The 60,948-nt window shown below is 43.7% G+C and overlaps 2 protein-coding genes across 4 annotated transcripts; both read left to right on the top strand.

Annotated features, from left to right (window-relative positions):
• The first annotated feature begins 16,214 nt into the window (after positions 1–16,214).
• On the top strand, positions 16,215–22,083 carry TMEM254 (transmembrane protein 254). Of its 3 annotated transcripts, none has more exons than XM_067710374.1 (4): positions 16,215–16,380; positions 17,531–17,634; positions 17,822–17,881; positions 20,341–22,083. In XM_067710374.1, exons 1-4 carry the CDS (start codon positions 16,291–16,293, stop codon positions 20,459–20,461), a joined length of 375 nt encoding a protein of 124 aa, XP_067566475.1. In that variant the 5' UTR covers positions 16,215–16,290; the 3' UTR covers positions 20,462–22,083. The 3 variants fall into 3 exon arrangements, with proteins under 3 accessions (XP_067566475.1, XP_067566476.1, XP_067566474.1); XM_067710375.1 differs by lacking the exons at positions 16,215–16,380; positions 20,341–22,083 and adding exons at positions 16,457–16,764; positions 19,159–20,331; XM_067710373.1 differs by lacking the exon at positions 16,215–16,380 and adding an exon at positions 16,490–16,764.
• A 25,168-nt stretch (positions 22,084–47,251) lies between these two features.
• On the top strand, positions 47,252–60,536 carry PLAC9 (placenta associated 9). The gene is made up of 4 exons (XM_067710376.1): positions 47,252–47,597; positions 57,727–57,824; positions 59,006–59,144; positions 59,624–60,536. The coding sequence occupies exons 1-4, from the start codon at positions 47,534–47,536 to the stop codon at positions 59,668–59,670; spliced, it is 348 nt and encodes a 115-aa protein (XP_067566477.1). The 5' UTR covers positions 47,252–47,533; the 3' UTR covers positions 59,671–60,536.
• The last annotated feature ends 412 nt before the right edge of the window (positions 60,537–60,948 follow it).

Raw genomic sequence — 60,948 nt, forward strand, 5'->3', positions numbered from 1 at the left:
GATATTCGTATAACAGATTCACTTTACACCTGAAACTAACACAACATTGTTTATCAATTATACCCCGATAAAAATTTTTTTTAAACTACTGGGTGGGGCTTCCCTGGTGGTGCAGTGGTTGAGAGTCCACCTGCCGATGCAGGGGACACGGGTTCGTGCCCCGGTCCGGGAGGATCCCACATGCCGCAGAGCGGCTAGGCCCGTGAGCCATGGGCGCTGGGCCTGCGCGTCCGGAGCCTGTGCTCCGCAACGGGAGAGGCCACAACAGTGAGAGGCCCGCGTACCACAAAAAAATAAACTACTGGGTGTAAGATAGGCTAGAAGGATGTGTAGTACAAACAAGGAATATAGCCAATATTTTGTAATAACTCTAAATGGAGTATAACCTTTAAACATTTTATAAAAAATTCAAAAAAGTCATAAACTTTTAAAAATAATAATAAATTCCCTTCTATTAAAAAATCAATAGCAGAAGGAAAATTGGAAGATCCATAAATCTGTGTAAATCAATCAACACACCCTTAAACAACCAATGGGTCAAAGAAGTTGCAAGGGAAATTAGAAAATACCTTGAGACAAATGAAAATGAAAAACGTAAAACCAAAAATTATGGGATGCAGTGAAAACAGTGCTAAAGGAAGTTTTATAGCTGTGAATGTTTATAGCTGTAAATATTTTAAAACCTTAAATCAACAATCTAACTTTATACCTCAAGAGACTAGAAGAAGAACTAAACCCAGACTTAGACGATGAAAGGATATAAAAAAGCAGACAGAGATAAACAAAATAGAGAATTTTTTTTAATTGGAAAGGTCAACAAAACTAATACAGTCATCCCTCAGTATCCACAGGGGATTGGTTCCAGGAACCCACACAAATGTCAAAATTCGAGGAAGCTCAAGTACTTTATACAAAATGATGTATACAGCATGATGCAAAACCCATGAATATGGAGGGCCAACTGTATATTTACTGGAAAAAATCCGCAGATAAGTGGACCCACACAGTTCAAACTCATGTTGTTCAAGGGTTAGCTGTAGCTGTTTGTTTGTTTGTTTTGCGGTACGCGGGCCTCTCCCTGTTGTGGCCTCTCCCATTGCAGAGCACAGGCTCCAGACGGCGCAGGCTCAGCAGCCGTGGCTCACGGGCCCAGCCGCTCCGCGGCACATGGGATCTTCCCGGACCGGGGCACGAACCCGTGTCTCCTGCATCGGCAGACAGACTCTCAACCACTGCGCCACCAGGGAAGCCCTGTAGTTGTTTTCTGAAGGAATAAAATTGACAAGTCCTTGACTAGATAAAAAAAGATTCAAATAAAAATCAGAAATGAGAGCAATACAACTAATGTCATAGAAATGAAAGTGATTACAAGTGAACGCTATGAATAATTGTACACCAACAAATTGGATAACCTAGAAGAATGGATACATTTCTGGAAACATATAACCTACCAAGACTGAATCATGAAGAAAATCTGAACAGACCAATAACAAGTAACGAGATTGAATAAGTAATCAATCATCAAAATTCTCCCAACAAAGGAAAAGCCATCTCCAGATGGCTTCACTGGTGAATTCTACCAAACATTTAAAAAATTAATGCCAATCCATTTCAAGCTCTTCCCAAAAAGACCGAAGAGGAGTGAACACTTCCAAACTCATTTTAGAGGCCAGCATTACCCTGAAACCAAAACCAGACTGCCCCCCCCCCAAAAAAAACATTGGAACAAAACTACAGAACAATATCCCTAATGAATATTGATGCAAAACCCTTAAAATACTAATGGACCAAATTCAACAGCACATTAAACAGTTTTACACCATGACCAAGTGGGATTTATAAGGACGGTTTAATATACACCCTCCCCAAATCAATGTAATATACCACATTAACAGAAAGAAAAAAACCATTATCATCTAAACTGATGCAGAAAAAGCATCTGACAAATTTCAACACCCATTCATCATAAAAACACTCAATAAACTAGGAATAGAAGGAAACTACCTCCACATAAAAGCAATATGTGAAAAACCCACAACAAACATAATACTCAAGGGTGAAAGACTGAAAGCTTTTCCTCTAAGATCAGGAACATGGCAAGGATGCCTGCTTTCACTTCTATTCAACATAGTACTGCAAGTTCTAGCCAGAGCAATTAGGTTAGAAAAACAAATTAAAAAGGCATCCACATCAGAAAGGAAGAAGTAAAATTATCTCTGTTCACAGATGACATGATCCCATATGTAGAAAAACCTAAAGGTCACACACAGTGTTAAAACTAATTAACAAATTCAGCAAAATTGCAGGATACAAAAATCAATGCACAAAAATAACTTGCATTTTTATGCATTAACAATGAACAACGCAAAAGCAAAATTTTTTTAAAATCTCATTTACAACAGCATCAAAAGAATAAATTATGAATAAATCTAACCAAGGAGGTATACACTGAAAATTACAAAACATTGCTGAAGGAAATTAAAGAAGACACAAATAGAAAGATATACGTGTTTGTGGATTGGAAGACTAATACTGGTAGGAGGTCCATAATACCCAGTGATCTACAGAGTCGATGCAATCCCTACTAAAATCCCAATGGGATTTTTTTTTTTTTTTTTTACAGATAAAGAAAAATTCATTTGGAATCTCAAGGGCCCCTGAGTAGCCAAAACAACCTTGAAAAATAAGAACTTGGAGATCTCACACTTTCTGATTTCAAAACTTACTACAAAGCTACAGTGATCACAACAGTGTGGTGCTGGCATAAAAACAGACATATAGGGGCTTCCCTGGTGGCGCAGTGGTTGAGAATCTGCCTGCCAATGCAGAGCACACGGGTTCGAGCCCTAGTCTGGCAAGATCCCACATGCCGCGGAGCAACTAGGCCCGTGAGCCACAGCTACTGAGCCTGCGCGTCTGGAGCCTGTGCTCCACAACAGGAGAGGCCGCGACAGTGAGGGACCCGCACACCGCGATGAAGAGTGGCCCCCGCTCGCCACAACTGGAGAAAGCCCGCACACAGAAACGAAGACCCAAAATAGCCAAAAATAAATAAATAAATAAATATTAAAACAAACAAAAAAACAGACATATAGACCAATGGAACAGAACAGATAGCCCAGAAATAAACCCTCACATGTATGTTCAAATAATTTTTGACAAGGGTGCCAAGACCATTCAATGGAGAAAGATTCGTCTTTTCAGTAAATGGTGCTGGGAAAACTGGATATCCACATGCAAACGAATGAAGTCAGACACTAACATCACATACAAAATCAACTCAAAAATGGATCAAAGAGGTAAATGTAAGAACTAAAACTATAAAATTTCTAGAAGAAAAACAGGGCAAAATCTTCATGTCATCGGATTTGGCAATGATTTCTTAGACACCAAAAGCACAGGCAACAAGAGAAAAAATAAGTTGGACTACATCAAAATTTAAAACTGTGCATCAAAAGACGCAATCCACAGATTGAAAAGGCAACCTAAGGAATGGGAAAAAATATCTCCATATCTGATAAGGGGTTAACATTCAAAATACATGAAGCTCCTGCAACTCAACAACATTAAATCAAATAACCTGATTTTTTAAATGGGCAAATGACTTGAATAAATATTTCTCAAAAAAAAATATACAAATAGCTATTAAGTACATGAAAAGATGTTTAATATTACTAATTATTAGGAAAATGCAAATCAAAACCATCATGAGATACCACCTTGCACCCTTCAGGATGGCTACTATCAAAAAAAAAAAAAAGAACTGTAGTGTTGGCAAGGATATGGATAAATTGGAACCCGTGTGCACCGTCATTGGGACTCTAAAAAGGTGTAACCACTAATAAAAACAGTATGGCAGTTTCTCAGAAATTAAAAATAAAATTACGATATGATCTTGCAATTCCACTTTGGGGCATATACACAAAAGAAGTGAAAGCAGGTACTTGAACAGAAATTTGTACACCCATGTTCACAGCAGCATTATTCACAATAGCCAATTGATCCAAGCAACCCCAGTGTCCATAAATGGATGAATGGACAAACAAAATGTGGTATATACATAAAATGAAATATTATTCAGCCTGGAAAAGAAAAAAATGTGACACATGCTACAACACGGACGAACCTTGAGGACATTATGCTAAGTGAAATCAGCCGGTCACAAAAAGAAAATACTGTATGATTCAACTTACATGGGGTATCTAGAGTGATCAAATTTATAGAAACCTAAAGTAGAATGTTGGTTGCCAGGAGCTGAGGGAAGAGGACGATGGGGTGTTATTGTTTAATGAGTGCAGTGTTTCAGTTTTTCAAGAAGAGTTCTGTAGATGGATGGTGATGATGGTAACACAACACTGTGAACATACTTAATGCCACTGAACTGAACACTTAACGGTTTGCATGGTAAATTTTGTTAATGTGTTTTATCATAATAAAGTAATCCAAGAAAATATTCCAGAAATAGAAGACCTGAATCTACTGAATGAATCAAGTGTACTGAAGAAAATTAACGCAGGATGATTAACACCAAGACATATCCTAAAAAAACTATTAGACTGTAAAGATAAAAATTCCTCAGTGCTTCCAGGAAAAAAAAATAATTTAAAAGGGTATTTATATAGAATATTGGATTTATAAAAAACATACAAATTAAGGCAACGTTAGCACAGGATTTTCAAGAAACTTAAGGAAAGAACATGTGAACTAAAGATATTATATTGAGCCGAGGGGGAACTGGCCTCCTTACTCAGCTGAGGCTCTTCCTCAGCTGAGGTGCAGAGCAGAACACTGCCCGTCTGGTCTGCAGGTTAGATTTGACCCCCAGCCTCGGTCTCTTTCCGCTCATGACCTTGGGCAAGGCACTTACTGTCTTCCAACTTCTGTTACATCCCAAGGTAAAGGAGGTAAACGATAACTACCACCCTACATGGGAATTATGACACTCAGAACGAATAATTTCCGGCACTGTCTCCAAGGGGTGAAATGACATGCTTATGGTCACAAAAAGACAGAAAAGGTTTGTCCCAAAGAGATGGATTTTTACAAAACTGGGGCTTCTCTCCCTAATTGTCTTCTGACGCTTCCTGTTGATTGTGGGATTGGGCTCAACCCAGATGAGATTAACAACAGTCCCTGCCACATCTCTGCACAAACCGGAGGGTTAACCTCCAGTTTGTGCAGATTATCACTCCATACTATTCTCATTTCCTAGTCTTCATTGAGGAAACATTTATGGGGAATGGGGAGGAAATTACCATTATTTGTGTTTGAGACATTCCTTGACCACTGTCTGGATTTTTGTCCCCATACAGTAACTAATCTAATCTTCACGCTCCAGCAAGTTGAAGTGTCTGAGTATTATTACAGGTTGTGAGCTGTTCTCACTGGGCAGTCCCCTCACTGCAGACTGAGAGACTCCAAATCCGGATCGCTGCTTGCACAAAGTGAAGAGGAGCTCTTCATGAAGAAGTTTTAATTTGGAAATTCCAGGGTAATTTTTCCCATTAAGCAATCTTTAGTCTTTGTCGACTGCTTTGGGATTATTTCAGACCAAGTTAGGGAGGCCTGGATCTTTTTCTACTTTGCTGAGCTGATGAAAATAATTAACCTGATGACCACATCACTCAACTCTGATATATAGCAACACCTGGCCAATTTCACTTCATCCACCCACGCATTCCACTCATCTCAACAACCGCCCGCCCCCATTATTCTGAAGTGAATCCCAGACATATCATTTCACTCAAAAATACTTCCATATATATATATCTAAAATACAGAAATCTTTTTTAAACCAGCTCCATGTTGTTGAATATTTAGATTGGTTCTACTTTTTCTTTTTTTCCAGTTTTGAGCTATAGTTGACAAGAAATCCCTTTTAATGTAACAAAGAGTTCATCTTTAAATCCCCGAGCCTCTCAGAAAGACCTACTGCCAAATTCCACTGTACAGAAACCACAGACAATTACATCAGTGACATGAGCTGTCCCCAGCCTATAAATCTATGTTTTTTTAAAGATGAAAGCTCAGACCCCTGCAAAACACTAGTACACCAGGTAGGCCGCCTCCCACCAAAGAAACTCACCATTGGAATCCATACTGAATCTCTAGTCCGGGGTCTTCTGGAGTGAAAAAGTGATGAGCTCTGGAGCAGCAGCAATACACCCCTGAGGTGCGCAGCTTAAATAGACCTTAGATGCAGCCCCAGACATGGCTCCGCCTCAGACACGCCTCTCAATCACTTTAGTGGAACCACCTTTTCAAAACCCCGCCTAATCCACCTTTTTAAAACCCAGCTTCCATTCATTGATGACCAGCTGGATCTAATTTTCTTATTTAATCTCCATAATACCCTTATAAACTACGTATTATTTTATCCCCAGTTAGACTTGAGAACACTGGGGGCAAAGAGGTTTAGACCAAAGTGAGCCTCTGACCAAGGCAGTGTGACCTCTGACCTCACACTTGTCACCATCATCCTATTATGTTATAGGCTATGTTATAGGCTACAGGCCATGTGAGAACAGAAGCTTTGTCAAGCTCACAGATGATCCATATTGCTTTGTATCATTATATCATTGACTAAGGAATACTCAGATCGGAGAGGCCAGAAACTAAGAATGAATAAGGATTATGGACACTACATTATTTGCTAATTCATCTTATTCTTAAAACAACGCTTTGAGATAACCAAAACCTCCATTTTACAGATGAGGAAACTTCAGGCCTTTGGGGTTTTCTTCCCAAATGTGTGGGAGGTTATTTTATACCCTAGGTATGGAAAAAAAAACAACATATGCTTGACAGCTGTTTCAGATGAATTCATCTGACTTCAGAAGGATTCACATGTCCCCCTTTCTATTTAAATAAATCACTACAAATTTATGTGGCAAGCCCAAAGAATAAATCTTTCACACATAACCTTACTTAAATCTTATAGTGGCCCTATATAGAGATATAGCATTTATACCCATCGATTCTCAGAAGAGGAAAATTCCTAGAGGACCATAAAGCAGATAAAAGTAAGGTTTTTTTAAATAAGCAAGTTAATAGCTGAGATGCAGGTGGAGGGAGAGCCCGTGTTTCTGATTTGATTCCAAAATAGATCATGACTCACCAACCAAAATAAAGAAAAAGCACGAGGAACAGACTTGATGGGCAGATGAAATCCTGGGCGGTCACATTAGTGAGTTATGACTATAGTTGGGTCCTATGCCGTCTGTTTGGAGTCAGAGGCACTGATAGCCCAACCAGTCCATTTGGGCGGTACCAGGTGATTTGAGGTAGTTGAAGAGAATATTCTGGGGGCTGGAAGTGTTGAAGAAGTTTGGAGACCAAGAGAGCAGAGCAAACCAAAATAAGATGGACCTAACCTGATTTCTCTGGCTTTTTTTCCCCCAATAATTCAAAGTTCAGATCAACTTTTGTTTTTTGGGTTTTATTTTTTCTCTCAGAAGCTTGAATTCACACTCGGTGGCCTCCTCCATGAAGCTGCTTCCAAAAACCATTTTTACCAGACACCTTCACTTCCTCGCTTTACATTTTTTTCTCAATTCCAGTCAATCCTGCCTCCCTTCCCACTCCATTATTCAGAGGTTGCTGGCAAAAGCCAACCAATCAGTGCCTCAGATGCCCAAGCTTATGGTTAATCGTCCCCACTAAGTCATCAAACATTATTGGCCATTGTTTTTTTATTCTTAAACTCTCTTACTTCAGATTCTCTAAATTAACCTTGGCTTCAAAGGATATCCACTGAGACTTTTATACTTTTAAAAAACACCTCATAACAGTAAGAGCCCAACATATACCAGGTCCTGCGTAACAGCTGTGAACGGCACAAATGCAGTCTCTGCTCTCAGAAAACATTCAGGTGGAACTTTTAAAAGTACTTACCTCCCAATAATCACTTGCAAGGAAATTGCAGAACTTTCTAGAATGCCTAAAAAGGAGTTTCATGACCTGGCCACAACTTCCGTTTCAGCCTCACCTCTGAGACTCCGTGGTGTCCTGCAAACTCTTAGCTCCAACCAGGCTAGGCCATTTCCAGGCACTGAGGTACCCTCTGCCCTCCTGGCCTATACATCTGCTTCAAGTGCTATGAAGAGCTCCAGGTGACTTTAGAAGAAAATAACCAAAAGCAAATTCATTTTTTTCTGTTTTTATTTTTACAAGGATGTTGCGTTTGCCTCTAGGCAATACTTTTTTTCTTTCTCAGTGTATGTGATCAAAGGGAAATTTTCAGACAATTTCAATTTCTCTCACCCCTTACCCTATTCTGAAATATTGGTTATTCGTGATGTGAGTTGATCTCTGTCAAACTGTATGCCATGTGCAGCAATATTGCACAAAAAGGAGTAAAATTATTCACACAGACATGAGGCTGTCTGGGAAGGTTAATCACAAGGCCACAAACCTAGAGGGGTCAACTGAGAACAGGCCAGGCCAGGGCCCCATGGGAGCCCCCAAACCAGCCCTGGAAGTCCACACCTCGATTTGTGAGAGCCATATCTAATCGTAATAACAAATACAATGTACTATCTGAGAAATTGGTTTTAAAATCCCTTAAAAATTCTAAAAGTCAACAAAACAGGAAATGACATGTTAAAAGATTCACAAAATATTAGTATAAACAGAAAAGTTCATCTGTGACCAAAAATAAACATGCCTGACAGAGCTATCTAATGGCCCTATTGAAGTATTACAGCCACATTCCATAAATGGTGAATTTGGCAAACTGGTGGTCAGCAAATTGGCTCTGAGCACACTGGGTCTTGTTGAGATGATTTTATGTAAATTGCCCTTTGAATGAACTGGATTTTCTCAGACTGAATTCTAGCCATTTGCTTGCTTCTTCTTCTCCTATAGAAGAACCAATAATAGATGGTTCACTGAACAATCAAAAGAAGAACAATAGCTAACATTTATTTCTTACTTTACGCTACCTCTAAACTAACCACTTCCCAAGCACATAAAAAAATCAGTGTCCTATAGGCCAAAATCCTGAAAAAACAATCATTATAATCATTATAACCACCACCATCATCATCATCAACCATCACCATTATTTGAATTTGAAGATTTTTTAAGTGAGGACGAACACACCCTGGTTCCCCCAGTGTCTCACCACACCCTACTAGGTTACTTCTACCTCCTTCATTCATTTAGTTTAATGTCATGAGGACATTTCTGTTTGCAACCCTTGAATGCATGATCTCATAAGGTCAAAATGGCTGTACTAAAACATTAAATTATGCTGCCCATAGTACAGTCCTATTGATTTGCTGTCATCAGAACTACACTGTGCCCAACCTGAAGCCTGGACTGCACTTGTCTTCTTCACAGGTGTATCTCCAGGGCCTACCAAATGTTTATTGAATATTCGAATGAGCGATGCAAACTTTTCTCTATTCACTTTGTATTGCTCCATCAATCTTTCATCTTCTCTGCTTTCCCTGCTTCAAATTTTACCTCCAATGTACACCAGACATTTTTGCTCCACTGATTTAAAAAAAAAATCATCACTGACTCACCTTGGCTAAGGGATCAAGTCAAAACTCCTCAGTTGGACACCTAATGCCATTCATGATCAGACCCTACCTGCCCTTCCAGCCTCACCTTCCTTCATTCAATTTCACATTGTTCCTTCTTGCAACAACAAACTGCTCCTAATTCTCTGGATACACAATACTCTATTCACATTTCCATAGATTTGTTTATATTGCTCTCCTCTGTTCCCCATGATCCTGGGAAAGCGTGAGGGGGTTTCCTATATCAGCACATGCTCATTCTACCCTACAGCCATGTCATCAGAACTTGCCTAGGGGCACTATTATCTCTGTACCTTGTGATACTGCATTATTTGTATATTTGTATTGGGGGGGTAGAGTTTAAAATACTTTTTCCCAAATAGATAACCAATCAATAGTTTATTTGTTCCTCCTTAATTTGAAATGTTGAAGGGGAGCAGAATTTGTCACCCCAAAATATGCCACCTTGGCACAAGGATTATTTTCTGCTAAAGGCAATCAAATTTCCAAAGATTCAGGAAAAGTTCTTTTCCTCTCCCTCAACTGCCTAAATTTACACTGGCAAGGCGGACTGTACCAGAAAGAGAGCTATTACCAGAGATATCTTTTTACCAGGAAACTTGTTTGTGTAACAGGGCAACCTTGGTTTTCCAAACATCTCCTCTGCCTTCCTGTGAATGGCCTTCCTCACCATTGTATCCCCAAACCCCTGCCCCTTTCCTCATGTCAGGATGTTACATAAGTTTCAATGACCTGACTACCCTTTGAGTTTTCAAATCTGTATGGGGACTTGTATAATTTTGTTTGCTTTTTTATCCTGTTAATCTTGTTACCAATCCCCAACAGGTCAGTGACCCCTCAGTGGGTTCTTTCTTTGCCCAGAGTCACAAAGGCCAATCAAACAAAACCAGTTTCTGAATAGCAGAAGAGAAATTTTATTCACTGATCAAGGAATGGAGAAGAGAGAGCTCATGTTCTCAAAACACCTTCTCTCTGAAGGGAAGGAGGGAATTTTAAGGGGTAGGAGGCAGGCATATCATCAAGGCTCTAGGAAAGGGGTAGAGATTTCCAGAGCCAGCCTGGGGCAGCTGGAGCATGCGCAGTCTTCCATGCTTCTTTGCACACTGCATGAATTGTGCCTAGCAGAGTACAGATCTCCCGCTTGGGGCAGAGATCTTAGCATGGTAATGAAGCAGAGGTAACTTTCCGGACACTCCAGGTCTCATCTATGCAGGTATGTTCCTGTGGTCAAGTCAGAGCCAGTTCAGGGCGGCTGACCACTACATATCTCTAAGCACAGCTGCAAAACATCTCTCTCAAATACCAGGTGCTTTTGAAACAAACACAGAGGTAAATCAAGGCAAGGATCCTTTAGCCCTCAGGGGCTGATATGGGTGACAATCTGTTTTAAATCAGTTTAATTATTAGATCAGCCAAAAAACCTAGAAGGGAAGAAGAGCATATTCTTCTGCCTGCACATTATCTTTATCATAAAATAAATGCTTGGGTATATATCAGATCTGTCTCTGGAGTATCATTTTCCATTGGTTTATTTGATTCGCATGTCGAATACCAAATGTTTTTAATTATTATAGTTCATCATCGTGTGTCTTCATACCTAGTAGGCCAATCTAATGGGGGAAAAATGTATCTTATTTTTGCTTTATTTTGCACATCCCAAATTGCCATTAAGGTTGAACACCTTTTCATGTTCCTTGGCTATTCAAGTTTCCTTCTTAAGGAGTTCCAATTCATGTCTTTTACTTATTTGTCTATTATATATATTGAAGAATTCCTTCTTCCAGGTCTTTCAACTTTATTTATTGTGCCTTTCAAAAGAATGAAGTTTTATTTTTTAATAGAAATTTCTTTAATATGTGGTTAACTATTAAAATGTTTAATTATATTTGTACTCTACATTATAATGTTTTTCATTTTCATTTAGGTGATTTGAACTGTCACTCAAAATGTTATGACTTTTTTCCCCTTTCAGGTGTGATTGGGATAGGATACTACTGTACCCAAAGGGGCTTCTCAGAAGAAGTGAGAGATTCAGTGACGAAATTGGTTCCCCTGACACTCCGACTATGGCAGATGACTAAGATTCAAATGCTCCCACCCCTGCCAAATTCCATTATGTTTTTAACCTTCGAGATCTTTCTAGGATCTGGCAGGGAATGCTGAACACTACTTCAGAGGTTATCAAGTAACCAGATGTAAGTGACACACAAGAGAGTAAAACAAGTAACTTTTTTTTTTTTTGTGGTACGCGGGCCTCTCACTGCTGTGGCCTCTCCCGTTGCGGAGCACAGGCTCCGGACGCGCAGGCTCAGCGGCCATGGCTCACGGGCCCAGCCGCTCCGCGGCATATGGGATCTTCCCGGACCAGGGCACGAACCCGTGTCCGCTGCATCAGCAGGCGGACTCTCAACCACTGTGCCACCAGGGAAGCCCAACAAGTAACTTTTTAATTATAAACTCTAAATAAGGAATGAAGTGTTAAGTTGAGAAGCAGTTAACTTTTTTCTTTCCCTCTACAGTGTATAATTTTAATATCTTGCTAAGAAGTCTCTTTCCCCATTCTCTAAGGTTGTAAAATTCTTCTCTCATATTTTCTTTACTGTTTTCAATGTTTAGGTCATTAATCCACCCAAAGGGGAGAGAGAGAGAGATAAAACGTAAAGGGGTGAAAGATTTCTCTGCCAACCCGTAGGGGATGGAGGTCTAGGATACCTGGAGGATAAAGAAATTAGCTACTCCTGTTACGTGGGGAGCGGGTGAGTTAAATACAAGAGAGAAATCCCTTCTGAATCTCCAGCTGACATCTCCAGTTGACTGTGGGTTTCTTATAGATTGACATAAAATACTCATGTCTGAGTAAAGATCTTCTGACTCCTTCTTCTGGATTCCTTATGTGTGCGTGACGGGTTAATGCTAAGACCCTTTGGTCATGGGCTGTACTGCTCTTCCCTTTCATAGTAAAAGGAGGCACAGGACACTAAGTAACTTGCTGGGCTCAGAGAAAAGTGGTGGAAGATATGAAACCTAGCTTCCAATAGTCCTCTGATCCAAGCCATTTTGCGTCTTCAACAACTTTTATTCTAACATGAGTTATTTTCCAATAACTTCCTCACTGCAGATTTAACACCTGAAGAGAAATACTAAACAAAAATAGCTTAAAATTAGGGAATTTCTTGAAAAGTTTTGGTAAGGTAAAGGCTTGATCAGAACTGTACTTGTGGGGATTTCCCTGGTGATGCAGTGGTTAACAATCTGCCTGCCAATGCAGGGGATACAGGTTCGAACCCTGGTCTAGGAAGATCCCACATGCCATGGAGCAATGAAGCCCGTGCGCCACAACTACTGAGCCTGTGCTCTAGAGCCCATGAGCCACAACTACTGAGCCCAAGCGCCACAACTACTGAAGCCTGCTCACCTAGAGCCCATGCTCCAAAACAAGAGAAGCCGCCGTAATGAGAAATCCGTGCACCACAACAAAGAGTAGCCCCCGCTTGCCGCAACTAGAGAAAGCCCGCATGCAGCAACGAAGACCCAATGCAGCCAAAAATAAATAAATAAATAAATTTATTAAAAAAAAAAAAAAAAAGAACTACACTTGTGGAAGATTACCCTGTCACTTGTAGGACAAATTTGAAAAAGAGATTATTGAAGTGGTAGAACATACCTCAATTGGGATGACCCAGGGAGGCAGTAAAAATTAAACCGTGGTTTTGTAACCAGCAATGGCTCATGTGCCTGTGGCATAGAAAGCCAAACTCTGGCTGCAGGTGTTTGCAGCAAAGTCAGGATTTATTACAAATCTCAGAACCACTCCAACTTGGTCTTTGAGTGACAGGTTTTTTAAAGGGGAAGAACAGAAAGGCTGGGATTAATCATCATTCTGTGATATTTCTGTGACATTTCTTAATCATAGTTTGGGGAATCAGGATGTCCCTGGCTTATGATTCTCAGGCAAGTGGTCCATGGCTCTGGGGTCTATTAGCTTATCTTATCCTGGAGAAACAACCTGAGTTTGTACGTTAAGGGTGATATCTACAACACCAATTTTAGTCACCTGACTCTGGTTGATTAGTGTTCAGTTAATTAGTTCATTAGATTAATGGCCAGATGGGACAAAGAAAAGAAATAAAGTTTTGGATAGAGCGATTAATCATAAATTCAATTCAGTATCTTGTAATAATCTATAATGGAAAAGAATCTAAAAAAGAATATATATGTATAACTGAATCACTTTGCTGTACACCTGAAACAACATTGTAACTCAACTATATTTCAATAAAAATTTCAAAAATAAAAAATTGTAAATTCAGCAAGGTAACTTGATTTTAGGGGGACTTGGCTTCAGTTTAATTCAGAAAGATGAGATATCATGTTACTTAATCAACAGAACTCTTGACAGATGACTAGATATGAGGGCAGCCAAAGGGAAGAGCCTGGGTGCCTGGAAGAATGACGATGATATTAATGTAAATAGGGGAGTCTTGGCGAGGACTGACTCTGTGGATAATAGTGAACTTCTTGTCTTTAAGGTGTGGTGCCGTACCTAGTAAAGGTGACCGGCTGGCAACTGGAGAGAGGCTGAGACTGGAGAGATTGTTTTAGAGTCATCCGGAGGTGAAAATTAAAGTTCAAAAAGACTGTAAACACAGAGAAGATAATAGGAAACACCTCTATGTAGGGGACAAGCAGTAAAAGCAAAGCTGAGAAAACAGAGGTATTCAGAGAGGGAGGAGAACCAAGAGGGTGATGTGATGAAGAAAGATTAGAAGTAAGCAAAGCTGTTGAGCCCCGGTAAACCTGATACTGACAGGCACTGCGGTTTATCTGGGAAATGGACTGTGTCACACATTCTGGAAACCATTCTTTAAAACATAGCCAAATACAGTCATGAAAAAAATGAGGAAACAACTTTGGCTGTTTCCATGTCAACTGAAAAAGTTCTGGAAATATCCCATAGGTTATATAAAGCATGGTCCTTAAGAGTGCTGGAACACTCAGCTACCACTTGACTTCCAGTATACCTACCCATTTACATGACTTCGGGTACCTCTCTGTGCTATTTCCTGTCTTTCAAATGAAGGACAATAGTCTATAGCATAGAGCTGTTTTGAGAATTAAGTGAGCTAATATTTCTAAAACAATGCCTGGAACATAGTAAGTGCTCAATAAACATCAGCTATTGCTTTCACAATAGTTTTTAAAGCCCTGTCTCTCCTGAAGTCTCATCAGAACACTTTGGCTTGATGTGCCTCCCACCCTGCATTGATGATACAGCACTTAGCACAGGGGCCTGGCAAATACGCCAAAGGCTCAGTAATATTAATAATCAAAACTTATAAAGCACTATGGGCCGGACACTTTTGTGAGTGCTATTGACTGAAAGAAAAATGCACAATGTAAGAGCTACGAGTTGAGTTTATGCAGTGCCTTACTGGGGACTACAGACCAAGAGACAGCCTCTCAGATAGCTCTGAGGAGGTAGGGGGAGAGGCCAGCACATATATGATTTTGGGTAATGAGCACATGCCATCAAGCACACATCTCAGTAGAAGGTTACTGCTAGTCAAGAGGAACAGATATCTCAGTTAATGATTGTAGTGCTTTTCTAAGTATGGGAAAATGCAAGAATCTGAGTTCATAAAAATTTTTTCCTGAAATATATCTAAGCACCTAAGGGCCTGTTTTGCCTGTTCTCCCAAAGCACTGAGCACGTCATGCTATTCTTCATCCTGAATTCCTTTCAGGGTGTCCTGTAGGTCAGCAACTGCAGTGGCTAATGACTTGCTCCTTGTACAGCTGGATGGTGGGCAACATTCTTTGCTTTACAGCGGTTTTATTACAAGTACTAACTCATGTAATCCACCCAAAACCTCTGAGGTAGGAACCAGTGTATCCCCACTTTACAGATAGAGAAATTAAGACACAGATGGGTAATGTAACTAGTGTTAGCTTACACGAAATGTTACTGGCAGAGCCAGGAGGTAAAAGTAAACCCAGGTATCTGTTCCACAGCCCCTTCTTGTAAGTGCTGTGCCACATCGGTCCATACATCTTTACTAATGAAGAGAAAGAGCATTATTTCTATTGACCTGAAACAAACAGACTGCCAAATACTTCTCCAGGAAAGATGGGTTTATTCTGCGATAAGCAAAGAATTACACTTTAGGGTCTGCAACCACAGCGAGCCACAGCACAAGTCGTGTGTCCCCCCCAGGGACATTGTTGTTCTTCTTACAACACTTGTAAGAAGAAAAGGAAGTTGGGAAGGCTATAAAAAACAAAGAGTCCATGGGTTTTCTTTGGCTGAGTCGTTGCCAGGAAAGAAGACAGGTCTTCTCCCTATCAGCCTCTGCTAACGTCACAGAGTGTGAGAGTTCCCCCTTCCAGTAGCCCAAGTCTATTTAATTGCACTTTCTATTTATTAATTTTTTTTACATTTCCCACAGAGCACAGCAGAGCTGAAGTTCAAAAATTAGATCCATAGTCATTAAGAGCATAAAGCACCATCTATTCCAACAGCATTATCTTAAGCCCCAGAAAGTGACACTCAGAGAGGGGTCTCCCCAGCGCACCAGGCCAGAGCCGATGGAGACTCGTTTTCAGTTTCAGGCCCACTGACTCTTCTCCCTCTGGGGAGGTAGGTGAGAGGAGGGAGGAGTGTTTGCCATGGCCCCGCCCCCATCCTTGCCTTCCTGCAGAGCAGAGGTGACCTGCTCGGCATTCCCTGGGACGTGCTGCAGCGATGGGGAAGGCAGGAGGAGATGAGACGTACTTCCAGAGGAGCAGTCTGTTCTGGGTCACTGTCATCACCCTCTCCTTTGGCTATTACACGGTAAGGGCAGCGGGCCCCGGGCAAGGCCATGCGAGGGGACAGAGTGCTGCCTTGAGCCACAAGATCCGCACCTACGACACGGAGAGGTCGCGCAGGCGCAATCGCGGCTCTCGAGCGCTCTAAGCCAGGGCACTAGACCCGGGAAGAAGACGCAGGCGCACCCGTCTGCCCGCGCCTTCCGCCTGTGTTGAGATCTTGAGAAACCGGTTGCCCACGCTTTCCCTATATGAAGGCAGGGAATACTCCCCACCCCATGACTCGGTGTCTAGATCTTTCAAGATGGTGGTGGCGAAGTCGAATGCCGGTGGGGCTGCTACCTCCTATTTCCGTACAGCCAAACCGCTGCCCTCGCTGGTCACGGTCCTGGGGCTAGGATATTTCGGGGTAAGATGTAGGGCGGGGTGCATCTGTTTTGGCCCGCCAGGCTCCCGTAGGGCGAGGGGCGCTGTTGGGGGGGCGGGGTCTTGCGCTTGCGCGCCTGGCGCTTGCCGAGGTTATTGGCGTAAGCGGAAGGTCGGTGGGCTTGCAAGCTTTCTGCTTGAAAATGTACCTGTGTTTGCGTCCCCACGGTTACTAGGGCTTAGCCAGGTTTGAATAGAACTCAAGAAGAAGGAGGTCAAGTTGACGGACAGTTCTAGGCCTGCCAAGTCAGGATAGGGCTTCCAAAGCAGAATGTTTGAGGCAGTTGGAATTGCTTGGAAAATGGGGGTAAACCTCAAGGATGGGTAGAATTTAATGGGCAAGAAGAGTTAGAGAGGATATACATGTTATGACATAGATGTGGAATCATGAAGACAGAGAATCTCTACTGAGAGGAGCAGCGACTTTTGTTTGGCCGACAGAATTCATTTAAAGGATACAGGAAAGATACCCAGAAAAGTAAGTTGAGGACTAAATTGTGTAAGTCATTAATAACAGAAGTCAGCCAACCTGGGCACTAAATCTGATAACCACAGAGTTTCCTCAGCATAAATCTCCCACTAGAATCGCTTTCAGAAAATAGAAGTAAAGAATGGAAGCCCAGATGACTTAGCTCAGAGTTTCTTTGGTCTGTTCCTTGTTCTTATAGAATCGGGAGTATTTAATAGCCTCGGTTAAAAATAGATTTAAGTGACCTAATAGGCATTCTGTGCTTCTGGTTCTCTTTCAGTGGGTGATCTTCTGGCCTGAGGCTATTCCGTATCAGAGCCTCGGGCCGCTGGGCCCCTTCACTCAGTACTTGCTGGAGCATCATCACACCCTCCTGCACAGCTGGTAAGGAGAGCTGCAGCAATGGGGTGTGGACCCTGCAGCTCCAGTGTCCCCGAGGACCTGGAAGGCCCCTGGTTGCCTTCTAAGAGTGGTGCTTGTTCACATGAAAGCACCTTTCTCTTGGGGGTTTCTGTGTTAGATTTCATCAGCAGAGAACCATCACCTTAAGCTAGGCTGACTTTTGTTTCAGGTATTGGCTTGCGTGGCTGATTCACGTGGGAGAGTCCTTGTATGCCATTGTATTGTGCAAGTAAGTGTTTTTAATAGGTCTTTGTCGCTTTTCTCTTGGTATCTAATATAAGTTGAGAGTAGCCACATTTAAATAATTCATGCGCTTGTAGGCCGAGAACACTCTCAGGTAGAGTTGAATCCCCACACCGAATACTGAGCCTCTCTCAGTACCCGGAGGGAGTACTCAGTAAATAGTTAATGAATGGATTCATTTGTGTTAATGAGTCAATTATTTAGTCATTTAATTTAGATGATTTTTCTTCTTTTTTTCAAAAGTCTCTGTATAGCCCCAACTAGAAGAAAAGATTAGGAGGCTGCCTTCTAGTTTGAAAAAGAGCTGTATTGACCTAGCCCAGTGATTCTCAGCCTAGTTTCACCACTGAATCACCTGAGGAGCTTTCTCAACATTCACTTCTCTGGTTTCCAGGCCCAGAGATCCTAATGTAGTAGCCTTGCTTCAGAGGTAGGAACATGTTATTGTTTCAAAGTCTGTAGGTGATTCTGGGATGCACTGCAGCCTAAAAGTCCTGCGACTAGACCCTACTCTACAATTGCCAGTGCAGGATAATACAATGTGAGAGAACTGAAAAAGCTTTTCTTTACATTGAGACTTTATGTAAGCACACAGAAAGTATGGTGTAATGAAAGAGATGGTTATAGTAATGCCAGATTGCTTTGCAATTGATTATTTTTCTTCTGGTCAAGATTAATTACCACCTCTGTTTTTGTGGTATTACTTCTAAAAGTGGAAAATAAGATACTTTATTGTTTTAATAATAAAAGTAATGAATACTTCTTGGGTACACACTATGCCAGACAAGTGCTAACTGATTTAAATAGATTATGTTCCTCCACCTTCTGGTTTATTAAACAAGCTGGACTTTGTAGGAGAGGAAGAGAAAGCAGCTTTATTTTTTCGCCCGTCTCCACTCCCCCAAGGATTACTGTCTGTCTCCCACCTTAGCCCTGGATGAAATCTGAAGCAGGTCCATAGATTTTCCAGTCACTATCTCATATTATCTGGTCAAGTCCAGTCTATTCATTAAAACTATGAACTTTTATCTAATTCAGAACATCTGTTCTCCTCCAGCTGGGGCTCAGCAGCCTGCTGTGGAGAAGAGGGGGTAGTTGATGTCTTCCCTCTCATTCCAGCTTTGTTCCCTGTTCACTAGCGACAGCTGCCTGTGGCCCCTTGGGGTGCTGGGAGTAGTTAGCGGAAGCAGAGCACAGTCTGCCTCGTGATCAGGCAGCTGGGTGCTGTGGTGGTTGCATACCCATTGTTGACTCTTTCCAAAGGAGCCTTGGTGGAGTTTTGAGAAACCGCCCATCACTAGGGATCTCCCTTCTGCAGTTCCCTTGATGGTTCCTTCAGACCTCAGTCAGTATGTCACTGCAGTTTTCCCTTAGGATCTGTAATGGGGGGCGTGGTGGGGGGCAGTTTCCCTTTTATTGAGATCTCTTCTACCCTTTAGTTAGGCCTCTGGGGCGGGGTTGCTTTTAAGCTCACCCATGCCAGTGCCCTTCCACAAGACCTGTAAGGCTCACGATGACAGCTTCCTTATCCGTCCAGCAGGATAAATCTGCAAGTGCGTGCAGTTCCCTGGGCAGCCAAGTACCAGTAGTTAAACGTCTGAGTTAGATATTAAGCCTCCCTCAAATTACTGGGGACTCTTGCCAGGCTGAGTGGTTCCATTGAAGCTGTTCTTTGGGCTGACTTGGGATAGGAAGTGCCGCAGCACTAATACCTCCTTGTAACGGCCTCTTCCGGCTCTCAGTGAGAGCTTAGCTCGGAGGCGTGTGGTCCAGCCCTCCACATTATAGTGTTGGAGTACTTTACACCTATTTTGTTATCGTCATTTGGAGCCTCTAATGAAAACGAAAAGACTCAAACTGAACATCCTGCTCTCAAGTTCTTTGATGGGCAGTGGGAGAAGAGGCATAGAGAGGTTAGGGCACTATTCTCACATTCCTGAAGTCATTTCTTTATGGCCTAACGTGTTGCAGTGTATCATTGGTGACTGTAAACCAGAATGAATATTCCTTTTGACTTATGAACGAATACATTTAAGTGAAAGAATCATGAAGACATGTAGAACAATTGGAAGCCCTACCCCACATCCCACTATCCAGCAATAAAAAGAAATTGATGAATTCCATTTAATCAGACATAAGACTTGACTGAACATTCGACTTTATAGCCATCCCAGTGCTTTCTAACCCTATATGCTCATCAAAATCACGTGAGAAACAGTTTCATAATACCACGTCCTAGGCAGTAGCCAGATTGCTTCCCAGGGAAGAGTGTACCATTCTAAATGCACAAGAAAAACGAAAATCAATGAACTAAGCATTCAAGTTAGTAAGCTGGAGGAGAGCGCAAAATAAGCCCCATGAAAATAGATAGAAGGAATACGTTTTTAAAAAACTAGAAGACAATAACATTAAAATTCTGGTGGATAAATTTTTCTCTTTTTTTAGGTCTAAAGGCATCACGAATAGTTGGACTCAACTCCTCTGGTTCCTGCAGACGTTCCTTTTTGGGATGGCATCTCTCTATTACTTGATTGATTACAGACCGAGACGCCATAAACAAACTTAAAAAAGATATCCAAAAAAAAACTGAATCACTGTTTTGTACACTTGAAACTAATATAATATTGTAAACCAACTATACTTCAATTTTAAAAAAGAGAGAAAATATAGCATATAAAGTTCCTAGGAGATAAAAAAGATGTTCAAAAGCTTTCTCTACACTGACATTCAGCCTCACCTTTTTTGGGGGGTGCTGTGTTTACTTGATCTTTCTAGAAAGTTACGACCCTCTAGTTATTCACTGTTTTCTTCATCTGCTCTGGTTGAACTTGAGTAGGTAGTAGGAAAAGATTTTAGCTTCCCAGTTCTGCAGACTATCCTATTTGGCAGAGGGCTTCCAGCTACCTTCTTGCGGTCCTTGGCTGTGTTGGCATTCTCCCTGTCACCTGGTTTAAGCCACATACTAAGTTTGCTTGTTGGGATATCTTAGCTCCTACCTTCTGATTAAAACACCTTACCCTTACCACCACCATCTTATCAGCTCTCCTTTCCCCAAATTTTTTTTCCACCCACCTGGACCAAAATAGAGTGACACTTCCATAACACATCAGTTCCACCCACATTTGTTAGACACCTGTGAGGCGGGATCTTCTCCTTTCAGGCTTCCATTTCAGATTATGGAGAAAGATGAGGAAGACAAGCAAGTGCCTGGAATGGGGCGGGCCAAGAGGTGACACAGGCACAGAGGACATCCTGGGAACCAAGAAGGAACGACTGGGGAATGCTTTCTCTGCTGCTGCCAGCCAGAAGTGATGCTTCCCTCCACTCGGACCCTCCGACATATAGTGCTCTGTACGTGCAGGATCTGATGTCCACCTTCAAGTCAGGACCACATCTTAAGACAGCTTCGTTTTTTCCTCTAGCACCTGTCCCATTGCCTCACACACAGGTGTTCTCTCAGTGTTTACCGAACAAAGGAGGGAAACTCTGATTTCACTTTGCACTTGTTCAGCATCATTCCAATTTTTATCTGAAAACTGCAGAACACATTCAGTGTACCCTTGCATCAGAGAAAAGCGCAGGACTGCCCTTGACTGGTACCGCCATGTTTCTGTGGGTCCCCTGGTGGGAAACCCGTACCTTTTTCACACTTTCCTATTCTTGGTCACTTTTTCCAGACACTGTAGATGTCTCCCTCCAGTTCTGACTCACTCAGCCATTCCTGTTCTAGAGAGTCTACACTATGCGTTCTCCAACTAGTTACTACCTCTCTCATTCACCTGGTTATAACTTAACTACTGACTGGTTGGGGCAGGAGGGTTACTGACTCACCTCAAGGAGCCTTTAGGGCTCCTTTCCTGGAGGACCGCCTGCTTGTTCACTAGGGACTAGACCTTATTTTCCTTCCATGACACAGTAGGTCATGTTATTTGTTTTAAGCAAACACTTAGGAGAAACAGCCCCCCTTCCCCCAAAAAAGAGGCCTCAAGTAAAAGCACAACCATGAAAGATGATGGACTATGAACTGGTTTTGGTGGAAATCAACTTCCGCACATAAATCCCAGTCTTTCCCTCTGTTTCTCTTGTGATTAAGGGGTTGTTATTAATGGTGCCAAGGATAATATGGCAGATTACTGAATGAAATGTATTAACTTGAATAAAATGTTGTGAATGGTGTCTCCAATCAAATGCTTTTTTTGGTCAGTTTTGATAGTATTGTCACACATTGGATTCTACTCTTTCTCAAAAAGACTCTATTCTGGAACTTTGTAGCAGGGATTTTTTTTTCACTGATAAAGAAATGCAGAATGCCCTAGTTGTAGGACATACGGTCTTCCTTACGTTGCTAGAGCTGTCTATAGTCCACTTAACTCCTCCACGTACACCAAGTTGTGGGTGGACAGAAGCATCTCCTTTCATTGCAGGATTGGTCCCCTGTTTCCACTACATCTCATTCAGTGTTTGATGTAGTCTGCAGCAAGTGAAAGGAGTACTCTGATTTTTTTTAAATGCCAAAAGTATAAAATGCTGTTATCTTATTTGGGGTATTATCATGGCCTAGAGCAAAAAAAGATCTTAGCAAACAGTGCAGGTCATTCATTTTATAGGCCCATAAGCTGCATCCCATGGAGGTGAGGTAACACACAGAGGCCAGACTAACTGGATCTCATGTTCTGCCTCTTCCTCCCCCGCAGTCCAGGAGCCTAGAAGTAAGTCTAAAGCAAAAACCAAAAAGAGACAGCTTTGTGTTGCAGTCACAGTGGTGATACAGGGGAAACATCTGTGTTGAGTTTGGATGAGAAAAGGCCAGAGGCATCTTGTTGGAAACAACCATGGAGGGCAAACAGACTAAAACCCCAGATATATCAAGGGCAAGTATAGTTTGGAAGGACAAAAAAGCAAGCCCCAATGGCGGGAACAAAAACAGAAAACTAATGACCTCACAACCTAAAAACAGGCCAGATTTATAAACTAACACTATTTCCTACATTCAACATGTTTATGAGTCCATTGCAATCCAACTCCAAACGTTTTATAAGCCATGGTTTTAAAACAAGTCTTGAGTTTAAGAGGCTATACTCCAGATGTGTAAAGAGGTTCTTTAGCAAAACAACTTGCCATCTGGGAGCCTGTATGTATTTACATGGAGGGCCTGAAAACGCCAAAGAAACGTTGGAGAACCTGCCTTTAAGGTTAGAGCATGGAATGCAATCACATTGTTATTGTTGCTCAGGGCCCTTGCTGGAACCTTGTTAACTAAATCTCTTAGTTGAGCAGCCTGGGTTGTAAATATCATTTTTCCTTTCCTTCTTATCAGCACAGACAAAAAAGAATCTAGGGCGCCTGAGTAATATATTTGTAAGTCTATGAGACCCTTCTCTCTGCAAGTCTCCTTGTCCACATCGAATTGAAAATTATGGTTCCTTTTTTCTCAACGTTGGACAATGAGAGTGTGTACTTATCATTTCACATTTCTCTTTATGAAGATCTATAGTCTGATTCCACGGTGGACACTTGAAAATCCTATCCAAAATACTGTATTTGCAATTCTATCCACAAACATTTTAAGATGGCTCTTAAGGGACTTCCCTGGTGGCATAGTGGTTAAGAATCCTCCTGCCAATGCAGGGGACACGGGTTCAAGCCCTGGTCTGGGAAGATCCCACATGCCACGGAGCAACTAAGCCCATGCGCCACAACTACTGAGCCTGTGCTCTAGAGCCGGTGAACCACAGCTACTGAAGCCCACGTGCCAGAACTACTGAAGCCCGTGCACCTAGAGTCTGTGCTCCGCAACAAGAGAAGCCACTGCAGTGAGAAGCCCGCACACTGCAACAAAGAGTAGCCCCCGCTCGCCGCAACTAGAGAAAGGCCATGCGCAGCAAGAAAGACCCAACGCAGCCAAAAATAAATAAATAAAAAATAAAATAAAATAAATTTATTAAAAAAAAAAAGATGGCTCTTAAGCTTTCTGAATAGGATTGAGTATACTAATTGTTCCATTGCTGTTTATAGTAAGGCATAAAGTTGGATTGTGGAAAATACCTTTGGTGTACTAATACTGTTCAGGGAAATATTCATGAAAGAACTTTTACTTTTTCCTGTACCAACACATTGCACTGGATGTTTGTAGTAAATAAAAAATTACTCAATATAAACTGTCACTAAAATTGGAATCTTGACATTGCTGTAAATAAAAGAGAGGAGTGACATCTATAATATAGAGAAATGTTCCCTGAACCTCGGACATGGAAGGACCACCCTCAGAACACAAATCTCCTTAAGCAATAATAACTATGAAATGCCACACCTGGTTAGTTTGTTCATTACATTTTTCTCTAATACATATGAGAATAAAGCATACTTTACATCGATACCTAAAATCACCATGCATACTAATGCTACCTTCAGCACGCTATTAATAATCAAAAAGTATTCTACTATCCACCGAGACTGAAGTTGGGATTTACCTGGCTCCAGACACAGGATTTTAGGCAAGTCTGTCACCTTCCTGGACCTCAATTTCATCATTAAAAAGAATAAGAATAATGTTACATTGTGGCTGGGATGAAGATAAAATAGTAAATTTAAATGAAATCATCTATGTGAACCAACTTTGTAAACTGTAACATTCATCAAGAGTATAGTTTTTAGGGACTTCCCTGGTGGCGCAGTGGATAAGACTCTGTGCTCCCAACGCAGGGGGCCCAGGTTTGATCCCTGGTCCGGGAACTGGATCCCACATGCATGCCGCAACTAAGAGTTTGCATGCCACAACTAAGGAGCCCGTGTGCTGCAAGTAAGACCCGGCGCAACCAAATGAATAAATAAATACTTTTAAAAAAAGAGTATAGTTTTTACTGGAAGGTTGGTCATGGGTGATGATGTATCCTGAATTTCTCAAACTTGACGGTGCAGATGGATTCTGTGAGATCTTGTGAAAATTCAGGCTCTGATTCAGTGAGTGTGGAGCGGGTCCAAGATTCTGCATGTCCAGCAAGCTCCCTGGTGATCTTCAGACCACTTTGAGTAGTAAGATTTTTAGAGAAAATTTAGAATAAGAACCCAAATGGTTTGACCCTGATTTCGTGAGGCTTGGGGTTGATTTCTAGACATGACAACATGTTTGTGTCAATTAGAAGCACAGCTAAACACCCTCACTGGGAGCTCAGCACTCAGTATAAACAATCCTTGGAGTCCTGACAATCGGCAAAAAGCACTGCTGTGGGGCTAAAAATGCTATGAATACAACAAAACAGAAACAGACTCACAGATATAGAGAACAAACTAGTGATCACCGGTGGGGAGAGGGAAAGGGGGAGGGACAAGATGGGATGGGGAATTAAAAGGTATAAACTACTATATAAAATAGATAAGCTACAAGGGTATATTGTACAGCACAAGAACTATAGCCAGTACCTTATAATAACTTCCAATGGAGTGTAATCTATAAAAATTTTGAATCATTATGTTGTACACCTGAAACTAATATATATTGTAAATCAGGTATACTTCGATTTTTAAAAAAGAATTTTTAAAAAGCTGATGAAATTAGCCAATTGGCATATCTGCATACTCCTCCCTCCTTGAGAATAAAAGTTTGGGATTGAGGTCTTTTGAAAGTAAAAAAGAACTCAATATTTTTCAAATATTTATTTTTATTCTAGACACCGATATGAAATACCTAACATCCACAACTCTTTGAGGTAACAATTTAAAGTTGAGGACACTGAGGGGAGATCCCTGCCCAAATGGCTGACCAGCTCAGGCCACTGACTCCTTCTCCCAAGATCAAACTTGAAGAAACAGTAAACACATGAGAGAAGTATGAATTCCTAAAACCAAAGGGAAAATGTAGGGAATGTTCCCGCCCACCATCCTGGACAGAAGACTAGAATTGGTGTAGAGGTGGAGAAAGGGGAGCCTTGGGCAGCAGGGAGAACTAGGTTGGTGGAGAACTTTTCATCTGCTGTTCTTGTCTCTCCCTCAAACTGAGCAGACAGTTATGGGCCTGACCCTTCAGCACAGAAGTGGGCAGTAGCAGGGTCCATGGCAGCTTCTCCTGATATTAGCAACACAAAGCCCCACTGGGTGATGGGGGAGAGTTCATGAAAACAGGCTGACAGCCCTCAGGCAATCACTCCCCTATACTCCCAATCAAATCACAAGGATTGTGGACTACATTGTTATTTCTTCCTAAAGGTTCAAAAGTGAAAACCTCAGGCAAAAGAGTGACCAATGGAATGGTATCAAACAGGGACTCTTTAAGGGTTCTGTGGTTCCTGAATTCTCATCTTTAAATCACTGATTTCAGTGTAGACTAGGGCCTGGCCTTAGCCCTCCCCCAATGCATTATCAGACCTGCTGGTTGATGCCCCAAGGGAAAACAAGATGACAAGCCCAAAGCACTGGACAGCAGAGAATGACAAGCATAAGCTGAGCCACACCTGTCATCTGAAACAGAAGTGTTGGAACATAGGGACCCGGAATCTAAAAATCCTCTTGAAGTAGGACATAAGGAGTTAATAAGAGAATATGCTAGCAATATGATATACAAATAAGAAATCACACACAAAAAAGAACTAGGTGAAAATATTAGGCATGAAAAATAAAATAGTTGAAATAAAGAACCTATTAAATGAAAATAGAACAAGTGAAATAGAATGGATGTAGTTGAAGAAAGAATTTGTAGACTCAAGCTTGTGGATGTCTCACAGGAAAATACAAAACATAAAATACAAAAGAAAAGCCTGGAAATGTGGATGATAAACATAGAAATGCCAACGCCTAGGGGTATTAGTTCCAGTTGGAGAGAAAAATAAAATGGAGTGGAAGAAATTTTTGAAGAAATAATGGAGAGTAATTTCCCCCAAATGACCTTATTCGAAATGACTTATAAAGGGCCAAACAAAAGAGATAAGGCGTACCAATCCCTAGGCATAACAATAAACTTTGAGAATAATCAAGACAAAGAGAAAATTCTAAGTTTCCAGAGAGAAAAAACGATCACCTCCAAAGGAATGACAAGGAACAGACATCAAACAGCTACACTGGATGCTAGAAGACAGTGAAAAATAGTTTAAAAGTACTGGGGAAAAATTACTTTGAATGTAGAATTTTATATTCAGCCAAATTATCATTCAAACAGGAGAAAGTGATGGGAAAAAGATTCCCTGCCTTCAAGGGCTCAGAATGTTTGCCACACAAAAAGACCCACACTGAAAACACTTTTGGAAAAAGTCCTTAAATAATAAAAGGGAAAGAAGTCAGGCAATGCTGCCAGAGATATAGGGTAGGGAGGGAGGAGAGGCATCAAAGAAAAATAAAAGGATATAAACAAGCCCAAATTTAAATTATATACATTCTAGCCAATTTCCATGATGGGTATATGTGTATGTGTGTTTGGGAGGGAGGGCAGAAGGATAAGTGAACTGGGCATGAGAGTAAGTTGAAATATAGAGCTTCTTCAGTTATGTCGCAATAAACCCACTGTACATTGAACTGTAAATCGAAAATGCATTTAGGGGCTTCCCTGGTGGCGCAGTGGTTAAGAATCCGTCTGCCAATGCAGGGGACACAGGTTCAAGCCCTGTTCTGGAAAGATCCCACATGCCACGGAGCAACTAAGCCCATGCACCACAACTACTGAGCCTGTGCTCTAGAGCCCGCATGCCACAGCTACTGAAGCCCGTGCACCTAGAGCCCGTGCTCCACAACAAGAGAAGCCATCACAATGAGAAGCCCACGCACTGCAACGAAGAGTAGCCCCCACTCACCACAACTATAGAAAGCCCGCACGCAGCAACGAAGACCCAGTGCAGCCAAAAATAAATAAATTTTTAAAAAAGAAAAGAAAATGCATTTAATACAACTAACCTACCAAGCATCATGTCTCAGCCTAGCCTACCTTAAACATGCTCAGAACACTTACATTAGCTTACAGTTGGGCAAAATCATCTAGTACAAAGCCTATTTTATAATAAAGTATTAAATATGTGATGTAATTTGATGAATACTGTACGGAATGATTGTGTGGATATGGAATGGTTGTAAGTGTATCAGTTGTTTACCCTTGTTATCTCCTGGCTGACTGGGAGCTGCAGTTGCTGACATTGCTCAGCATAATCAGCAAACTAGTGGCTACCAAAGGGAGCCGGTTGGGAGGAGGGGCAAAATAGATGAAAAGGATTAAGAGGTACAAACTTCTAGGTATAAAATAAATGTTAACAAGGTTGTAATGTACAACACAGGGAATTAGCCAATATTTCATAATAACTTTGTATGGAGTGCACTCTATAAAAATATTGAATGAGTGTGTTCTACACCTGAAACTAATATAATATTGTAAGTCAACCATACATAAATTTTTTAAAAAAGAACCAAACTTTAGGGCTTCCCTGGTGGCGTAGTGGTTGAGAATCTGCCTGCTAATGCAGGGGACACGGGTTCGAGCCCTGGTCTGGAGGGATCCCACATGCCGCGGAGCAACTAGGCCCGTGAGCCACAAGTACTGAGCCTGCGCGTCTGGAGCCTGTGCTCCACAAGAGAGGCCACGATAGTGAGAGGCCCGTGCACCGCGATGAAGAGTGGCCCCCACCTGCCACAACTAGAGAAAGCCCTCGCACAGAAACGAAGACCCAACACAGCAAAAATAAATAAATTAATTAATAAACTCGTACCCCCAACATCTAAAAAAAAAAAAAGAACCAAAGTTTGAGGAACTTTCCACTTTCTAACCCTCTAGAGTCCTCTAAAATCTCAATGAACTAGAATTTTTCACCTTGATACAACCTCAGAAAACCCGAGATGAATTAACCTTATCTTTCCTGCTACTAGGAAATGAAATCACCCCAAAAAGATAAGATCTGATAAAGAGAAAGCTCCCTAAGAGGGAGTCTTGCAGATATTCTACTTTCTAAGGGAAAAGTAACAACACAGCAACCCTCTGAGAGAACTGATAAATAACAAGTCACATTTCAATCTTTTATTGTAATGGGTGTTTCCACTTAAGAGCAAAAGGCAGCAGGGTGTAATGGAATAGCACCCTAGGCTTTTTTTTTTTTAACATCTTTATTGGAGTATACTTGCTTTACAACGTTGTGTTAGTTTCTGCTGTGTAACAAAGTGAATCCGCTATACGTACACATATATCCCCATATCCCCTCCCTCTCGCCTCTCCCTCCCACCCTCCCTATCCCACCCCTCTAGGTGGTCACAAAGCACTGAGCTGATCTCCCTGTGCTATGTGGCCGCTTCCCACTAGCTATCTATTTTACATTTGGTAGTGTGTATATGTCCATGCTACTCTCTCACTTCATCCCAGCTTCCCCTTCCCCTTCCCAGTGTCCTCAAGTCCATTCTCTATGTCTGCATCTGTATTCCTGTCTTGCCCCTAGGTTCATGAGAACCATATTTTTTTAGATTCCATATATATGTGTTGCACCCTTGGCTTTTGAGTGACAACTATGTTCAAACTGTTACCCAATACTTACCAGCTATATTACCCTAGATAAATCTCACGTCTTTGAGTCCCAGTGTCTACTCCCTTCTCGTTTTGTTTATTTCCTTTTATCTCCATCTCCCTGATGCCCCCACTTCCAGGCAACAATTCCAAGGTGTTTGCTGTGCCTGTTCTTGGAAAATGTACACTGCTGTTTTGTGAGCAAGTATTTCTGATTTAAATGAATAGTAATATATATGTTGCCATATGTCAATTGCTACTAAACTTCGGCATCTTGAGAAGGACTCCTAGGACAGTGTGAGTTTGGTAAGTTAATCTGATTTCCAGTTAATTTTTGACAATTTGCAAAAGAGCTGAGTTGCCCACATTCCCTGTTGCTCCCTTGGAGGGGAAAAAAATCATCTCTAAGACAGTGTGAGAGCCAAGTGGAACTTACAAGGCTTTTGAACAAGACAGGAAACAATAGAAAAAGAAAGTCCAGGCTGGCCAACTAGTATAGCTCATCTTGGATGCCTCCAAAAATCTGTCTTAACTTTGTTCAACTTAGCCAGAATTGCATTTAACTACACAGGATATGAGACCAAACGATGTCTGTGGTCAACCCGTAATCAGAATGCTGGAACGGACTACAGAAATCTTCAGATAGACACCCCCCACCATCATTTTACACTGGGAGAAATTGTGCGCCTACAAAGAATGGTAACCACCAATGTCACACAATCAATTTGCTGTCAGACCTGGGTCTCTGACTCCTTGCTATTTCACCAAGCTGCCTGTCAGCATATTGGATGAAACATCCAAAGTAATGTTCTCAACAGCATGGCTCCCACCTCCCAAATATTTCACAAATATTATCCAAGAAAGATGCATTAAGAGTGAGAGTAGTTTCCATCATTATTGTTAGCGGCCCTAAACCCCTACATCCTGTTCATGTTACTGGCGCCTGCCTTTGATACTGTATCCATAGCAATGTACAAATATTGTAAACATTCTGCAGACCTAGGGATGTTCTTGCCATTGGTTAAAGGTGCAGCAGTAATACGTTGCACATGTACACCGAAAAGGTTATTTATAGCATTTATGAAGCTTTAATGTCTGCATAGCAAAAGTATTTGCTGGGCTTATGTTCTGGGTATTACAGAATATTTCCTAGGAAACTGAAAATAAATATATTATGAAATTTCAATTTTGAAACATATTTAGTATTGTCCTGGCATCCTGTAATGGCTGTTGCAAAACACACTGTAGGCCAGAGACAAGCATTCCTTATGTAAACCCATTATATCCTTTGAATCTGCAGGAATCCCACAGAATGTTGCTTCTATGTTAATAATAAGAGTAACATTAATTGAACAGTCAGTGGGTGGCCAGGCATTATGCTTAGAGCCTTGTTTGCATTTTTTCATTTAATCCTCACTTTAACCCCTAGGAGGTATGCCCTGGCATCCCATTTTCCTAATTAGAAAACTGAGGCCTAATGAAATTAAGTAGCTTGTTAACAATCAGAGCTAGTGAGGGGTAGAACCAAGAGTCAAGAGAGAGCTGTGACTCCCAAACGTATGTTTGTTACATGTGTGTTTGTTGCCTATTGGTTACAAATTACAGATGCAACCATAGCATAAAATCTCTCTCTGGCATCCATATATTCACAGTGAAATATTTTTGCTCTGTGAAATACATATTTAAAGTGGACTCCACCATCTAAATCCTTGTGTAGAAATCATTTGGATTCTACTTCAAGTAAGCAATCCATTCAAATATCCCTTTGAAATGGCATCTGGAAGGAAAAGATGTTTCCATCTGAACATGAGTCTAACCAGGGACTGGTTAGAGAGGCCTCCTCTGAAACCACTGGAGCTTGGCCTTTAAAGATCACAGTGATGCTTCCTGATTAATTCAAGAGGTGGGGGGGAAGAGGCCAGATCAGGAGCGCAGAGCGAGTGAGCTGGGTAGGAGGGCTGATGCTGTTGATGCTATGAGGCATCATCCAACGTCAGGTCAGTGGCACTGAGGGCTTCTGGGGGTGGGGGTGGCCAGGCCCCTCTCCTGATCAGGTACACATGCTATTTTTCTGGAATCACTGTGGGGAAGATAGCTCCATTCAGGACAGCTATAACTGTCCCCAGGGGTACCACTTCTGGTGTGACGATACATCCAGACTAGGTAGAGCAGGTAGGGAAATGGGCGTTGGCCTTTAGGGCCTGTGAGACCAGGCGTATTCAAACAGCATCAGGGTGGAGATTAAGAGGCCAGTGGGGCTACGGAGGGCTGGGCAACCAAAGGGCTGTGCTGAGGAATGGGGCGGAGCTGAATCATCCCAGTGACGTTGGGGTGCGGGGAGGGGACTGTCTTGGAAAATGCAGCAAGGAGAACTCAGCCTTCATCATTTGGAAGTTCTAAAATAGAGGTTTTTATCCCAGCAACCATGAGTGAGTCAACGAACCTTTAACATTATCTGGGATCCAAAGAGACCCAGCAACAGACAGCCTGGGCCCTCCAGGAATTGTTCTTTGGGGAGAGTGGGGGGCATTTGTGGATGCAGTATCAAAGCTCTCAGATGCACTGAGGAAAATGGACTTAGTGAATGAGATTGGAAAGCAGGGGACTTGCCTGGTGGTCCAGTGGGTAAGACTCCGCGCTCCCAGTGCAGGGAGGGGTGGGGGAGGGGGGCCTAGGTTCGATCCCTGGTCGGGGAACTAGATCCCACAGGCATGCTGCAACTAAGAGTTCACATGCCACAACTAAGTATTCCACATGCCGCAATGGGGATCCCGTGTGCCGCAGCTACCGGCACAGCCAAAATAAATAAAAATATAAATAAATCTATTTAAAAGATTGGAAGGCAGAAGAAGGGAGCAGCTGCCACCTAATTAGCCATGCAGCCTTGAGCAAATCTTTTGTTGATACCTCTTGAACTTGGGTTTCCTCATGAGGCAGTTAAACCTGAGATTTATATAAGGTACCAGCTTTAAAATTCCATAAAATTCCAAAAGCACTATCCACTCGTGAAACAATTTACTGGGAGAAGTAGTGAGCTTCCTGTCACTGGAAGTATTCAAGAAAAGTGAGAATAACCACTTGTCTCATATGCCATAGAAAGAATTCCTATATTAGGTAGGAAGTTAAGATTTGATTTTGAGTAATAAAAACAACAAAAATAATAATAGTTAACATTGATTGAATATATAATATGTGCCCAGCACTGTTCTAGGCATTTATACACATCTCATCTGATTCTCTCAACAAGCCCAAGAGGCATGGGTACTATTAACATCCCCATTTTACAGAGGACACTCAGATCAGAGACAGCAAGTTACCAGAGATCTCATGTCTAGAAAGGGGTAGAGCTGAGATTGGAGACCAGGTTTCTCTGACTCCCCCAAGTCTTAACCACTGCCCAGTTCTGCCTTTAGCACCTGCTGCAGCCAGGATAGGCATGCCTTCTGCCAGCCTGGGCTCTGAGTACAAGGCAACGTGACTGCCTCCAACTTCATCTTCCTCCAAGGTGGGCAATTGAGTATGGAATGCAGACAGCCAGCTTGCCAACACGGCTGCTTTCCTAAGGCTTGTGACATGAGCAGAAAGGAGCTGCCATCGCTGCTAAGAACCTCAGCTCCTCTGGGCTCCTTACACCCGCCACTTCATTTTGCAGAAGAAGAAACGAATGCCCAGAAAGTGTGAGCTGACTACCCAAGCACACACAGCAAATAAGCAGCAGAGCTGGGAAACAGCTACCTTGAGCCTTAACTTCCAGGCCAGTTCTCAATGTCATTCTGTTTTTTAGCTTGTTAACTGAAACACTCACACACACTCACACACATACACGCACACGCACACGCACACGCACACACACACACAACATAAGAGCTGGGAGTTGAGTTTATTTACTGTCTTACTGAGGACTAGAGCCCAGGAGGAAGAGGTATGTGATTTTGGAGAAGGGATATGTACAATCAAGCACACATCTCTGTAGAAGGTTGCTACTAGTCACAAGGATCAGATATCTCAGTTAATGATTTTAGTACTTTTCTAAGCATGGAAGAGTGCAAGAATTTGGGTTCATAAAAATTTCTCCTGAAAATATGTAACTATCTGAGGGCCTGTTCTCGCAGTTTTCCCAGAGCACAGAGTGCCTCATTCCTGAGCTTCACCCTGAATTCTTTCCAGAGTGTTGCTATACGTCAGTAACTGCAGTGGCTAGTATCTTGATTCCTGTAGAACTGGATGGCAAGCAACATTCCTTAGTTGGCAAGTTAATCGCTATGACCGTGGTTGCTCTCGTATGTCCCTCAGTTTTGAGATCTGATATATACACATTTTTTTCTGATGAAGGCCTACAGATCAGGCACAACAAATTAGAGATTCACAAGAGTAGCAATTATTGAAAATTAAATTCAAAAAGATACATGCACCCCAGTGTTCACTGCAGCACTATTTACAACAGCCGGGACATGGAAGCAACCTAAATGTCCATCAACAGAGGAATGGATAAAGAAGATGTGGCACATATATACAATGGGATATTACTCAGCCACAGAAAGGAACGAAATTGTGTCATTTGCAGAGATGTGGATGGACCTAGAGACTGTCATACAGAGTAAGGCAAGTCAGAGAAAACCAATATCGTATATTAATGCGTAAGTGTGGAATCTAGAAAAATGGTACAGATGATCTTATTTGCAAAGCAGAAATAGAGACACAGACGTAGAGAACAAAGGTATGGATACCAAGGGGGAAGCGGTGGGTGGGATGAATTGTGAGATTGGGATTGACATATATACACGACTATGTATAAAATAGATAACTAATGAAAACCTACTGTGTAGCACAGGGAACTCTACTCAGTGTTCTGTGGTGACCTGAGTGGGAAAGAAATCCAAAAAAGACGGGATATATGTATATGTACAGCTGATTCACTTTGCTGTACAGCAGAAACTAACACAGCAGTGTAAAGCAACAATACTCCAATAAAAATTAATTTACAAAAACACAAAAAAGTTAAATTCTCTGGCTCTTTTGAAAATTCTAATCTAGCCTTGCCCCACACAACCAAATTTACCTCTTATTGATCCTGAATCGGCATTTCTGCCCCTTTTAGGCAAATTACTTCACTAACATTGACCCAAAAGTACATATCCCAACTACTAACCTTTTTCCGAGCCATCACTCCAGGAGAATTCCCTCCCAAATCCTCTCTTCTTTATCTGGGCAGATTGGAAATTCAGGCTCAAGTGGCAACCCTGAGGAGACAGCAAGCATTTGAACATTTAGTTTACAAACTAAATTTATACCTCAGTCAGAAATGTGCAACCCCACTTCCCCCCCATTTAAGCTTTACAACACCATACAAAATATTCATTATATTTTAGATTTACAAAGGAATAAAATCTGCAGACTGGTTGGAACAGTTTAGAATTCTGCACTCATCTATATCTCTTAGTCCTAGGAAACTGAGTTAAAGCAGAATTGTTCCACAGCTAAGATATTTGCATATACCTTCTTTCCTCTTTTCCTTCCTTCCTTCTTCTTTTTTCTTTTCTGTTCTATTTTGTTTTTGTTCCTTCTTAGTCAAGTTCAGTGGTGTTCAAATTTTGGTTGCAAAATTCTCAATTTAAGAGTGGGGTTTTTTTTTAAGGATGTTCAAGGCCTAGGTAAGTGTAGGTCACACGCTAGTTTGGGGATCGACCCTTAGCAAGATGCACTTCCATAGCCTGAGGCACGTCCGCAGTGAAGAGCAGCCTTTGGAGTCCAGTGTGACCTTGGGCAGGTTTCCTATCTGTTCTCAATCCCATTTGTAAAATGGGGGCGATGAAGGTGGAAATAGTGGGTCCCGGGCTGCTCCACCCTGATCTCTGGCACCCACTCCCTATCTCACTCAGAGGCAGTTATTGTCCTCGGCATCATTTCCTCAATCTGCATCATGGCCACCTCCACCAGGTCCTTCACACTCAGGGACTGTGTCCTATGCTGGGTCTCAAAACTCTGTTCTCCACTTTCTCAGGGATGAGGGAGCTCTCAAGAGTTTGGGGAGGCAGGGCCCAGCCCCTCTTCTCCCTTAACACTCAGCACGTTTTCTACAGTCTCCCCAGCTGGGCCTTGTTTGCTCACCTCTGGTCCCTCCCAGTCTCCCTCTCTCGTCTGCTTCCTGCTGCCCTGCTAACCTCCTGGCTGCTAACCTCCTGGCTGGACTTGGGCAAGGCCCTTTCTCTGGACCTCAGTTTCCTCTTCTGGACAAAGATGAATGTGGCTGCAACAGGAGTTGTTACTGCTATTACAAATGTATCCTGTGCGTGTTGTGAAACATCAAATCATTCAACAATGAGAATGTCTAACATAAAGTTCCCAGTTACATTAGTACCCTCACTCTCATCCTAATCCCTGTGCATAGCAGTGATTACACCATTAGCAGCTGAATGTGCATTCTTCTAGATTTCAGCTATATACATATAAAATATATATATATATATATAAATAAAATAGTGTATAATATACATGCACACAGACTCACAGACATTCTTTTGTTCATGATGAGATTGTATTACACACATTTTTCTGCAACTTGCTTTCTTTATTCAACAGTAAATCTTGGAGGTAATTCCATGCTGGTGTACATAGATAGAATTCATTCATTTAATTAATTAATTTACTTACAGTAAATATTTATTTACTTACAGTTTTATTGACATATAGCACTGTATAAGTTTAAGGTGTACAGCATAATGACTTGACTTACATATATCATGAAATGATTATTGCAATAAGTTTAGAGAACATCCATCATCTCATATAGATTCAAAATTAAAGGGATAGAGAAAAAATTTTTTTCCTTAATGAGAACTCATAGGATTTACTCTCCAAACAACTTTCACACAATATGTAACATACGGCAGTGTTAATTATATTTATCATGTTGTACATTACATCCTTAGTATTTGTCTTATAATTGGGATTTATACATTTTGACTGCCTTCATCCAATTCCCCCTCCAACCACCCCCCATGTCTGGTAACCACACATCTGATCTCTTTTTTGATGAGTTTCTGTGATTGGGTTTTTTGAACTATAACTGACCTACAACACTGTTTTAGTTCCTGTTACTCAACATAGTGACTTGCTATTTCTATACATTTCAAAATGAACACCATGATAAGTCTAGTTGTCATCTGTCACCATGCAAAGATATGACATAATTATTGACTATATTCCCCACACTGTACATTTCATATTGTTGCAGTAAAAACAGAAATGACACATTTCTTTTCTGATAAACAAGTAAAATAAGGAAACGATGAACAGGCTGGGGAAATAGCATAAACAGGCCTAAAAGAGTTAAGCAATCCTGGTTATTCTTTAGCTGTTATACTAACAAACACTTGTAGCTAGACTTGTCCTTCACAAAGCAGATTACTCTCTGACTCCATATGAATCACCCTTCACACCTGGCATTTCTTCTCCCCCTATACTCCCTTGTGGCACTCTTCATTTCAGAAAGAAGGTCACTGGCCGATAACTTCAGGGACACCAGACCCCACTGATGAGCCACCTGACACCAGCTCTGGCCATGAATTTGCTGAAGGAAAAAAATGCAAGTCCTTCATTGCTTTGAACCTTATCACCTACCTGCAGACCACGAGCCCCAGGATAGAAACCTCTCTCTATTCCCAGAAAAGGAAGGGCACAGTTCTTGAGGTGCTAGCCTGCTGTTACCCCTTTTGCCAGGCAAAGATTAAAGCCATTTTCCTCATTCCTCCAAAACTCGGTCTCTGTATTTCTTTTTGGCATCGGTGCCCAGAGAGCCAAGACTTTTGGCATCAATATCTGCCACTCATTTATTCTGCAGCTGGAAGTTTGTACCTTTTAATCTCTCTCCTATTTCTTTCCTCCTCCAACCCCCATCCCCTCTGGAAACCACCTTTTTGTTCTCTGTATCTATAATTCTGCTTCTATTTTGCTGTATTTGTTCATTTGTTTTGTTTTTTAGATTCCACATACATGTGAAATCATACAGTATTTGTCTTTCTCCGTCCGACTCTTTTCACTAAGCATAATACCCTCTAGGTGGATCCATGTTGTCACAAATGGCAAGATTTCATTATTTTTATGGCTAAGTAATATTCCACTGTGTGTGTGTGTGTGTGTGTACACACACATACATATATATCATATCTTCTTTATCCATTCATCTATTAATGGACACTTAGGTTGCTTCTGTATCTTGGCTACTGTAAATAATGCTATAATAAACACAGGGGTGCATGTATCCTTTCTAATTAATGTTTTTGTTTTCTTCAGATAACTACCCAGGAGTGGAATTACTGGATCATATGGCAATTCTATTTTTAATCTTTTGAGGAATCTCTATATGGTTTTCCATAGTGGCTACAGATTCAATGCAACCCTTATTAAAATATCAAGAACATTTTTCACAGAACTAGAACAAATAATTCTAAAATTCGTATGGAAACACAAAGACCCAGAATAGCCAAAACAATCTTGAGAAAGGAGAACAAAACCGGAGATATTATGTGCCCTGATTTCAAACTATACTACAAAGCTACAGTAATCAAAACAGCATGGTACTGGGACAAAAACAAACACACAGATCAAGGGAACTGAATAGAGAGCCCAGAAATGAATCTATACAATCTGTCGAAGGAGGCAAGAATATACAATGGAGAAAAGACAGCCTCTTTAAAAAACGGTGTTGGGAAAATGGGACAGCTACATTCAAAAGAATCAAACTAGACTACTCTCTCACACCATGCACAAAAGTAAATTCAATACGGATCACAGACTTAAATGTAAGACTCGATTCTAGAAGAAAACATAGGCAATAAGCTATGTGACATCAATGTTAGTAAATTTTTTTTGGATATGTCTCAGGCAAAAGAAACAAAAATAAACAAATGGGACTATATCAAACTAAAAAGCTTTTGCACAGTGAAGGAAACTATGAACAAAATGAAAAAGCCACCTACGAATTGGGAGTAGATATTTGTAAATGTTAATATCCAAAATATATGAAGAACTCATACAACTCAATAGCAAAAAACCAAACAAGCTGATTTTAAAATGTGCAGATCTGGATAGACATTTTTCCAAAGAAGACATAGAGATGGTCAACAGACACATGAAAAGATGCTTAACATCATTAATCATCAGTGAAATGCAAATCAAACCACAATGAGATATTATCTCCCACTGTCAGAATGGCTATTGTCAAAAAGGGAACAGGGGCTTCCCTGGTGGCGCAGTGGTTGAGAGTCTGCCTGCTAATGCAGGGGACACGGGTTTGAGCTGGGAGGATCCCACATGCTGCGGAGCAGCTGGGCCCGTGAGCCACAACTACTGAGCCTGCGCGTCTGGAGCCTGCGCTCCGCAACAAGAGAGGCCGCGAAAGTGAGAGGCCTGCGCACTGCGATGAAGAGTGGCCCCCGCTTGCCACAACTAGAGAAAGCCCTCGCACAGAAATTAAGATCCAACACAGCCAAAAATAAATTTAAAAAAAAAAAAAAGGAACAAATAACAAGCATTGGCAAGGATGTGGAGAAAAGGGAAATTCATTTATTATAACTTTCCTTAGTATACCATATGTCATCTGTGTGTTTCATTTCCTTAGTACACCATATGTCATCTGTGTGTTTCATTGTCTAAGTGAAACTGTAAAGTCAAAGGGTATACACGTATAAAATTGTTGTAGACATTGGCAAATGGCCCTCCACAAAGGCTGTACAAATTTATATTCCCAACAACAGTCAATGAGGCTTACATCATGGAAAGGTAGAGCCATCAGAAGAAACAAATTTGAGGAGATAGGTCATTTTAGGCCCACTGGAGCCTGAAAAGATGATCCCCAGCCCAGAGGACTGGGAGAAGGGCTGCCTCCACCAGGCTGAGGATGGGTCTAATAGTGACCGCCCCACAAGATACTCATTAGTTACAAAAGGGAAAGCAGTAATTTTGCGATGGAAAAACCTGGCAGACATCACCTTTACCACATCGTCTTTTCAAAGTTAACATCACCAATAATGAGACAGAGCAGTATCATAAGTGTCTTCTGATGTGGTGCACTGGAAGAACACAGCATCACTCATACGAGGTTCTCAACAAAAATGCAGAAACTCAAACTCTTCATGAAAAAAGTTCAAGTTGAGGGACATTCTACAAAATAATTGGACAATATTCTTCAGAAGTGTCAAGGTTATGAAAGACAAAACTCACTAGCCTGGACTCTTAAAACTGTCCAATCATGAGAGACAAAAAAAGACAGGAACTGTTCTAGATTAAAGGAGCCTAAAGAGACATGACAATTGAATCAATGCGGGATCCTGGATTGCATCCTGGGCCAGAAAAAGAACAGTAGTGAGACAACTGGCAACATATGAATAAAGTCTGTAGCTTCTTTAATAGCATTGTATTAATGTTAATTTCCTGACTTTGATAATTCTACTGCAGTTCTTAAGATGTTAATATGTGGGGAAGCTGGTGAAAAATATTCAGTAACTCGCTGTATTATTTTTGTAAATCTAAACTTATTTCAAAACAAAAAGTTTTTTTTAAAAAAAGAAGAGGGTTGGCATGATTGAGTCATCCTTCAGCCAAAACCCTGCCAGCACTTCTGCCTACAGCACAAAGGCTGACTCTCCCGAGAGTGGCATTCGAGGCTCTCAATAATCTGGCCAAACATCCCCCCAGATTTATGGCTCCCCACTCTCCTGTAAAGCACTCACACCCCACTAACCTCCATGGCACACAGTACCTCTTGCTTAGAAAAACCCTACTCATGTTCAAAGGCCCCCTTCGTAGGGCCTTAACTCTGCACTTACTTCAGGAAGCAGAGTCAGCAGCAGCTCTTACTTGGTCAGCAGTTGACTTTCCTGACTCCCTGTGTAATAGGGAACAACAAATCTGACTCCATATTGGATCTGTTTCTTTTTTTTTAACCTTTGTATTCTACCGCTTTTGCTACAAGTTAATCACTAAAGGGATGTGGGCTATACCTTAAAGTATACATAATAGACCATCTCTGAAAACCCTGCCTCCCATGCCTGAGGGTTAAGCTAATATACTTTTCTTTAAGCTCACTGGAAACATCCTGACCAAGCCCACCTGTGAATGGCTTCAGGCATGAAGAAATTAACACACCCCCTCCGAAGTCTGGCCAGAACCAGGAAATATATCTCCTTTTTTTACTTTACATCCTCACCTCCCCCTCTTGGTTCCATAAAAGAAACTAGCATCCAAACCTGGGCAAGATGGTTCTCTGGGAAACTAGTCCATGCGGTCTGCTGGCTTTCTGAATAAAGTCACTATTCCTTGCCCCCAACAACTCCTCTCTCGAATTTATTGGGCTGTCCTGTTGCAAGCAGTGTGAGCTTGTACTTGGTAACACCTGGAAACCCTTAACCCCACCTGAGGGCCTCTGCAGGCCTGCGCATTGCTCACACCCTTTCTACCCTCAAGGAACTCCCAACCTGCAGATAAATAACGTGAGGAAACAACAGTGACCAGCTGAGGAGAGCTCCTCAGAGGCAGCCAAGGAAAATCACGTTTTCTGCCGTGAGGTAGGAGTTACTGTTACCCCCTCTGCAACAATGACCTGGCTGGGGAAACAACATAGACAGGCCTGAAAGAGTTAAGCAATCTTGACTCTCTACATGCTTAGGCTTTAGCTGTTACTACTAAGGAACACTTGTAGCTAGACCCGTCCTTCACAATGCTGATGGCCCTCTGACTCCATGTGAATCGCCCTTCGCACCTGGCATTTCTTCTCCCCCTACCCTCCGTTGTAGCGCTCTTCATTTCAGAAAGAAGGTCATGGTGATAACTTCAGGGACACCAGACCACCTGACGCCAGCTTTGGCCATGAATTTGCAGAAGAAAAGAAATGCAAGACCTTAATTACTTTGAGCCTTATCCCCTACCCCAGACCAGGAGCCCCGGGCTATAGAACCTTTCCCTATTCCCCAGGGAAGGGGGCACAGTTCTTGAGGCGCTAGCCTACTGTGTTTCCCTTTTGCCTGGCCAAAGAATAAAGCTACTCTTTTCTACTGCCTCCAAACTGTCTCAGTATTTCTATTCGGCATTGGTGGACAGGGAACCAAGATCCTGGCATCAACCACATTTAAAGGACCAGCTCACCCTCCCTCAGGGGGTGAGCAAGGACACCCATTACTTGTTGTCACTCCCTCCTGCTGCAGCACAAGTCCCAGTAAAGCCTTGCCTGAATTTCTTGTCTGCACTCATCAACTTCTATTGATTAAAGAGTCCAGGAACCCAGGCCAGTACGCAAGGAGTGTTCTCGGTTTATATTTTACCCCAACTGCGGTCTCAAGGAGCAAAATGAGATCATCTCCCTAGAGAACATTGCAGACAAGGTTCTCACAGAACTAGGGAAATGCCAACTGACTACCTACCCTCCCAAGCCCACAAGGATCCCGGAGTCATAAATGAACACATTCTTGGGAAATGTCTATGGCTTTAACAATGAACTGAACTGACACTGAGCAATGTGAATCTATGCAAAAATATCTCAAAACTGAGCAGGTGGACCCTGTTAGGCTGTTTTCCTCCACCTTTAATGTGGATTCATCACACTTCAAAATACACTGGGTGGGAAACTGCTCTTGCCAACCTCTGGGATAACCACAGAACCCTCCTCATATAGTACCAGCCGAGATTAACTGAGAAACAAGCAGGTGGTGCTTGGAACAGCACCTGACGCAAAGTCGGAATCAATGAATGTCAGCATCAATGAATGTTGGCCTTTGTGACTATAATTATTGATATTATAGTTGTTAACATTAGGCCTCTACCCCCATCCCCACTTCACTCCTCCCTGTACCCAGCAGATTTCCCTATCTTCCTACATCTTCCCCTACCTGGGAGAATCTGGGACTGCTTGCCAGAAAGGGGGTAGATTTAAAAACAAAAACAAAAAGCTTCTTAAATCTCATCTCGTTAGGCCCCCCAACACCTTCCATCCCCTACAGAGGCATCTACAGCCACACTCCACTGGTTCACTGTCTCTGCCTGTAACTTGTGTGGCCCTGAGCTAGCAGCCCTGCTCCATCTGTGCTGAAAGGGGGTGGCCTGGCCCACGTGGGGCTGAAGGCTGCCTGGAATTGGTCTTATCTGAACCAAGACAAGAAGACAAGGAGGCTTTGTATGGCTCCAACCCTCCCAGCCACTGAGGCCCTTTCAGTGGGTGGTCCCTCTCTCCCACCTCCAGCCCCAGAGGGATGGCCAGCCCCTACTTCCTGTTTGCCTTGGCCCCTTGCCTTTGGGTGCAGACTAGGAGAACAAACCCGGCCAGATGCCCTCTGCCCCCATTTTCCCCACAACACGGCCAGGCTGGGAGGCCGCGCACATCCTGCAGCGTTGCCTATGGGGGCACTGGCACCCTGGGAGCAAATCCCCACATTTCTATGTGACCTTAGGCCACCACCTAACTTCCCGAAGCCTCAAACTGTGTGTGTTCACCGTGGATATTGGTGCCACCTGCCAGGGTGACAGAAGCGTTAGAGGAAAGGAAAGCTTGCACATTACGGCACTTCAGCTATGCAGGCAGTTAGGGGTCGTCTCCCCCTAACTGCTTAAGGACTTGCCGCTCTGAGCCCCCAAATACCCGATTTGTCCTCTTCCACCTCCACCTCCACCTCCCTCCAGATTTCCTCACTACCTAGTTACTCACCTGGGGCCTGATAATGCTTAAGGGAGTGAGTTTTAGGGCTTCCCTGGTGGCGCAGTGGTTGAGAGTCCACCTGCCGTTGCAGGGGACACGGGTTCGTGTCCCGGTCCGGGAAGATCCCGCATGCCGCAGAGTGGCTGGGCCCGTGAGCCATGGCCGCTGAGCCTGCGCATCCGGAGCCTGTGCTCTGCAACGGGAGAGGCCACAACAGGGAGAGGCCTGTGTACCGCAAAAAAAAAAAAAAAGAGAGAGTGAGTTTTAGAATCAGATCCACCTGCCTTCCAACCTGGGATCTGCAGCCCTCTGACCTAATCAAACATATCTTATCTGAAAAGGAGATAAAGACACCTTCTTTTTAGGTTTCTTGGGGCAAGGATTAAATGAAATAACATATGGACAGCCTGAGCACAACCTGTTTCAAAGAAGTTTAGCAAATATCAGAGTAATAATAAATAATGATACTTAATTGTCATCAGTCCCAGCTGGCCACCGTCTTGCTTTGAGGCCCAGCATATGGTTGGCATATTTCCCTAATTTCCCCAATTTTAACTTCATTGGTCATTTCTAGAGAACATTGGAAGGAGGACATTAGCAAACTGGGTCCTTATCATCCTGCCCAGAAGTTTTCCTTCATATGTTTGGGCTGGCTTCTGTTGGTATCAGGAAATAAGTTGATCGCCAAACACTTATCTTAAATCCAGCCCATTTATTGAGTAATTCAAGTAGTTCTTTTAGCTCTACTGGGTTTTTTGAGAAAGCAATTGAATCTTCTACTAATATCAGTATTTTGTCTCCTTTACGATAACTCTTCTTTTCACTAGTACTTTATTGCATCTTTCAGACCACAGATAATTAATAGTGGTGATGGATGGTGTCTTTACCTCATTCCTGGCTTCCTAAAGGATGCCACTCTCCTTTCTCCTGCAGGTATGTGCAAACCAGTTGTGTAAGGTAAAAGTAGTTATCTTATGAAGAAAATGTGCTTATATTTTCTTTATTTCTACCTCTTAGAGTTTGTTGTTGTTTTTAAGTCTGGGATGGCTATTTAATTTCATAAAATAATAGTTTCAGTATTTATTGAAATGATAAGCTTATTTTAGTTTTGTTTCTCTGACCTTATAACAGACATGATGGCGAGAGATTTTTTTGGACCTCCACTTGGGAATGAATAGCTAAACCAACAACTTGTTTTATGTTCAAATTAGTGGCTAAAGGATGGACTGTGCAATAGAGAGCAGGCTATTTAGATGTCCATGTGGGAAAATAATTTAAGCTTGAATCATTCCTTGGAACCACATAAAAATTCTAGAAGTATTAGAGGTTACACCTTTAAAAAAACTTCAGGCTATTTGAAGAAAATGTTGGAAAATACTTTTATATTTGAGGAATCAAATATAATTTGATTATATTTGAATATAATTTGATTATATCCCTGATGTGAGGAATCATAAGCAAGTTGTAAAATCTAGAAGCCATAAAAGAAAATATTGAGAAATTTGGCTACCTAAATAAATATCTAAAACTTCTGTATGATGAAAGATATCACAAAGAAAGTTAAAGACAATAGAAGAATGGAAGAAAACATTGCCAACATATCTATCAGGCATTACTGGATTAATAATCAGAATATGTAAAGAAAAGAGGGAAAAATAGAAAAAAGTATTTGACTAGGCAAATAAAGCTCGTCTTCACTCAATAAATAGCATGTAAATAGAAGCAAAAAGGTAACATTTTTTTTCATCATCAAACTGTCAAAATATCAAAAGATAAATATTCAGTGTTGGAGAAAGTACAGGGCTGCCAGATCTACTTCAGCTCTTCCCACTCCAGATGTATTTTATGTAAATGGTACCCCCTACAGCACAACTGCAACATAAACTACAATGTGACTGGGTGCACCTTGGAGCCTTGCTCTCAGTGCCCCGCCCCTCCTTTGGGCTTAGTAAGAGCCTTTGGCATATCTAGCAAAATGTAAAAGGCCCTCTGAATCACTGATTCCTCTTCCAGGAATAAGGCCTTTCAGAAATACAGAATTATGTAATATATACATAAAGATATATGCAAAAGGATGTTCACTGAAGCATGCTTTATACTGGAAAAAAACACAAGGAAACAAACTCCATGTCCATCAACAGGAGATCATCTGGACAAATAATAGCGCCTTCAATCATGAGATATTTTGCCTGTCTCGGATTTAGGTGTACTAACAGAGAATGATCTTTAAGATTCGGTGTTATGACTGAGATGAACACGAAGGTGAAAGCAAATCCCCAAAATATATTATTCAATCCTATGTTTATATATTTGTGTCTGAATTTATATTAGATCGATAGGGAATGCACAGACAAGGAACTGGAAGAGTCCACCAAGCTGAGGGAACTTGACTGGAATTGAGACAGGCTGGGACCTGGGACCTGGGACCCTTTGCTGCAGTGCTTGCACCTGGACGAATGTCTCCTCCAGCAACATAATACAAAGAAACTATACAGGACTAAAAATAACTACGTGCGTGGGCAGTTGGGGCAAATTAGGAACAACAAGATACAAAAGGACCAAAACCCAACGGCCACTTCTGAGGAACCGGGAGCAAAAGCAGGGTACTGTGCATGTGCCCTGCACTCAGCACTACCAAGGGGGTGGGCAGACCACCTGACCACCCCTCCAGCAAGACCCCTGGACCCACTCCTACCCTCACCCCACATAAGGAACCAGCTCAGCCTCCCCTCCCCCCCAGGGAGTAAGCAAGGGAAACTGTTACTTGTTTTCACTCCCTTGTGCTGCAGCACCAGTCCCAGTAAAGCCTTGCCTGAATTTCTTGTCCTGTTTCTTATCAATTTCTGTTGATTAAGAAGGCCAAGAAGCCTGGTCTGTAACAGAATCGCCCGGTAGGGGGCGTTTGTGACAGGGGGGGTTTCACCCTGCATGCTTTATTACTTTGCGCCTCTACCACAATAAGAAAATATTGTATATATGTTGTTTTTATTGCAAATTCAAAATATTAGGCAGCCCACTTATTCTGAGCTTCAAACCTGTGGGTTTGACTGTTCTTTGACAACTTCCCACCGAGGTAAACTACCAAGAAAGTCCTATTACCAAGTGTGAAACCTTCTTGGCATTTCTGAAATAAATCCTTCTTTTGAGCCAGTTCATGTGGGCATCCCAATTCCCAAGAGAGCTTTTTAAAAATTTAGATCCAAGTCTCTGTCCAAGATCTGCTGACTCAAAACCTGAATTTCTGTTCCTGAGGCTATTATCTGGAGGAAGAAGTGAGAAGGAAGGATTATTGCTTAGTGTGGTGGCTATATTTGTACAATTGCACAGCCACAGTCTGTAATAGAGAAGGCAGAGGTGCAGCCTTGATCTGCAAGGGCTCCAGTTAACCCTAAAGGGGCCCCTTGATGGATAAAAACATACTCCTGGGCTTGGCGATGAAGGGGCTCCACTGGCAGCCAGGACGTGCACTCAAGGCTCTGCAGTGCAGATGTTAGGGCTGTGGCTTTTGCTTTCCCAAATCTTAACTTTTTTTTTTTCACTTGTTGAGTGGGTGTGTCCCATAGGTGAAGGTTCAACTACTGTTTTTTAAGCTGGAGGGAGGTGGTGATGATTTGAAGTTAACTGAAAAACCCACCCAGCTCTTACTCTGGGTTTGCTTAGAATGGAGAAAGAACCCAGCTCTCACTAATACGTTGTATCAATATATTATTATCTACCAAGAACAGAACTGGATTCAAATCCTGACTCCACATTACACCAAGTGTGTGACTATTGGCAAGGCTCTTAACATCTCTGAGCCTCAATTTCTTGGTCTGCAGAATGGACGTAATGATGCACTCCTGATGGGGGTGCAGTGAAGATCAGAGAGATGGTGTATGTAGAATAAATCAAACAAAGCTTAGTTATTGTTCATTCATACTGGGGTGGTCACTAGACCACGAACTCCTCAAGTGCAGACATGTGAATATGAGAATTATTTCGTTTTCTCCCCCCTCCAAAGTTTACCTAACACTAACTTGTACAGACCTTAAGTATGTGCTGAACACTCTCTCCGATGTCATGAGAGTTGCTTACTCGTTCCTGGTGGGCAGAGAAAAGCTTCCACACCCCGTGCAGTCAGGAATTCAGATCCCGTGCCACAGGTGTGGGTGGCACTTCTCTCCAAACTGCAGTCCGCCCGTCTGTGAAATGGGCTCATAACGGAGCACTGGACCCCTGGCTGCATTGCCCACTCTTCTGCGCTCGGGCCCGGGGGAGGCGCGGGGGCTCAGAGCGCGGCCCCTTCCAGGGGAGGCGCCCAGCCTGGCGCGTCGCCCCTCCGCCCGCGGGGTCTCTGGAGGGGGCGGGCTCGCTCGAGCCAGAAAGCCCGGAGCCGCCCAGGAATCTTGGCGGGGACTGCGAGCATTTCCTCCCGGGCGGGCCGGCGCGATCCCGGGGAGGGCGGGGAGGGCGGCAGCGGGCAGACACGGCGCTGCGCTCCGCCAGCCGGCAGCATGCGGCCCCTGCTCTGCGCACTGGCCGGGCTTGCCCTGCTCCGCGCCTCGGGTGCCTTCACCGGTGAGTGGGGCCCGGACGCAGGGCGAGGGTCGGGGAGGCCGCGGACCGCGAGGAAGGAGCAGGAGAGAGGGAGGGAGATGGGAACGAAGCCAGATGGAGAGGGATGGAGAGAGGGAGATGCAGGGAGGGAGAGAGAGAGATAGATGGTGAGAGAAATTGCAGAGAAAGATGGAGACAAAAAAAGGCAGAGAGATAAAGGCAGAGGAACAGAGAGAATTACGAAGGAGAGAGGGAAGAATACAGAGAGCAAGGGAGAGGCTGGGACAGAAAGAAACTTTGGAGGTAGACAGATGGGTCTGAACTATGAATGAGGAGGATAGAGAGAAAAAGGAGTTTGAGAGGCAAACGGAACAAGAAGGAAGGAAATAGAGGAACTAAAATGGCAAGAGAAAGGGGGTGGGGGAGAGAGAAAGGGTGAGAGGATACTGAGGAAGAGAGGCCGCTTTGAGAGAGACAAAAAAGGAGAGAGGGAGTGGAGAAACCCATTGCCCCAGGTCGACAGGAAAGAGAGGAGGAGACCAGGATCACAAGGTGGAAGGTCAAGTCTGCAGGGTGGGGCAGCCCCAGCTCCCCACCCTCCAGACCAGCCCTGCCCAGAGGGCCTGCAGAGGCGCCCAGGCCTGGCCCAGCACAGCCGGTCAGGGCCCAGGCAGGAGGCCCCTGGAGGCCACGGCTTTACCTGCCAGGTAGTCTGAGGGGCTTCTGCAGCCTGTGGAGGAGGCCAGTTGTCAGCCTTTTGGAGAGCTTCCCTGAGGGCCTGAGCTGCCTTGGGTGGGTGGGAGGAGGCTGCGGGAGGGAGAGGCCCTCCACTGGCTGGGCTCCTTGCCGTGCCCTGTCCCTTCTAGCCTTCCCTGACAGCAGTCTTAGTGCTGCCCCTTCACCGGTGAGGCTCGGACAAGGTGGCTGCAGAGGGACTGACTGTATGCACAGGCGTTCCTTCCACCACCCCAAGACTGCACTTTATACAGCACTTTACAACCACGTTCCCATTTACCCAAGGTCTCTTGCTGGCCTCAACCAGAGGCAGCTGATGCCCATCCCAGGGGAACGGGCGAGGGGAAGGCTCAGTCTCTCCAGGCATCCAGGGACCCTACCCCTTCAGCCAGGCCCTTGTCCACACTTAAGGCTGCTCCCCCATCAACCTGGAGCCGGTGGCTGTGAGTCACCCTGCCCTGTGTTAAGATGGAAGCTCCCCTGACCCCTGGCCCAGCCCCTTTCAGGCACAGGGAACTGTGGGAGTGGGCATCCAGGGAAAGGGTTGAGGCCAGTCTTGATCCTGGGCAGCCCCTGGCTGAGTGAACTTGGGTGAGTCATGTCACCTCTCTGAAGCTATTTCCTCTTCTGTAATGTGAGGAGAATGGTACCCACCAGCAGAGCTGGATGAAAGGGAAGTACCCAGCACGGAACATCTGTCAACACACATTGTCTCCTTCCCTCGTCCCCTCGGACAGCTCCGCTGAGCTCTCTGAGGCCCAGTTCTCCACTGAGGTTGGCTAAGGAGGACCAACAACCCTTTCCTCACAGGCTGTGTGAGGAGTGGCTGGGACCATGCAGCACAGAGCCAGGCCCAGGTGCTGTCCTTTTTCTCTGCCTCCCCGCCCCGCCCCATCTTGCCTGGAGTCCCCACCTCCAGGAGCTGAGGGGACAAAGCCGAGTCTGTGCTCCCCCAGAGGGAGGAGCTGGCCGCCCACAGTGGCAGACTTTTTGTGGCCCCTTTAGCTATGACTGGTATATACATTTTAGCTTAAAGCCATTTTTAAACATTATTTTCCTCCTGATCATCCTCATTGCTCCAGATTAAGAAAAAAAAAAGAGGAGAGTATAAACATATTAATGTAATTTCACACTGAGTTCACACATTTTTGTGTATAACCTTTCAGACTTCAGACAATATACCATGGTTTTTCTTAACTGTTGATTATCAAATCTGTTGGATATAAACACAGAATAGAGACCTAGAGATTGTCATACTGAGTGAAGTAAGTCAGAGAAGGACAAATATGATATTGCTTATATGCGGAATCTAAAAAAAATGATAAAAATGAACTTTACAAAACAGAAACAGACTCACAGACTTAGAGAACGACGAACTTATGGTTGGGAGGTGGGGGAGGGATACTTAGGGAGTTTGGGAGTGACATGTACGTACTGCTGTATGTAAAATGGATACCCAACAAGGACCTATTGTACAGTACAGGGAACGGTGCTCAATATTATTTAACAACCTAAATGGGAAAATAATTTGAAAAAGAATAATAATAATAAAAATAATAGTATAGTGAACCACCATGTGCCCATCACTCTGTTTCAACAAGAATGGATTCCTGACAGATCTGGATTCATCTATCATCCCCACCTTCTCTCCCCTCTCTCAGATTATTTTAAAGGAAATTCCAGGCATTATATATTTTTATCTGTAAGTATTGCCTTATGTATTTCTAAAAGATAAATAATCTTTTAATAACAATACCATTATCACTCCCTAAAAATGGACAATAATTCCGTAATGTCATCAAATATCCAATCAGCGTTCAACTGTCCCTGATTGTGTGATGTTTTTATATTTGGTTTGTTTGATCCAAATAAGGTACACACATTGCTTTTGGTTGATATATCTGTTAAGTTTCTTTTAGTGAGTTTTAAGTTTCTTTAGTAAGTTCTTTTTCCCCTCTTTTTTCTTAAAATTTATTTGAAGAAACTGGGTTGTTAGTCTTATAAAGTTTTTCCCATTTAAATTTTAGCTGATTGCATCCCCCAGGTGTCATTTAAATTGTTCTCTCCCCTATATTGTCTATAAACTGGTAGTTAGATCTAGAAGCTTCAGCTAATTCCAATTAGATATTTTTTTTGCAAGAATACTTGAAGATGGTTTATTGCTTTAATTTTCTATTCTTTGATTACTACCAAGGTTGGATTTTTCTTCAAAGGCGTATTGGTCATTTCTGCTAATTCTTGTGAACTGTCTTAGACTTTTCCATCGTGGTAGTGGGATTTTTTCATATCAATCTATAAAAGTTCTTTATGTGTTGAGTGAAGCAGACTGTCTTATGCTACTTGTAGAGAATTTTTTTTTTTTAAGTTAAGGCTTCAGTTAATCTCCTTTCCTATTTTGCTATTGGAGGGATATCAAGTCCTAGAGCCTAGTCCTATTAGCCATTCTCACCCATGCCTTGGGGCCCACGGGGGGAAGCTCTCACTGTCCACCACCATGCCAGGTCTCTGTGGACATCTGTCTTCCATTGGGCTTCTGCTTTTTGCTTTGGGTGGAAGAGGAAGACGCTGAAGGGCTGTGGTGAGGATCACTGCATTTCTTCTTACAAAAATGGATGTTGTGGGGAGGGAACCTCTCAAAGACAATCTGATTCAACGTACACAGTTGGGCTCTTGTTGGGCCTCAAGACAGGTGCAAAGATGTCATGTGTATAGGTCCCCTTTGCCCCATTCCTGTCCAGCCCCTCATTTTACGAAGGAGGAAGCTGAGACCCCCCAAGATAGGAGGCCCTTAACTCATCACAGAACTGCCAGAACATAGTATAGACAGTGTCTTGCAGGTAGGATTCAAATCCTGTCCCCACTACCTACTAGCAGTGTAGTCCTGGGCATGTTACTCAACCTCTTTGGTTTTCTCATCTATAAAAAACTGATAAGTAAGAGTACTGAGCTCACAGATAGAATTAAATGAGTTAATGCATGTAAGCACTCAACAAAAAGCTTGGCCCAGAATAACTGATCACAAATTGACAGTAGCTTCAAATATAGAGTGTGGTTGTGCCCATTCTAAAGGTGAAGAAACTAAGGATCCAGCAAGTGGGATTGGCTTGTAACAGAGCCCAGAGAGCCCGGTCAGCCCTGAGCCCTCTGCTTGCTTGTCGGAGAAGCCCCTTCCAAGCATCCCTTGGACTCCTGCACAGGTATAGTCCTAGAGCAGGTGCCTCCCCGTCTTGAGGAGACCTGGTCAGAGTGATCTAGTGAAAGGCACTGGCTCCAGGGGGAGAGGCGGGGCTGCAAGGGCTTTCACTGACCTGCTTAGTCTCCAGTCCACCTGGTGAATGACCTACATGGCATTTGCACATCATCTGGCAGTTCCAAGGCAACTTCAAATGCAGGATCCCCTTGGATCAGCACAGCAGTCCCACCAAGTAGACAGAGCAGGGCAGATCCCTCACAGACGAAGCTGAGTCAGAGGCAAAGAACACAGTTCAGTGGAGGTGGGACCGTGCCTCTGACTCCCAGACTTGTGAGTCCCAGACAGTGTGTGGAGAGAGGTTTATCCTGGATGGCTTCCTAGACCTCAGCATGGTGCGGGTTTAGGAATGTTCTAGTACTTTATAACCCAGTGGATTATAAATCACCATATTCCAAGGTAGAAGGAATCTGGTTTCCTGGATGGCCTTGGAGAGCGGAGCTGCCTGCCAGCCCTGACCATCAGCCAGTCCACCTCTGAACTGATATGTGAGAAAGAAATAAACACACGTGTGATTGAGGGGGACTCTGTGTTGCAGCAGCTCAGCTTGTATCCTCACTTACCCAGACGCCGACTGTATTGGACTGACATTGGTAAGCTCTCAGAGTGATCGGCAAGGCTCAAATCCACATCTGGAAAATGACCAGAGAACAAGGGAGACAGAACGTATCACTCCCAAAACAAAACAAAAATGTTCCTTAGCATCTGAGCTCCCTCTTAGGGGCCTCAAGGGTCCCTCTCCTGTTTCAGCCAGAGCACATCCATAGACTAGAGTTCTTCATATAGTTGTTTGAAAATAGTGTTCTTCTGATTTAAAAAAAACAAAAAACAAAAAAACACTGATGGTTTGGAATGAAGCACAAATTTTAATACAAATATCAAATGTGGTCAAATTTATTAGACTATTATATTGACTGTGGTCAAATAGAATTAACCCCCAAGTGCCAAGTGTGGCTGGTCAAAGCAGCACCTTTCAGGGTCAGAAATCCTTTGAGTTGTGTGCGCCTTCTTAGTGTTCGGATCCAGAAACAAAAGGTCTCCTATGCCTGTCAGTGGGAGGGGTGGGGGGGAGGCCCAGTGGCCGTGTCCCTTTAACTGGTGCCTGCACTGGGCCTCCCGTCTCCACTGGCAGCCTGCTCTCACCATGTTCCACCCACGCCCGCCATCCGGGGTGCGCATAGGCCCTGAGCGGAAGCCAGGCCAGAGAAAACAACCCTGCATCCAAGAAGGTCCATTTCCCAACTGGCCAGGTCAGGGAGGGCGGGAGCGAAGGAGGGAAGGGAGCACCGGGAACCACAGCCTTGGCGGCGCATGGTCAGTCGTGATAATCCTTCAGCTTCCCCCACTTTTCCTCTGGTCTAAGCTTCCCCAAAGCTCCGTGAAACTGGCGTTATCGTGAGCCCCTTTCTACTGGTGAGGAAGCGTGAAGCAAAGGGAGCCCTTGCCCAGTTCTTGCCTTGCGGGAGCTTCTGGGCCAAGAAGCAACTTGTCCTTGACTCATCCTGGTTCGGTCTTTGTAGCTAATTTCTGAGGCCTGAAAGACAGAGGCAAACCTTGGATGAGCTGCGTCTGGCAGTGCCTCCGCCCCCATCCCCAAACCCGTGTTGCAGAGGAGGCAGCAGAGGCTCGGGGAGAAGAAAGTTCCCACGGCCCCGCACCAATTCATGGCTGGGAACGGAGGTCTGCAGTGTGTTTTCTGCCATGATGCGCTGAGGTCAATGCCATGAGCACCCACGTGGGGGAGGGAGCCGCAGCGCAGGGTGGCCTGGCTCTGCCCCAGCTCTCTCTCCGCAGAGCCCCTCCGGAGGCCTGGATGAGCTCACGGACGGTTGTGCAGTGCAGCCCAGGGCGCAGCTGCGTCCAGATGTGATGCATTAGTGCTGTGTGATTTGGAGAGCAACCTCAGCCCAACCTCTTCCCTGGAGGGGTTTGGGAGCCAAGTGAGCCCTCATCGCTGACACGTAGAGAACAGGATGTTTTAGGCTGAGGGAGGGAGCAGATTCATGTTGTTCGTGACTTCCAGAGCTGGCAGAGCCCCACTTGGCCGGCAGGGTCATGTTGCTTCCTCTTGGCCTAAGCTGGGAGGAGGGGGAAGAGTACTTTAGGGTCTGGGAGGGGGCAGGTGGGACTCAGGGGAACGTCTTGGCCTAAGGCCCCTGGGTGGAGCTTGCAGAGGGTGTGTGTGGGCCCGGACCTAGACCGAGACAGACCCCCTCTTCCCTGACAGCCCTCTATTTGGGTGAAAACAACTCTGCCTGCCCCCTCGAAATCTTTTCTCTCTAGCTGAGCACCCCAGTTTTTTCAGCTGGCACAAAGGAGTCAAAATCTGGAGTCCCTTCACGGTGGCCGCCTTTAGCCCTGCCTCTGCCTGTCGAAAGCCTTCTCACGATGAATAGCCCAGAATGGAGCGCAGCCCTCCAGGTGGGGTCTCTCAGACCACCCACCCCCCGACACCCATCCTGAACATTTTGTATCAATGCACGAAGCCCGTGGCTTCAGCTTTTTGCTAACAACCCCATCAGAGAACTGGCTTTTATTATGGAAAATTTCAAACCATACATACAAAAGTAGAGAGAATGGCAGAATTAACCCCATGTCCACATCACCCAGTTTCAACAGTTACCAATCTTGGCCAATCTTGTTTGCTCAATACTCCCACCCATGCCTCCTCCCACTCCCAGGCCTGGGTTATTTTGAAGTAAAGCCAAGACATCATAGCATTTTACCTATAAATATGCTCAGTATAGACCTCTAAAAGGCTCCCTTAAAAAAAATAACCAAAGTTATAACATCCCCTCCCTCCCTAAAGTCAACAAGAAGACCATTGTTGTTGTTTTTTAAAATACTTATTTATTTTCTTTCTTTTTTTCTTTTGGCTGCATCAGGTCTTAGCTGCGGCATGCAGGATCTTCGTTGCGGTGCACAGGCTCTGTAGTTGTGGTGCGCGGGCTCTGTAGTTTTGCGGCACGCAGGCTCTCTAGTTGAGGCACACGAGCTCGGTAGTTGTGGCGTGCAGGCTTAGTTGCCCCCCGGCACGTGGGATCTTAGTTCCCCGACCAGGGATCGAACCGGCATCCCCTGCATTGGAAGGTGGGTTCTTTACCACTGGCCCACCAGAGAAGTCCCAAGACCATTGTTTTTTTTAAAGTTATTTATTTTTGGCTGCGTTGGGTCTTCGTTGGTGCGTGCGGGCTTTCTGTTGTTGCGGCGAGCAGGGGCTACTCTTCCTTGTGGTGCATGGGCTTCTCATTGTGGTGGCTTCTCTCGTTGTGGAGTACAGGCTCTAGGCGTGCGGGCGTCAGTAGTTGTGGCACGTGGGCTCAGCAGTTGTGGCTCGCGGGCTCTAGAGCGCAGGCTCAGTAGTTGTGGTGCATGGGCTTAGTTGCTCCGTGGCATGTGGGATCTTCCCAGACCAGGCCTCGAACCCACGTCCCCTCCATTGGCAAGTGGATTCTTAACCACTGTGCCATCAGGGAAATCCACCATTGTTTTTTGAACAGGTTTTTCTAAGTTCAGTGGATGGACATATGTCCAGTGGATCGACATAATGAAAGGGAGAATGTAAAAACCCAAACTGTTCTCCACAAAAGATGCTCAGAGTAGAAGGAAGTTTTGCCCCTGCGCTTGGTTCTCGCCCCTGAGTGGAAGAGCTGAGATCCAGAGAGAGTTGAGACCAGGGACTCGCAGGGCATGGGGACTCTGACAGAGCTCCAGAAGGCCAGCTGGCTGAGGTGGGGCCAGGGGAAGGCCAGGGTGCCTGGGGTCCAGTCGTTCGCTGACTGTGTGATCTTAGACAAGTCACTCAGCCTTCAGAGTTATACGTTCATCACCAGCAAAATAGCTCACTATCCTTACCTCAAGACCTGCCAACCTCCTGGGAAACTTTATATGTCCCCTCGGGCAACCCAGCCAACATCGAGGTCTTACAAGAGTTTTGCATCTACAAAGATCAAGTCCAAAAACTCTTACCCCTGCTCTACTTCAGATGCCCACAGCCTTGGTATTGTCACTGTGAAGCTGCTCTACCTCTAAAAGCTAAAACTGCAATATCCCTTATCACTTGTTCCTTCTGTTACTCCCATCATCTCACTGAGATCTGCAGTGCCCTCAGCCCCTCCATTTCTCCCAATTATTGGCCCTCTTATTGCCTTCTCCTTCGTTATTCAAGCTAGATGCCCGAGCTTGTCCCCTTAAGCCCTTGCTGGTCGAATCCTCAGTTCCTCTGCACTCTGTTCTTCACCGCACTCATGCCACAGACTCCCAGGTTTCAGCTCATCAGCCATCTGTCTCTGCTGCTGACACCCACCTGCTGAGCTGCTGCGGGAGGGCTTCCTTGTGATGTCAGGTTGTTCTGCACCATCCTCCTAACCGCCTTCCTCATTCTCCTCATCCCCTTTTGGAGCCCCCTCTTTATTCAAGCTTCTTACCCAGGGGCGGGCTGATACACTGGCTTTCGGAAAACAAAAAAAAGCATTTGTCAGTTTCCATGGTGGAAATACTTTCACCACGGCTCCCATTTTAGTGTCTGTGTCCAACAACCCACTCACAGAATTCCTGATAATACTTCACAACTCGCTTTCCTTTCCTAACCCTACATGAATTTTCAGCAGATGGTTCCCCTCTTACTTTACCGAGTGAACAGAGGCCATCAGGTGGGACTCCCTCAACTTCTTGGCCCTTTAAGTAGAACTTTTTTACCCATTTTTGCTGCGTTTCCTCTCTCTTCCTTCCACATGTGACCCCTAGCCCCACCACCATTTCTGGATTCCGTGGCCTCACATCTCTTCGGGAAATGCATTCTTTCAGTTCTCCTGGCTTCCTCCTGTCCTCAGGCTATAAGCAGGGTTGCGTTTCTTCAATGCTTAAAAACCTGGAAACAACAACAATAAACACTGCTTTAGATCACCTTGTGATCTGATCTCCCTTCCTTCATAGCCAGGCTTCATGGAAATGTTTTCCAGGATCTTAGTTTCCTCCTCCTGACTTTTCCTTCCCTTCTCATCCCACTGCGACTAGACTTTGCTCTGTCGGCACCTCTCCACTAAAAGCGCTGGGACGGCATTCAGCATCCACTTTTCTGTTGCTCCGAGTCCTTATCTTGCTAGACCTCCATGCTGCTTTAGGCCATGCTGACTGCTTCATCCTTTTGAAAGCTCTTGGCTTCTCCTTGCTTCTGGGGCAGCATCCTCCTTTCTGTGTGTCCATGTTCTCCAAGGACTCGGCCAACTCAGACGCCCTGCAGGTTATCTCAGAGCCACCAATACTGCAACTTGAGCTCAAAGCCCGGGCCCTAAACTTCTGGTGTGAAGGTTGGTGGTGTAAGGAACGAAGGAGGAGCCAACGTTGGGGAGGAAAATGATGTTGAACAAACTGAACCTCAGATATTCCGCTTACTAGCTGTGTGACGTTAGACGTATCATTTCACCTTTCTGTGCATCAATTTCCTTATGTGTAAATTGGGGCTAATAATTGGTTGTAGAGGTTGACTGAGTTAACACATTTGTTTAGCACTCACTTGTGTCAGATGTTACTAACTGGTCACCAATGTCAATTACTATTACTACAATATCTCCATGCATTTTCTTCCTCTCTTCCTACGGTTACTGCCTCCTTTCATCACTTCTTACGCTGATTACTGCAGTAACTTCCTGCCTTCAAAAACGAATCTCTCCAATCCATTCTCTGTATTTTAAAAATTCACATATGACTGCATGACTCTCCTGTTTAAATAAACCCCAAAACAAGCATTGTGATTGGTTTATTAGGGCCCGGCCTTGTTTCCACGATCCACCTCTCCAGTCTCAACTCCCACCCACCCTGTACTTTCCAGCCACTTCAGGCTTCCTGAGGGTTTGTGCACTGAGCCATGCTATTTCATTCCTATCTTTGCACATGCCGTTCCTTCTGGCTGAAACCTTTCCTCCCTTCCTTTTCTTACCCAGTTCAGGCAGCACCTCCTTAAGGAAGCCTACTTGGGTCTGTAGGAGACCATGGCCAAGTGAGTGAGGCAACCCTACACTCACACCCTGATCCACACTGAGCCTTCCTCTGCTTCTCTTTGGACTGTTTTTAGGACCCACCTCCCTTGAGCCCCATGTTTGCAGGAGTCTCTAATGTTACAGGGAAACCGAGGGCCCCACAGTGACAAGACTTGTTTTCCTACAGCTGCTGAACCCTTCATCCCCTCCCGAGGAGACCCAGCTCGGACTGCAGGGTGTGACAGACACATGGCTGTCCATGGCCGGTTAGACGTCATAGAGGAGGTAATGAGGGTGACCTGAGAGGGCATGCAGCTTCAGGACCACCTGCCAGGCTGGTGGCTTTGGAGGGTTCAGGCCAATCTTGCTTTGGAAAGTTGGGGAAATCTGGGCCAATCCTGTTCCCTGGCCACTATGTTAAACATCTCCTTGCCCTACCTGGGCTGTTAGGCTGTCCAGCCCCCAACAGACCCTGCCTCCCCGGGACCTTGCTTCCCACCAGCCAGAGATCTCCCCATAATCACCAGATGAGAAGGTGGAAATTCAATTGCGGTGTTTTGTTACACAGCCACGGTTTGTAACCTGGGGTCCATAAACTTGTGTGGGGAAAAAAAATTGCACTTCATTTCCACAAACCTTTAGCTGAGATTTAGCATTCTCACTCACTGTAAATACAGACAACAAACTGCAGGAGTATTAACAGCACTGTGACTTTGTCAGCAATAGAAATCACAGATAATTTCATCCTATTATAGTCATTGTGAATATCTCAATATATTGTTTACTATCAGTATGTCAAAATTTCAGTAGTAAAAAAAAAAGAAAAGAAAAGAAAAAAAAATTTCAGTAGTTGTTAGACCTGGTGTTAAATAAGTTAATAAATAGATAAATGTTTATATCAAAATTTAATTTTTATAGTTTAATAGTATTTTACTGCAGTTTATACCCTTGGAAATCCTGTATGTTTTATTTTTCTCAATGAAAGCATTTTTCTGATGGCAGTCTGTAGGTTTCACCAGACTGCTAATGGGGCTCATTTGTGAAAAAAGTTAAGAACCCTGAATAAAGAAAATTTCAAAATCCCAATACTGTCATTTGGCAGAATTGCCACCAGGGGGCGGGGTAACAAAAGGAATGTGAGCTCCCAGTGGTGACACCCTGAAATGGAAAAAAGAATCCCAGAGTCCCTCCAAGCCCCAAACCAATGACTGGGTAAACCTCCTGAGTGCCAGAGGCAGGAGCGAGCAGCCTTAGAGAGTGAGCTCCTAGGAATTTGTTATCTGGGGAGCTGAGAGGCAGGCAAGGGCAGGGCCTCAATCAAGAGGACCCAGGTCCCCTGGCACCCAGTTCTCTCCCCCACCACACCCTACTGGACTTCCAGGTGCTCCTTAGGATGTGGCTGATTAAGTGGGACTTGTCACCACTCTTGTCCTCTACTCCTCCCCCAACTTCTCTCCTTGCTTTAGACGGTGGAGAAGACAGTGGAGCACCTGGAGGCAGAAGTGAAAGGCTTGCTGGCTCAGCTGGAGGAGCTGGCTTGGAATCTGCCCCTGGGCCCCTTCAGCCTGATCCCCGACCTCGCAGAGGAGCCGGTGAGCAGCTCAGGTAGCAGAGATGACAGCCTCCAGGGCTGGGCAGCAGGGTGGGGATGGCTGCTCCACCCCCATGGTGTAGCCTGGACAAGCCAGGGAGGCTCCAGCTCCTCCTTGGGACAGAAGTGGGAGGCATCCTCCGGGCTCACCCCAAGTGTTCTCTGCCCCCACGCCCGGGGTTGCTGCAGCCCAGCATCGGGTAAGGGCACCTGGAAGAGTTCCACTCTCAGCACCACCCTGACTCAGAGCGGCTGCCTCCTTCCCTGGCCATTTACACACGTCACAGCTCCTACCCATCTCCCTTCTACTCCTCTGCCGCCACCAAACCCTATCAGGAAAGCCTGGCATCCCTCTCATTGGCAGTGGAGGGACTGCCACCTGCTCCCTCGAGCCCTGCGTCCTGGCACAGGAGTCCCCAGGGGACTGGGAGGGGAGGGCAGGCAGCCTTCAGCACCCTGTTTGCTCACTCCGAGGCCGCCCCCTTTCTTTCAGATCGCCTCTCAGCACCAGAGCAGGAGCCACCCAACAGCTGGCAGTGATACAACAGCTCTCCTCTGAGAACAGAGCCGTGAGCTCTGGGCTGCCGTCCTCAGCTTTGTGCAAAATAAAAGCTACTCCTTTGGTCCCCTCTGTGTCTGCTGACAGTGACCCCCGCAGCCACAGCCCCTTCTCCATCTGCTCCCATGCGCTGAGGCTCACACCCCCTGCAGGCTCAGACCTGTACTTCCGCCCTCCTTATTTATAGGGGTGGACAGGGCAGGAGTTAGTTCAAGAGGTGAGGCACCTGAGATGCAGAATCGTTAAGGCGGCACAGTGGAAGGGCCCTTTGAGTAAACTTGTTACTCAAAATGTGGCTGTAGGTGAACAACAGGGGTGTCACCTGGGAGCTTATCAAAAATGCAGAATTCAGGGCCCTGCCCAGACCTCCTGAATCAGAATCTACATTTTAATGAGATCCCCAGGGAATCTGTGTGCACATTAAAGTTTTAAAAAATGTTTCTGTTGAGATAAAATTCAAAATTTTAACCATTTAAAACAGTACAAATTCAGTGGGTTCATAATGTGTAGTCATCACCACCTTCTAATTCTCATCATCACCTTCTAATGCCAGAAATTTTCATCACCCCCAAAAGAAACCCTGTACCATTAAGCAGTCACTTCCCATTCCCCCTCCCATCCTCCCTTGGAAACCACTAATATTTCTTTCTCTGTGGACTTGCCTATGCTGGACATTTCATATAAATGGAATCATACATTTTTGTGTATGATTGTGTCAGACACAAAGCCTTTTGTGTTTAACTGTTTTTCGCTTAGCATAATGTTTTCAAGGTTCGTCCATGTTGTAGCATGTATCAGTACCTCGTTCCTGTTTATGGCTGAATAATAATATTCCATTTTATGGATATATCACATTTTATTCATCCATTCATCAAATCAGTGGATATTTGGGTTGTGTGCACCTTTTGGCTATTATGAATAATGCTATGAACATTCATGTATAAGTTTGTGTGGATATATGTTTTCATTTCTCTTGGGTCTATAATTAAGGATGAAATTGCTGAGTCAAATAGTAACTCTATGTTAAGTTTCTGAAGAACCACCAAACTGTTTTTGCATAGCAACTGTACCAGTTTACATTCCTACCAGCAATGTATATATAAGGTTTTCCATTTTTCCTTATCCTCCCCTACACATCTTATTGATTATAGGCATCACACTAGGTGTGAAGTGGTTATCTCGTGGTTTTAAGTTGCATTTACCTAATGCCTAGTGATGCTGAGCATCTTTTCATGTGTGTGTCGGCCACTTGTATGTCT

The sequence above is a fragment of the Pseudorca crassidens genome, chromosome 16 (genome assembly GCF_039906515.1).
Source record: "Pseudorca crassidens isolate mPseCra1 chromosome 16, mPseCra1.hap1, whole genome shotgun sequence".
Classification (NCBI taxonomy): domain Eukaryota; kingdom Metazoa; phylum Chordata; class Mammalia; order Artiodactyla; family Delphinidae; genus Pseudorca; species Pseudorca crassidens.

Bases quoted from the DNA above. Each gene is read 5' to 3' on its own strand.
- TMEM254 (XM_067710373.1), top strand. From the start codon at position 16,660: ATGGTGGTGGCGAAGTCGAATGCCGGTGGGGCTGCTACCTCCTATTTC. The intron at 16,765-17,530 runs GTAAGATGTAGG...GTTCTCTTTCAG, and splicing joins TGGGGCTAGGATATTTCGGG to TGGGTGATCTTCTGGCCTGA. The intron at 17,882-20,340 runs GTAAGTGTTTTT...CTCTTTTTTTAG, and splicing joins TATGCCATTGTATTGTGCAA to GTCTAAAGGCATCACGAATA.
- PLAC9 (XM_067710376.1), top strand. From the start codon at position 47,534: ATGCGGCCCCTGCTCTGCGCACTGGCCGGGCTTGCCCTGCTCCGCGCC. The intron at 47,598-57,726 runs GTGAGTGGGGCC...GTTTTCCTACAG, and splicing joins CGCCTCGGGTGCCTTCACCG to CTGCTGAACCCTTCATCCCC. The intron at 59,145-59,623 runs GTAGCAGAGATG...CCTTTCTTTCAG, and splicing joins GGAGCCGGTGAGCAGCTCAG to ATCGCCTCTCAGCACCAGAG.